The 71,546-nt window shown below is 45.5% G+C and overlaps 5 protein-coding genes and 1 long non-coding RNA gene across 7 annotated transcripts; 2 read left to right on the top strand and 4 right to left on the bottom strand.

The window, feature by feature from the left end:
* Positions 1 to 1,489: 1,489 nt before the first annotated feature.
* Positions 1,490 to 2,241, bottom strand: LOC145713083 (interferon alpha-like). Its single transcript, XM_081791058.1, has one exon. It carries the CDS (start codon positions 2,231 to 2,233, stop codon positions 1,490 to 1,492), a length of 744 nt encoding a protein of 247 aa, XP_081647184.1. The 5' UTR covers positions 2,234 to 2,241.
* Positions 2,242 to 23,052: 20,811 nt separating this feature from the next.
* Positions 23,053 to 27,692, bottom strand: KLHL9 (kelch like family member 9). The gene has a single exon (XM_060609674.3). It carries the CDS (start codon positions 26,842 to 26,844, stop codon positions 24,991 to 24,993), a length of 1,854 nt encoding a protein of 617 aa, XP_060465657.1. The 5' UTR covers positions 26,845 to 27,692; the 3' UTR covers positions 23,053 to 24,990.
* A 9,633-nt stretch (positions 27,693 to 37,325) lies between these two features.
* LOC132663449 (uncharacterized) lies at positions 37,326 to 43,527 on the bottom strand. Of its 2 annotated transcripts, none has more exons than XR_009603053.3 (3): positions 42,901 to 43,527; positions 42,279 to 42,358; positions 37,326 to 40,350 (listed from the first exon to the last, which is right to left on the bottom strand). It is a non-coding gene; the product is annotated as an uncharacterized LOC132663449 (long non-coding RNA). The 2 variants fall into 2 exon arrangements; XR_009603054.3 differs by having other exon boundaries at positions 37,330 to 39,558; positions 42,901 to 43,525.
* Positions 43,528 to 47,229: 3,702 nt separating this feature from the next.
* Positions 47,230 to 47,634, top strand: LOC132675612 (interferon tau-like). The gene has a single exon (XM_060627909.3). The coding sequence runs from the start codon at positions 47,230 to 47,232 to the stop codon at positions 47,632 to 47,634; it is 405 nt and encodes a 134-aa protein (XP_060483892.3).
* A 1,097-nt stretch (positions 47,635 to 48,731) lies between these two features.
* Positions 48,732 to 49,407, bottom strand: LOC144614056 (interferon omega-1-like). The gene has a single exon (XM_078436157.2). It carries the CDS (start codon positions 49,320 to 49,322, stop codon positions 48,732 to 48,734), a length of 591 nt encoding a protein of 196 aa, XP_078292283.2. The 5' UTR covers positions 49,323 to 49,407.
* Positions 49,408 to 68,046: 18,639 nt separating this feature from the next.
* LOC132663379 (interferon omega-1-like) lies at positions 68,047 to 68,639 on the top strand. Its single transcript, XM_060609612.2, has one exon. The coding sequence runs from the start codon at positions 68,049 to 68,051 to the stop codon at positions 68,637 to 68,639; it is 591 nt and encodes a 196-aa protein (XP_060465595.2). The 5' UTR covers positions 68,047 to 68,048.
* Positions 68,640 to 71,546: the final 2,907 nt, after the last annotated feature.

The following is a 71,546-nucleotide window of genomic DNA, read 5'->3' as shown; positions in this document are numbered from 1 at the left end:
CAGTTCCATCTGCTTCCCCACATACTGGAAGGTTTCCGTCCGCAGAACAGCTTCCTGACCTTCCGCATAGTACGCATCAAAATGATAATAGATTATCATGGTAAGGAATGAAAGGTGCCATGCTTTAAAATAAACACAACGTTAAGCATATGAACATGATTTGCCAATACATCCAATCCATGTATCTATCCAGAGACACACATAGCGCAAAACGGAGAACTCTGCAGGAAAAAAAAAAAAAATTCACGTAATTCCCAATTCCCATTCTATTCTCCTGTTGCATTGCAGCAGGCACATCTCTCACAACTATTTGCTCCTTATAGCTGAACTTCTCTTCTCTTATTCACTCATTCCCTCCCACCCTCCAATATGGTTTCTGTGAGTTCTTCCAAACCAGCTCTCACCAAAGCTTCAATGCCCCCTTCATCCCAGTGCGGTGGGCACTTGACATCCACATTTTACAATGATGCAATTCTTTGAAGCCATTTCAGTCCTTGAAATAGACTTTTACCGATATTCTCTCTTACCCTACTACCTCATGGCCATTCCGTCTCTGTTTCTGTTGTGGCTCTTTTCTCCCTTTACCATCTGAAGTGTCTCTGTTTCTGTTGTGGCTCTTTTCTCCCTTTACCATCTGAAGTTTCGAGGAATCAATCTGAAGTTCTTTGCTCATGCTCTCCTCCTCCCGTGTGACCGCTTCTGTTTTAAGGCTTTCAGTTAATGGAGTTGCTTGTAAATTGCAGACTCAAATATCCATTTTCCAAAGAATATTCGCACTTGGAAGTCTACCAGTCAATTATAGGAGATATCTACGGCTTTTGTTTCTGTTTCCTGGCATGCTTTCCTGCAGATTCTGCTGAGAGAACTCCATTTTTCCCCTTCTCCTCATCCTACCGTTTAATATAACAGATATAAATTCAGTGTGATTATTGTCTTTAGGTTGCTTTCTCCACAAAACTCACTGGTGCAAAAGCAGAACTGGATTTGTTATGTCCACCCCTATCCTGACAGCCGCATACAGACTGGCTTAGAGAAAGTCTATTTTTAATGTATAACGTGAATAATGTAATGAATAAGTGAATTGCACAATCCATTCTTTCATCAGAGTTGTTTCTTTTTTAAATGATAAACAAAGACAAGAATTTTTCTATAGAAAATATTTAATAAAGAAAATAATAAGTTGAATAAATATAAAGAATATATTTTTCTCTTAACCACAAAGTGAAAGTACATCATTATTATTCAAATATAATTTAAATCTTATAAATAGTTAAGTAAATAAATAAATTGTTAAATAGATCAGCAAGGTCATCGGAAAGTGACTAGTGCTTGTAGAGTTGACATGATGTACTTAAGACTCCTGAAAATATTGACAGATTGATGCCATTCATGTCACAATCACAGCAGAAATGACTCTTTGACATGGCAGAACACGTGGAAAGTGTGATATGATTCGTCACACTTTAGTCATTTCCATGTTGAACGGGTCTCATTTCTCGCTCCTTAATCTTTTCTGCAAGGCTATTGATGAATAATACAAGGACCTCATAATTTCTGCTCTGACGATCTCCCAGGCACAAGGGCTGTATTTCTTCTCTTGCAGGTAGAGGGAGAGTCTTTGGAAGTAGTTCCTCAGGATGGAGTCCTCGTTGGTGAGGGGAGCCTCTCCCTCCCCCACCTCCTGCATGACACAGGCTTCCAGGCGGGTCAGCTGCCGATCAAGTCCCGTGCAGAATTCCTCCAGGAGGGTGGTGTTCCAAGCAGCAGACGAGGACGCCTCTGTGCAGAAGAAGTGGAAGATCTTCTGGTTCGTCACGTGCACCACAGAGAGGGCTTGGGCCTTGTGGGACTGGTCTCCACCAAACACGTCCTGGGGGAAGGCGAAGTCATTTCTGTCCCTCTGGCAGGAGCTGGCAGGGAGTCTCCTCATTTGTCCCAGGAGCGTCAAGGCCCTCCTGTTCAGCAGGCCGTGGGTCTGAGGCAGGTCACAGCCCAGAGAGCAGACGGAGTTGCAGCCCAGCGCCACCAGGGCCACCAAGAAGGAAGAGGGCAGCGCCATCGGGGATCTTGCAGATGCTGTCGGCCTGGCTGGGGTGGGCGACTCTGTGACCCGTGGCTCTAGGTTCTCTGAACATCTTCCCTTGTGCGCACCTCCTAAATGGGAACACGTGAGTTTCCATTTTCCGAATCTCCTCTTACTTCCTATTTTTGTTTTCTGTTTTTCATTTTGCATTCTCCAAATGGGTTTAGAGCAGTGCTTCTCAACCATTTTTTTTTAATTATTGTCCCCTTCCCCTGACCCCTGAGCCCTTTTAGATTTTTTTTTGCTAATTGAACCCCTAATGAAATTTTAATGACACAGTTATACTCTATATCTATTTATGTACTCTCTCTGTATCTATCCTTTATACATAGAAAAAGAGAGTGCCAAACTTCCTTTTTTATCCAAGGCAGGGTTAAAGTTGATAAAAATTTTAAGCTAAAAGTAAATTTAAAGTTATTAACATTTTATGTATCTCTATAGCTAAGTTTGCAGAGCAAATTTTAACATATTTACGTATATAAATAGTAATGTATTAAGTTACATATTCAAATTGAAAATTATACAAAGACAATAATAATATACATGTAATGATATACTTAAAACGTTTTCAAGAACTTCTAAAAACAAATGAAAAATTACAGTATTGTCTTAACATGTATTTTTAGGTCTTAACTTTTAATTTTGCTTCGTATCAAAAAACAATTTTTCATTTCACTAGCAGCTAGATATTCATCAAGATATTCTCAACATCGATTTCTTTTCAGCAATTGACATAATTATAAATGAGTTGAATAACTTGAGTAGAACTAAATGATCAAATATAAACTACTCGCATTTAGTTTTAGAGCCCAGTTCACGCTAAGGCTCCAACGTAAGCACCGTGGCCTCTTCTAGGTAAGGGAAGCCCACCTCTCACAACACAGCTTTGAAATGTAGCAAATGATGGAGGGAGAGTCCTCTGGCGATCCAGCTACTGGGCCATTGACGATTTCGGTGGTTTTCCAGGCGGCCGGCAGGTGGCCCGCGGCCGTCCTTTTCGGAAGTGGCTTTGGGGCAAAGAAGCTGTGACTTTGAAACCGAAAGCGGAGCGTCGGGGCAGCTTCTGGGCAGCTTCGGGGGACTCCAGGCTGAGCCGTTCCAAGAGCGCCAGGGCAAAGCGAGGGCTGAGGCGCTCTCGGCGCCAACTGTGTGCTGCCTTTATATCCCCGCAGAGCCCTGCTTCTCCCCGCCCTTCACGCCTGGCGGGCACCTCCTCTGTGCTTCCTCCTCCAGGAACATCCTCCACGGGGAGGGAGGCGTGGACCTTGAGTTTTCTGGGCTCCCTGTGTCCAGAACGCTCCTTTTGCGCCGAAAGTGCAGCCGGGCCATTTTTTCCAACAATCGTTTCCTAAACGAACTGGAGGCTCCGAACCCGCGCGAGCGCGTTGAATCGCGCTGTCAGCCTAGGGTAGCGTGTGCGCCCGAGGCCGCGGCCGAGACCGGCTCGGACAGGATTGGGGGGTAAGAGGGTACGGAGGACAGGGCCCGAAGGCAGGAAGATGGGAGGGTGGGAGGAGGGGGCGATGGAGCGACGGGATGAGCGGACAGTGGGACGCTAGCGCGATGGGACGACGGGGTGATCAGGCGTCGGAATCAAGGGACGACGGGACTGTGGGACGATGAGACGATGGGACGATGGGGCGATGGAGCGATGGGGCGATGGGGCGATGGGGCTATTCGACGATGGGGCTATTCGACGATGGGGCTATTCGACGATGGGGCGATGCGACGATGGGACAATGGGCGATGGGGCGATGGGACGATGGGGGAATGGGACGATGGGACGATGGGATGATGGGACGATGGGGCGATGGGACGATGGGGCTATTCGACGATGGGGCTATTCGACGATGGGGCTATTCGACGATGGGGCGATGCGACGATGGGGCGATGGGACGATGGGGCGATGGGACGATGGGACGATGGGGCGATGGGACGATGGGGCGATGGGGCGATGGGGCGATGGGGCGATGGGGCGATGGGGCATTGGGACGGTGGGGCGATGGGACGATGGGGCTATTCGACGATGGGGCTATTCGACGATGGGGCTATTCGACGATGGGGCGATGCGACGATGGGACAATGGGCGATGGGGCGATGGGACGATGGGGGAATGGGACGATGGGACGATGGGATGACGGGACAATGGGGCGATGGGACGATGGGGCGATGGGGCATTGGGACGGTGGGGCGATGGGACGATGGGGCTATTCGACGATGGGGCTATTCGACGATGGGGCGATGCGACGATGGGACAATGGGCTATGGGGCGATGGGACGATGGGGGAATGGGACGATGGGACGATGGGACGATGGGGCGATGGGGCGATGGGGCGATGGGGCATTGGGACGATGGGGCGATGGGGCGATGGGACGGTGGGGCGATGGGACGATGGGGCTATTCGACGATGGGGCTATTCGACGATGGGGCTATTCGACGATGGGGCGATGCGACGATGGGACAATGGGCGATGGGGCGATGGGACGATGGGGGAATGGGACGATGGGACGATGGGATGATGGGACGATGGGGCGATGGGGCGATGGGGCGATGGGGCATTGGGACGGTGGGGCGATGGGACGATGGGGCTATTCGACGATGGGGCTATTCGACGATGGGGCTATTCGACGATGGGGCGATGCGACGATGGGGCAATGCGCGATGGGGCGATGGGACGGTGAGGCGATGGGACGATGGGACGATGGGGCGATGCAACGATGGGGCAATGGGCGATGGGGCGATGGGACGGTGAGGCGATGGGACGATGGGGCGATGGGAAGATGCGGCTATGCGACGATGGGGCGATGCGACGATGCGACAATGGGCGATGGGGCGGTGGGACGATGGGGCGATGGGACGATGGGGCGATGCAACGATGGGGCAATGGGCGATGGGGCGATGGGACGGTGGGGCGATGGGACGATGGGGCTATTCGACGATGGGGCTATTCGACGATGGGGCTATTCGACGATGGGGCGATGCGACGATGGGACAATGGGCGATGAGGCGGTGGGAAGATGGGGCGATGGGACGAGGGGACGATGGGGCGATGCAACGATGGGGCAATGGGCGATGGGGCGATGGGACGGTGGGGCGATGGGACGATGGGGCTATTCGACGATGGGGCGATGCGACGATGGGGCTATTCGGCGATGGGGTATTCGACGATGGGGCTATTCGACGATGGGGCGATATGACGATGGGGCAATGCGCGATGGGGCGATGGGACGGTGGGGCGATGGGACGATGGGGCTATTCGACGATGGGGCGATGCGACGATGGGGCTATTCGACGATGGGGTATTCGACGATGGGGCTATTCGACGATGGGGCTATTCGACGATGGGGTATTCGACGATGGGGCTATTCGACGATGGGGCTATTCGACGATGGGGCGATGCGACGATGGGACAATGGGCGATGGGGCGATGGGACGATGGGGGAATGGGACGATGGGACGATGGGATGATGGGACGATGGGACGATGGGGCGATGGGGCGATGGGGCGATGGGGCGATGGGGCATTGGGACGGTGGGGCGATGGGACGATGGGGCGATGGGACGATGGGGCTATTCAACGATGGGGTGATGCGACGATGGGACAATGGGCGATGGGGCGATGGGACGATGGGGGAATGGGACGATGGGACGATGGGATGATGGGACGATGGGGCGATGGGGCGATGGGGCGATGGGGCGATGGGGCGATGGGGCATTGGGACGGTGGGGCGATGGGACGATGGGGCTATTCGACGATGGGGCTATTCGACGATGGGGCTATTCGACGATGGGGCGATGCGACGATGGGGCAATGCGCGATGGGGCGATGGGACGGTGAGGCGATGGGACGATGGGACGATGGGGCGATGCAACGATGGGGCAATGGGCGATGGGGCTCTGGGACGGTGAGGCGATGGGACGATGGGGCGATGGGAAGATGCGGCTATGCGACGATGGGGCGATGCGACGATGCGACAATGGGCGATGGGGCGGTGGGACGATGGGACGATGGGGCGATGGGACGATGGGGCGATGCAACGATGGGGCAATGGGCGATGGGGCGATGGGACGGTGGGGCGATGGGACGATGGGGCTATTCGACGATGGGGCGATGGTACGGTGAGGCGGTGGGACGATGGGGCGATGGGACATTGGGACGATGGGACGATGGGACGGTGAGGCGATGGTACGATGGGGCGATGGGAAGATGCGGCTATGCGACGATGGGGCGATGCGACGATGCGACAATGGGCGATGGGGCGGTGCGACGATGGGACGATGGGGCGATGGGACGATGGGGCGATGCAACGATGGGGCAATGGGCGATGGGGCGATGGGACGGTGAGGCGATGGGACGATGGGGCGATGGGACGATGGGACGATGGGGCGATGCAACGATGGGGCAATGGGCGATGGGGCTCTGGGACGGTGAGGCGATGGGACGATGGGGCGATGGGAAGATGCGGCTATGCGACGATGGGGCGATGCGACGATGCGACAATGGGCGATGGGGCGGTGGGACGATGGGACGATGGGGCGATGGGACGATGGGGCGATGGGACGATGGGGCTATGCGACGATGGGGCGATGCGACGATGGGGCAATGCGCGATGGGGCGATGGGACAGTGAGGCGATGGGACGATGGGGCGATGGGGTGATGGGACGATGGGACGATGGGACGATGGGACGATGTGATTATGGGGCGATGGGGCGATGGGGCGATGGGACGGTGAGGCGATGGGACGATGGGACGATGGGGCTATGCGACGATGGGGGGATGCGACGATGGGACAATGGGCGATGGGGCGGTGGGACGATGGGACGATGGGACGATGGGGTTATGGGACGATGGGACGATGGGGCGATGCATCGATGGGGCAATGGGCGATGGGGTGATGGGACGGTGGGGCGATGGGACGATGGGGCTATTCGACGATGGGGCAATGCGACGATTGGACAATGGGCGATGGGGCGATGGGACGATGGGGCGATGGGACGATGGGACGATGGGGCGATGGGGCGATGGGGCATTGGGACGATGGGACGGTGGGGCGATGGGACGATGGGACGATGGGGCGATGGGACGATGGGGCGATGGGACGATGTGGCGATGCAACGATGGGGCAATGCGCGATGGGGCGATGGGACGGTGGGGCGATGGGACGATGGGGCTATTCGACGATGGGACAATGCGACGATGGGACAATGGGCGATGGGAGGATGGGGCGATGGGACGATGGGACGATGGGGCGATGGGACGATGGGCTGATGCAACGATGGGGCGATGGGACGATGGGGCGATGCAACGATGGGGCAATGCGCGATGGGGCGATGGGGCTATGGGACGATGGGGCGATGCGACGATGCGATAATGGGCGATGGGACGGTGGGACGATGGGACGATGGGGCGATGGGACGATGGGACGATGGGCTGATGCAACGATGGGGCAATGGGCGATGGGGCGATGGGACGGTGGGGCGATGGGACGATGGGGCTATTCGACGATGGGGCTATTCGACGATGGGGCGATGCGACGATGGGACAATGGGCGATGGGGCGATGGGACGATGGGGCGATGGGACGATGGGACGATGGGGCGATGGGGCGATGGGGCATTGGGACGATGGGACGGTGGGGCGATGGGACGATGGGACGATGGGGCGATGGGACGATGGGGCGATGGGACGATGTGGCGATGCAACGATGGGGCAATGCGCGATGGGGCGATGGGACGGTGGGGCGATGGGACGATGGGGCTATTCGACGATGGGACAATGCGACGATGGGACAATGGGCGATGGGAGGATGGGGCGATGGGACGATGGGACGATGGGGCGATGGGACGATGGGCTGATGCAACGATGGGGCGATGGGACGATGGGGCGATGCAACGATGGGGCAATGCGCGATGGGGCGATGGGGCTATGGGACGATGGGGCGATGCGACGATGCGATAATGGGCGATGGGACGGTGGGACGATGGGACGACGGGGCGATGGGACGATGGGACGATGGGCTGATGCAACGATGGGGCAATGGGCGATGGGGCGATGGGACGGTGGGGCGATGGGACGATGGAGCTATTCGACGATGGGGCAATGCGACGATGGGACAATGGGCGATGGGAGGATGGGGCGATGGGACGATGGGACGATGGGGCGATGGGACGATGGGCTGATGCAACGATGGGGCGATGGGACGATGGGGCGATGCAACGATGGGGCAATGCGCGATGGGGCGGTGGGACGGTGAGGCGATGGGACGATGGGGCGATGGGACGATGGGGCTATGCGACGATGGGGCGATGCGACGATGGGACAATGGGCGGTGGGACGATGGGACGATGGGGCGATGGGACGCTGGGACGATGGGGCGATGCAACGATGGGGCGATGGGGCGATGGGGCGATGGGACGATGGGACGGTGGGGCTATTCGACGATGGGGCGATGCGACGATGGGACAATGGGCGATGGGGCGGTGGGACGATGGGACGATGGGGCGATGGGACGATGGGACCCTGTGGCGATGCAACGATGGGGCAATGCGCGATGGGGCGATGGGACAGTGAGGCGATGGGACGATGGGGCGATGGGACGATGGGGCTATGCGACGATGGGGCGATGCGACGATGGGACAATGGGCGATGGGGCGGTGGGACGGTGGGACGGTGGGACGATGTGGCGATGGGGAGATGGTACGATGGGGCGATGGGGCATTGGGACGTTGGGATGTTGGGCGATGGGAAGATGGGACGATGGTGCGATGGGACGATGGGAAAATGGGCGATGGGGCGATGGGAAGATGGGTCGATGGGACGATGGGAGATGGGGCGATGGGACGATGGGGCGATGGGGCATTGGGACGATGGGCGATGGGAAGATGGGACGATGGGGCGATGGGGTGATGGGGCGATGGGATGATGGGACGATGGGAAAATAGGCGATGGGGCGGTGGGGCGATGGGGCGATGGGGCTATGCGACGATGGGGCGATGGGACGATGGGTCGATGGGACGGTGGGGCGATGGGACGGTGGGGCGATGGGGCATTGGGACTATGGGACGATGGGCGATGGGGCGATGGGACGATGGGACGATGTGGCGATGCACGATGGGGCAATGCGCGATGGGGCGATGGGACGGTGAGGCGATGGGACGATGGTGCGATGGGACGATGGGACGATAGGCGATGGGGCGGTGGGACGGTGGGACGGTGGGGCGATGGGGCGATGGGGCGATGCGGCGATGGGGCGATGGGGCGACGGAGCGATGGGGCGATGGGGCGATAGGACGCTCCTGGACCAAAGCGTGATACAGTCGTGGGAGCCAGCCGCGCGCCCCCAGCATCTGGATGCTCTTTGTGAGGAAGTGTGGCGCCCACTAGCGTTCTGCTGACTTCTAGCAACATTGGCCAGCGGGAAGCTGGTGCGCAGGTATCAACAGATGGCACTTTGCAAAGGAGGAATTGACAATCTCGCACAGCACTGTCGTCAACTGGGTCACCATGACGTATTTGATAGTGAATATTACATTAAAATATCAGACCTAAGATATTAAACATTCTCATATTAAGATATTCAACCGCTGTTTTCGTGAACTTTTTGCAGTGGGATTGAATGAAAACCACAATTGAATATAACTTTACTCCTCCACCATTGATGGAAACAAACTCAATAATATAGTGGAGATTACTTCTTCTTACAGTTGGTAGAACTGTACGTTTGACCATTTCTTGTGTCTCCCTGACAAACTTCATGTCATTTTCATTTAACTCCTGGTTAATGAAACTTCTCTCCCAGTATTCCAACTTGACTCTATGGTTAAAGAGGAAGGGTGGTGTTGTGCACAAGCATTCAGCACATTTGGCAGGTGAGATCTTTTTATTTTCTTTGGCAAGAAATTCATAGACTGAATGGAATTTGCCAGAATTTCATATGCACCGTGGCTCCTTTGAAGACTCAGGAAGTTGCACGTGCAAGGTCAGTTCTCCTCTGTATTTAACATGTTGATATTTTGTACCTCATGGATGTTTTGCGTTAGCTTACATTTTAAAGTATTGCATTAAGGTATTTATCTTGATTACTTAGATTTGGTGCCTCTTTAAATTTAGTACTTGAAGGAAGTACTCACTTACTTTCCCCAAATACTAACCCAGGAAATAGCTTTTGAATTAGGGCTGTGAAAGTCAATGGCTGAACATCTAGGAATGTCCCATTTCTCATCACCCTCTCCTTCATAATTTTTAAAACTGGTGTCCTCGTTTCTACAAATTGTGTCTTCTCCACTGTGCCTTCAGAACTATCACCGGAAGTGGTCTGAAGGTGAGTGAGCCTGAGGGAAGGAGCTCTGACCGCTTTATACGATTCACAGAGCAGCCATTTCTGTCAGACAACTTTCAAGAGGCTGGTTCCCCGCAAAGACCTTCTTTGCGCTGTGAGATCTCTCTCCTTTATGCTCCAGGTACTGACCCCAGAGGGGAAACTTGGGCTCTGGTCCTTCACAGTCCTGCAGACACTGCCCTCTCCAGGAGGGTCCTGGGTGGGGGGAGGGGCTCCCCATGCACACCCCTGAGGGTGTTAGGGGAGCTTCACTGAAAGCTTGAGCTGGTTTGGCTGAGTGTGGACTCTACCCAGCATTGGACGTCCTACTAGCCCTGCAGGCAGCTACCATTTACTGCGGTCAGGTGGACTCTCATCTATGATCAGCCTAAAGTTTGCAAACTTTATCTCATTTAATCTTTACACTTTCCTGTGTGACCACTACTAATGTTGTCTCCACTTCTTTTGGAGGAGGAGATGAAAATCCGGTGTCATTTATCCTCCGCAGCCACAGGTGTCTTCAAAAGTGGGGTTTTCTGCCGCTCTCCAGTCCCTCCTCTTCCTCAGCTCTTAGTACGTGCCCTTAGCTGCACTGACTGTACTGCTGCCTCATTAATCTGAACCATGTCTTTAATGTCTGCCTTCCTTGTTCCCTGGAGGGCAGTCACCATCCCTGTCTTGCCTTCTGTGAGTCCACATGGCCACACACTGCCTTCCGCGTGTTGTGCAGGCAGCACCTTCTGGGGGACAGGATGCAGAGAACTCTGTAAGTTAACCTTTGAAGTTCACCTTTATGCCTCTATTATCTTCAGACTGTGTCAGAATATATGAGCCATGTCTCCTGTAAAGAAATAGGGGAGAATTCAAACTTAATGGAGAGCCCCTTACGAGGGAAATGCAGAGGGTTGGGGCATGTTGTCTTCAAGTGCATTGGAAGAAGTGGAAGAATGGTACCTGGATCAAACCACTGAGCGTTCTTTTTAGAATTGAAAAAGAGACATGGACGGAGAGTCGGGTTTTTACCTCAACCTGGGGTGTCATTTAGGTGAACGTATCCTATTGGACTGAGACTTCTATTATTTCCATGAGTGTGTTTGATCTGCAGCGTCACAATACAAAGGAAGTGTTGAGGTCATGACGTTGTCTGAAGCCCTGACAAAAAGTGGAAAGAAGGTCGGGAGAAGAACCGAGGCGGCAGTCCCGGCCTAATGAAGAACCTCATGTGCAAGAAGGTGTTCAGAGCGGCTGGGTAAACTCTCCCCTGGGTGGACTTGTGCGTCATCACGCCCGCCTGGGGCCTGCCAGCCTCTTCATGATGACACTGGAGACGATGCTCTCCAGCTCTGTCAGCACCCCCTGCGGCGACCTGGCCCAGAACCGTGGCCTGCCCACGCTGGAGACCGTCACAGTTCTGCAGTATGCGGGGAGGATCGTCCTTGCTGTCGTGCCTGAAGGACCGAGAACATTTTCAGGTTTCCCCAGAAGCAGGTGCATGGCAGCCAGTTCCAAAGAGCGCAGGCCATCTCTGTCTTCAGGAGATGATGATCCAACTTCACGACGATCCAGCACGAACCGCTGAAAGTGCTCACTGGACTCGATGAGAAGGTGGACGACCCGGTGACCAGTTCGGCGCAGGAGATGGGGAAGGAAAAGACCCTCCCGAGCAACGAGGACGCCAGCCTGCCTGTGGGGAGCTAGTTGCAAAGAATCAGTCTTCTCTGGCAAGACAGTACATAGCTGCCCTGCCCGGGACGTTGTCAGACTGGAAATTCAGAAGCGGAAATCAAGAAGTGCTTTCTCTGTATTAATAAGCTCATCAGAAAACCCGGCAAGTTGGAGAGGAGACTCAGTTCAACCTTCTGCAATTGAGTCTCATCTATTTCTGTGTGGCTTCAATTTTATAAATATTCACTGAAATATTTTTTGTCTGGGTCAGTTTTAAAATGTGGAGAGTCGTTTGCAGCACATGATGTATTAATAATAATGAACTATACTTTTGGGAAAAGGAATTTCATTTTAACCTGAGTAATGAGAATTTAATATCCTATAATATTTTCTATTTTTGCACATGTCATCATTTATATTATAATATGGTAAGCTTTGCTTTCTGTTTATATTGCTTTGTGGGGATAGTTAAATCTGTATTTTAATGTTTGGGTCTTACCCATAGCTGTAAAGAGATACAAAATGTCTATACACCTTTAATCTGCCTTGAAATGCAAAAGGAGCATAAATAGTTTTATTAATTCCATTCACACCTTTGCCGACTTCGGTAAGAACTGGAAGGAATGGCCATTTGATCATGCCATTCCCTTGCCAGAAACTTGAACTTGCCGCCATGGGAAACCGTCACCTCAGCTAGAAAACGTGGAGTTTCCACACAGAGCCTGAATCTTTTCGCTTTTCACTTTAGGATTAACATGTCACACATTGCTTCTCATTGGCAGCTGTATTCAAGTGCCCATGTTCTATCTGCAAAGGAGACTGGAGATGTCAATTGCGTCTTCTATATTGTTAATTTAGTTTTCCATTGATGCATAATTAGTTATTAAACAACAATAGTTTTTTTACCAGTTTTTGTGAATCAGGAATTGGAAAGCAGATTCAGTGGTCTCAGGGTCTCCCATGTGGTCGAGATATCAACTGGCCTGAAGTCACCTGACGGCTTCATTGAGACGGAGAATCTGTTTCTACCGTGGGTCACTTGTATGGACATTGGCAGGAAGGACGTGGAAGTTCCTCATCACAGCCACATGGGCCTCCCCATGGTGGTCTAGGCTGTCTGCTCAACATGGCAGCTGGCTTCAACTAGAGCGAGTGATAAAAGAAGAGAGGAGTGGAGGAGGCAGTAAATTGTTTTGAGGCATAGCCTTAGAAGTTTCCAGAATCATTTCAGCCATATGTTGTGTATGCATTACAGGGGAGTCACAACATCCAGTATATAGTCAAGGGAAGGGACAAGGAAGAATATGAGGCAGTTTGTGGATGTATTTTAAAACAACCACAACTGAGGGGCACCTGTCTGGTTCAGTTGGTGGAGCATGCGACTCTTGGTCTCAGGGTCCTGAGTTCAAGCCCCACACTGGGCATAGAGATTGCTTAAAAAAAATAAAAAACAAAACCCCACAACCTGAAGACACAGGATTCGTAAGGTAGACTATCCCCTAATGTGGAAGGTTGTTATATAGAAGATGGGTAGCCGTCAATATGATAGGTGATATAAGTGCTCAAATGATAGTGTGAGGTTTCTTGGGTATGGGCTTTGAGGAAGTCGAGGAATCAAGGATGACGTCTGTGTCCCTATCTCTGGTAGCAGAAGGATGAATCCACTCACATAGAAGGGGAACACAGGAAGAAGACCAGATCTTAAGGGCAAGAAAGTTTGAAAACAGATGTTCCATGTTGGACCTGTTGAGTGGAGACGTTCTAGGGCAGCAGGTAGAAATATGGGTCTAACGTTTGGTGATAGGACTCTGGGTAAAGGCATACACATGGACGGGGCAGCTGGGTGGCTCAGTCCATTAAGCGCCTGACTCTTGGTTTCAGCTCAGGTCGTGACCTCATGGTTCATGAGTTCAAGGCCTGCAACAGGCTTCGCGCTGACAGTGTGGCGCCTGCTTGGGATTCTCTCTCTCCCTCTCTCTCTCTGCCCCCCACCCCTGCTCACTCTATCTCTATCAAAATAACTAAGTAAACTTAAAAAAAAAAAAAAAGACCTACATGCAGAAGTCATAATCCTAGAGGTGACACTCGGGGCTATTTGGGAGGTTGAGACTGCATGTGCAGAGGGGATGGAGCAAGGCGTTGAGCATAGAATTTTGAGGACTCCCAAGGACCCGGCACCCTCCCCTGGCAACCAGCGGACCTGGGGTCATTTCAGGACTGTGCTCTGATAGGTCATGGGCTGGGAGTTTTCGGATCTCCAGAGTAATTTTCTCCCCACCGGGTCACGTTTCTCTGGGCAAAGACTGAGCCTGCAGCCAGTGCTCCTGCAGTTCCCTAGTGTGCTAAAACCTCTTCTAGCCTAGGCTTGCAAGGCTCCCTCCCCTCCCCTAACCTTGGGAGGCACCCAGCCAAAAGGTTGGCCAATAGATCACCTAGGGAAAGAAAGGGATGAGACACTGAGCTAGTGGGGTTACGTGAGTTCCAAGGCAGATTCCCTGCCCCTAACTACTTACGTCAATATTTATTTTATTTCTTTACATTTTTTAAATGTTTATTTATTTTTGAGATGGACAGAGAGAGAGAGACAGTGTGAGCAGGGGAGGGGCAGAGAGAGGCACAGAATCCAAAGCAGGCACCAGGCTCTGAACTGTCAGCACAGAGTCTGACACGGGGCTCGAACTCGCAAGCTGTGAGATCATGACCCGAGCTGAAGTCGGACGCTCAACCGACAGAGCCACCCAAGCACCCCTGTAATATTTATTCTCTATCCATTCTCTTTTACTGTGCCTCCATCATGTGCAACTGACATAATCGTGAGCAAGACCGTTTCCGCAGCCCTGCTCAGTGAGTGTCCTTCTCAATGTGAAGACCTACAATCCAAACAGAGAGGTTATGTGCATCACCAACACTCCCCTTCAAAATGAGGGAGCGCAGAAAGCACACAGCAGTCCCTGGTCTGTTGTAAATCTGATATCCGTTAGGGCAGGCCAGCTCCCTGGGCATTGCTCTCCGTGGCTCACCTTTCTCCTCTGCGCTTCTTAGTTCTGCCTTTTAAATTATCCTTCCTTTCCCACAAGAAGCAGTTTGTGTAGCTGCCGCATAGTCTTCCCAACCTTCTTGCTTTCTGGAAAAGTTGGGGGCTCCAATGGCCTCTTTATTTCAGGTTATCTCTTACTTTCAGTCTAAACTGATCTATGACTTTGAACATTTAGTGGGCTGGCTGTGTTTCAATTGATAAAGAGTGTCATTGGACGATAGGTACACCCACAAATCTCTCCAAATCCACGCTTTTCCACTTTGGGCTTCCCACAGGGCTTCTGTGACACAATAATTTGGTCTCTTGGAATCCTCTTGCTGAATGGCAAGAATCTGTGAGGCACTCCCTTGTGATCCTTAGGGGCCTTATGTCTGTTTGAAAATCTGTAAGGTGCCTTAGATCTTCCTTAAGTGTTAAAAGATTTTACAGTCTCGGGGCGCCTGGGTGGCTCCGTTGGTTAAGTGTCCGACTTCAGCTCAGGTCATGATCTCACGGTCTGTGAGTTCGAGCCCCGCTTTGGGCCCTGTGCTGACAGCTCGGAGCCTGGAGCCTGCTTTGGATTCTGTGTCTCCCTCTCTCTCTGCCCCTCCCCTGCTCATGCTCTGTCTCTCTCTGTTGAAAAATAAATAAACATTGAAAAAAAAAAAGATTTTACAGTCTCTTAGTCTGATCTGATAAACAGGGTTTGTTATTTATTTATAATTTGTATCACTCCACGCCCGATACAAAATATCCCCATTACTATAGCTTTGAAACACATTACCTTAAAATGTATTATCCAAGGGGCGCCTGGGTGGCTCAGTCAGTTAAGCATCTGACTTCAGCTCAGGTCATGACCTCACAGTTCATGAGTTCAGCCCTGCGTTGGGCTCTGTGCTGACAACTCGGAGCCCAGAGTCTGCTTCAGGTTCTGTGTCTCCCTCTCTCTCTGCCCCTCTCCCACTCGCGCTGTGTCTGTCTCAAAAATAAACATTAAAAAAAAAAAAGAGAGAGAAAGAGAAAAGGAAGAATGCTCTCTCTTATTAAAAGAAAGTATTATCCTAAATAACAGTTGTCTTACATGTTCTGTGAGTCAGGGATTTGTATAGGGTACAGAAGGAATGTCCCTCACAATGTCTGGGGCCTCAGCTTGGAACACACCCCACTGGATGGCTTGCCACCTCGCCAGAACATCTCCTGGAGGCCTGTTTTGTTCTGACAGATCGGTGGACTCCCTATAGTTGCACCGTTTACATGGGGACCAAGGGCTCAAAAGTGAGTGACCCAGTGACAAAGCTGTATCACCTTTTATGACCTAGCCCAGTGATTCTCAGTGGGAATGATTCTGTCCCCCAGGGACTTTTGGCAATGTCTGGAGACATTTTTGGTTGTCACAACTGATGAGGACTGCTGCTGGCAGCTAGTGGGTATAGGCCAGGAATGGTGGTAAATATCCCCACAGGGCACAGGACCGTCCCCACAACAAAGACGTATCTGGCCACAAGCATTAGGAGTGTCAGGATTGACAAACTCTGATTTAATTCCAATCTTGAAGTCGCACAACACTATTTCTAACGAATCTTTTTGTAAACAATTTCCAAACCGTCCCGTATTTAAGGGGAGGTGAATTGGATTCAACTTTTCAAGAAATGGCAACGTTCTCAAGACACGTGTGGGCTGGGAGATGCTGTGGTGGGTCATCTCTGGAAAACACACAGTCTGTCTCAGTCTCCCCGTGATTTCTCTTGCTCTGTAGCGATTTTGTCATACTCACCTCGCGGGTCGTGTGTTTTCTGCTCTTAGAATCCGAGCCAATCAAGTCTGCTTGTAATCTTCCAGGAGGTCTTCAAAAGCAATGTTTCCAATCGTGCTCTTCTCATTTCAAGGGATTGTGGTGCACGATGTGATCACATCACTAATTTTTTTTAACATTCAAAAATATCTACACGATAGCTATGAGAATGTTATATGTATTATCTATAACATACATATAAAATACATAATGTTATAGCTTTCTCTGTTATGGGTTTCCCCCATCCTCATTTTTTTTCTTTTCACATTAGAAGAAAGGTTTTTTTTTTCTTCTAAAATCTTTCAGATATTTTAACAATAGTTAAAAATGTTACTTATGTGTATAAAGGGGACATCTACCAGCTTCCTCCCCCCACCCCCAAATGAGCCCTGAATTATCTTCTCTCTGACCACTAACAGCATAGATGGGGTTGAAGATTGTGCTGGTTCTCTCTTGGGTTACTCTCACACTCCTTCCTTTTCTGGAGTTGTAATGAGGCACAGCAGGTGTAGACCAACAGCAACAGATCTATAGTCAACCCAGGTCAGATTTCTTAACTTATGCTGTGAGAGCATTCACCATGAAGAATCACAAGGTTCAGTAGGAAGGGATAGAAAGGGGATTCTTACAGGGTTTGAGCTTGGGCTACATGATTCTAAGGGAATCAGGGAAAAGAATATCAGCGCTGGACCAAAGTGCTTGAGCTAGTATGTACTGGTTTTATCCTGGATGTTCTAGGAACACAGTGGAGCTGGGGTAGTCACTGGTAGGAAAGTAAAACTCACTCAAAAGCTGAGAGTGTTGTGTCTTATTGGCCACATTCCTTTCCCAACAGGTCTGAGAAGGATACCCAGGATTCCTCTTTCCTTGGAAACTATAATGCCAGGATAAATGTGGAACGTAGTGTATGAAAACCCACTATACGAAGCTTTGCAGGTGAGTTGGAAATTGGGTTGCCGGTCTGTTGGGTCAAAGTGGCCATGTGGCTCAGAAACTTGAAAAAGATGATAATCAGATATATGATATCAGACAAATAGATACTCGTCTATGATGTGAGAGGACAGTGCTTCTCAGTACCATGTCCTCAATATTAATAAAAGCAGTCTTTACAGCTTGAATGCCCAATTTGGGTAGAATAGAATTATTGGGACTATGGTATGGGTTAGGTCTGGGGTGTGAAGTCATTCCGAGGGGGTGGACAAGGCTGTTACGGAGTTACGTTATTGCTGAGATTTTTCTCTGTGACTCTGGTCTCCTGAAAGCCAGCGGTGGGGCAGTTATACAGAAATGTGGACTAGAGGGCAATCAATCACTCTTTCTATGCAGGCATGGAGCTGAGCAGTCGCAGGTTGTGCATGTTTCTTGTGCCTAATACCACCATCTGTGGTCATCTCCCTAACAGCATCCTCAACATTTCTATGATGAAGTTTTCAAAAACTGCCCATTTCTTCAAATAGAACAGTTTGGTCCTGCGACATCACAGAAGTGTAATAACTACTCCAGGGAAGTGCTATTGTGGCCCAGAATCATCAGTTGTCTTAGTGATTTTTTCTTTAAATAGAACATCCAGCCAGCGACTGGTTTGTCATTCAGGACCAGTCTTAGTAAGAAGTCACCTGTTTCAGTCATATCCCTCCCGAGGAAAAGAATGCTTAATGTATGAATGTAGGAGGATATTTTAATCTGAGACAATGTTTTGGAGAATTAGAAAATGGGGAGTTATGCCACTCTTACCATTCCCATAGCCAAGAAACACGCTTTCTCAAAGAAAGCCCATGGATGGTACTCTAAAGAATTTGGATGTCTGTATTACACGTGTGTGTGCCTGTGTACATATGTTGCTGTTTAGGCTGAATGAAAGCTGTGTGGCTAGAGCAGTGACGTGATCCGTGGAATCCACATGGGCAAGCCCATATAAAAAGCTCCTAGAATAATATGTTTGTCAGATTTACTTATGCCTGGATTATTGCATATTATATCCTTTCTGCTGTTGAAAAGATTTACTGTGTAAGTGTCTTCATGATAAGGCTCTCTGCTAAAAAAAGTTAAAAAGAATGGGGAGTGTACTCCCCCGCCCACCCGAAAAGGGGCATGCAGTACTGAATGTGGTTGCTTAGACAAAATGTTACAAACCTTTGATAATAGTCATAATTATATGAATTTATCAATAAAATAATGATCAAAGCAATTTACATGTATATTTTTATGTGATGTCAAAAAATACATTCTCTTTGATTACTGTCCCACTGTATCCACCAAAAGTTACCATAGGTTTTGTATATTTAATTATGTAACGAGTATGATGTGAAGCCTTGAAGTTTCCCATATGCTACCAAAATTTCTCATGGCTTTTGTCATTACTGGGGTCTTGCTGTTGTTGTTTGTCTTTCAGGAGATACATTTTCTGCAATCTAGCTAAAACGAGGACTTTTACTTTCAACCAGTAGATGGCAGAATAATATCAGTCCCTAGAAAGTGGTTGCTCAGAGACTGTTAGCAAGCAAATAGAGGAACTAACCTATTCTCGGTTAAGGAACTCAACTTCAACAGTTCTGCACTGTGTGCACTTACATTTAATGAGCAAAATCAAGAATGTCTCTCTTTAACAAATAAATTATCAAACTATAATTACCCCTTTTAAAATCACCTGCAAGACACAATGCCTTGTGTCACTACTATAATTGTGCTGGAAGCATAAACTAATGTTTTTAGTTACGATACAGATAATATGAAACAAGGTTTTTTATACTCTGCAGATAACATAATTATCTAAGGTGAAAACACTAGAGAATCAACCCAAAAATCTGTTACAAATCAATGAGAGTAACATTTCATCCAAAAACTTAAGAATCAATGACAGTAATGATGACAGAAAACCAGCATGCTTCAACCATGTATTTCCCACTATAACTGCAATAAAGTCTGGAATACAAGATGAAAACAAAATCTCATTCAAAACAGCAATCTATATACCAAAGACAATTTGAATAAAAGGTCATTGGAACTGAAGAAAGAGACCCTAAATGACCCATCCAAGATTTTATTATACGATTTTAAAAAGCCTAAAAATTCAGTGAGAAAGTGAAAATTATTCAAAAAGTGGTGATGGGACAATTGGATAACAATTTGAAAACATACATTAGATTTCATGCCAGAAGTCTAATAAAAAATCATACTCACAACAATATAAAATACTGGGATAATTGTACCATATCATGGAGGGAAAAATATGCAAGAAAACATTTAAAAATGACAAAGGAAAAAGTAATTTCACCACATTACAAAAAAAAAACAAAAAAACCTTACATGTTAAGACATATACTCAAAGAAAAAAGATGGGGAAATACTGTATTTAGAGACTAATATTAACATAAAGGGATTTTTATAAATTTGTTTTAAAAATTCATCTTCATTTCAATCAGAAAGAAGAAAAGCTATCTGAACAGAAGATAAGCAGTATATGCCACCTTAGCAAGTTAAGAATTAGCACTGATAAAGCAATAGGATAAAGGGCAAGAAATGTGACATCAGTACTATGTAAAACAGAACAAAACAAAAAAACAGCAAAATTATCACTGAGAGTTCAAAATGCAAAAAAGATGGACATACTTGGCTGTGTCAAATTGAATGGGTGAAGGTGGTCAGAGGGTTCAGATTTCTAGTTATAAGATAAATGAGCCCTGCAGATGTAATGCACAGCAAGTGACTAGAGTTAATACTGCTGTGTACATGAAAGTTGCTAAGAAAGTAAATCTTAAAAAGTTCTCATTTCAGGAAAAAAAAATCAGTAACTATGTGTGGTGATGAATGTTAATTACACCTATTGTGGCGACCATTTCACAGCATATACATATTATCAAATCATAATGTGAACCTGAACTAGCATATGTTGATTATATAGCTCACCTTAAAAAGTTGAGTAGACCTGCCCCCACCAATTAAGAAAAAAAAAAAAAAAAGTCTTTGTAGCAGATAGGACATTTAAAGCAAAAGACAGGAAAAAATGACTCACAAGAATGCACCTGCTCAATAAGCAAAAAATTCAGTGTTGTCAGTAATTGAAAACATATAAACCCAAACCAGGAAGGTAACTAGAACTGCAAAGATTTCCTTTGAAATAATCACTAAACACATTCTGCTGGAAAATGCACATTGGCGCATCCTTGGAAATATTTTTCAAGAACCTAAACTATTTGACCTAGATTTTACTTCTTTAGAATTTATCAAAGCCAGACATGGACAAAATTTTATGTAGGAATATAAAATCTTGCTCAATTTATAATGGTGAAAACATAAGGTAGATATTTAAATATACACTTATTGGGAAATGGAAAATATATGAAGGTACATTCGTGAGTGGAAAATTGTACAGGCATTTAATACTTTCTAAGAAAATAACCTATAAAAATCAGTAAGATAAGGGGCACCTGGGTGGCTCAGTCGGTTAAGCAGCTGACTTTGGCTCAGGTCATGGTCTCATGGTCTGTGAGTCCGAGCCCCACGTCGGGCCCTGTGCTGACAGCTCAGAGCCTGGAGCCTGTTTCAGATTCTGTGTCTCCCTCTCTCTCTGCCCCGCCCCCATTCATGCCCTGTCTCTCTCTGTCTCAAAAATAAATAAACATTAAAAAAAATTTTTTTTAATCATTAAGATAAAACTGAAGTAAAAAATTGTGATGCAAAATGATGCCAATTTTATTATACCCACTATCGTTTACTAAATGCTTCTCTGTGCACATCTTATGCTAATCACTTTGTAACATTTTCTACTTATAATTCTGATAGAGATACAATTATTAACACCCACCCTAATTTCACATACTAAAGGGGAAACTCAAGCTTTGAGAGCTTACTTATCCCAGGGTCTTTCAGTTCCTTAAACGGGTGAGCTGGGGATAGGACATTGGTTTCACTGCTTTTGACAGATTTCTGTAGTTTTGAATGAAATGTTCTGCAGGAGCATAGTTGGGTCTTTATAATCAAAACCAGGTAATTTTAATTACAAACCAGAAAAATTTGAACATGATTGAATGTGTTTGGTTTGCAGGTAAACTACAGGAATTCTGTTGACAAGAAGGGAAAAATAGAAGTATGGATTTGCCTGAGTAAAAATAGAATGTTTTTCTTAATGCACATGTATTTGATAATTAGGAAAAAAGCACATTATTTACTATTTTATACATTTTGTAAAACCTAGAGAAAAAGTCATGATAGCAGCGTGTCTTTGAAAGTTGAATTTATTTCCTCTTACCATCCAGATTTTAGGTTAGGGTCTGGCAGATTTGAAAAATATTTGATGTCTGTACATGTGTATATGCACAATATACCCAATATTAACAGAAATTACCATTGACATATGGAATCATTGATAATTTATACTTTTCACTTTTATTTTCCTATACTTTCTATAATGCTTCTATAATACTTCTATAATCAGAAAAATATAATTTTTAAACTTAGAAAAATGAAAATAAGAAATGTGAAGAAATGTTTAATGTACTTGGAGTTTATCCTTTTTTCATCTTTTCTGTAAAAAAAAAAAATCAGCTCCAATCATTTCAAAGCTACTGAAGTTTTCTTTATAAGCAAGGAATTCCGGATGTAATTAGTAGTATTTGAATAGCATCAGTCAGCTATTTTATGATTGCCAAGAGAGAGATCAACTGCAGAAAATTATAAAGTGAAAGGATGAGAGGTGGAGTGTGTGAGGCTGCAGGCAGGGGAAATAGGGGGAGCAGTTAGGCAACATTTAGCTAATTACAAAGCAACAGAGTCAAAGGTAACAGAAGGCAGAAACCTTTTTTCAACAAGGCAAAGAGAAAAGCTTGTGCTTCTAGAAGGCAAACAGGGCAATACCATCTCAGCCTGTCAGAATTAGCGCCAAAAGACTCATACATCAATACTAGGTAAAAAATAAAGGAGGGATGCCTGGCTGGCTCAGTTGGTAAGAGTACACAACTCTTAATCTCTGGGTTGTGAGTTCAAGCCCCAGGCTGGGTGTGAAGCCTACTTAAAAAATAAACATAAATTAAAAAAAATAATAATAAAGGAACTATAGCAGAATTATCCCTAAAAGGTCAAAATGCAAAAGGATGGACAAATTTTACCTCAAAAATTAACTAAATGGCCCTGCCTTTGTAAAACTGTAATAGATTGAGAAAATGAAATCGATGCAAGCAAATGCCAGTTAAATTACATTTATTATATAGAGAGCCTATAACTTGGTATGAAAAAACAAAGCAACGCCAATAGGTATCATCACAAGGGTAAAAGACATGAACATTCAAACACAGGAAACACAGCTACTCAAAAGAAACCGCACAAATATTTAACCTTATTAATAAAGAAATGATTGGGATGCCATTTCTTGCTTATTCAATGCACAAAGTTTACATCAATTTCTACTTTTTCTATTTTCTAAATGTACTCAATGTGCTACTTTTAGTAATAAAAAATTAGTCATTTAAAAAAACATAGAAAGTATGAAATTTTCTGCCAATGCAGAAATCATAAAAAGCATTAAAATGAATCAACACTTGTATGGGCAGTAAGGTTCAGATCCCTGGAAGCCAATTCCTCTTGTCTTGGTTCCTGAGTTTTATTATGGGATTGTCAATAAAAAGATTGTTCCTGGTTTATACTATGACAACTTCCCAAGTGTAGGGATATACATATTCATATGTATGTCAAAGTACATATGTAAATTTTTTCTTCAGGTAGGCAATTATTCTAGGAAAGTACCTCTCCAGAATCACTCACTACATAAAGAGGACTCCTTTTGCTGAAAAAGTCTCACTAGGATCTCCCCATGTGATTCGCAACCAGGTGGGATGCCCTTGGTATTTTAAAGGCTGAACATGGACTTTAGTACTGCCTGAAAGACAGCAGAGTCCTAAGCTTTCTGTAGCTGGCTTCTTAGGGAATCTGAAGTTGGTCCTGTTCTTTAGACATAGCCAAAAGGACATTATTCTGATTCGACGCAGAACTGACTGTATCTCTCCTGCTCAAATCACAGCCTTGAGGCAGATCACACAAAGCTGGAGCAACCACCCCAAATCAAATGATCATGTTAGAATGACTGAGTTGGGAAACCGAACTTAAAATCCTATAGTTTTGTTCAGCATATTCCTTTCTCAGCTGTCTTCATGTAAGTTCTACCGAATAAAAAGGTAGAAAATAGCACAGCTTACATTTACTCAGCTAAACCAATTCTCAGAAACCTGAACTTTGCTAAATAACCTGTATAAAAGCAACTCCACAGAATTCACAAGCAGAAGAAGTAAAAGAAGTTTCATCTGAAGTGACAATTTAGTCAAATGACAAATTTGGTGGTCAATTTAATATGTTGTAGCCCTTATCTGTCTCAATTTAGTATGACTCTACAGACACTTATTCTCTGGTACTGAATTCCCATTTGAATATAAATAGCTGCTAGGTAGAACAAAAAATTAATTTAAAAACAATTTCCCTACAGATGAAGTATCAACTTAAAAATCAGATGTGCCTATGTGTGGACATACGAATGTATATACACATGTATGTATGCGTGTGTGTGCGCACACGACCTTATATTTTCTCTCTCCCTTTCCCTCTCCAGAGAGAAATACAAAACCCTGGCTTAGGGCTTTACTGTTTATTTCTAAGAAACTTCACGTATTCTGAATGCACTCACACGATCTGGTGAATTGGCAACGATGTCAAAAACTATATGAAAAAAGGGACGTAGGTAATAATATTTGGCGACCTTTTATTTTAGGTTAGAGCAGGCAGCCTCCCTTTGATGTTTTGAAGTCAAAGATGAAAACTCTCCACTTTGAAGCATAATGAACACAGTTACACATTTACTACGATCACCTACAATTTAACTTACACAACACCACAAAGACATCTAAAACAGTTCGCTACCTATCTTCTTACATCTGTTAAAACAGCTGGCTATGTTGAATACATTTTCACAATACATTTGTTAACCATATGATAAACACACTAAGCCAAACAATACAAATAACATCAGTTACCACTTATCTAATTAACTGTACCAATCGCTGTAAGAAGATAACAACTGAAGGGGAAGTGTGAGATCATCCATGATGCGCTGTAAAGGTATTACATTTTAGTCCTAAGAATGATCTGAAGGTGCTGAAAGAGGTGATTCTCTAGAAGGTGACCCAGGGTTTTCCTCAGGTGGAAAAACTGTGAGAGTACAAGCTCGAATGCCACCAAGAGACTCTGGAAGGTCAAAAACTTTATGCCACTCATCCTTCTCTGGGTCATATTTCTGGACAATTTCTACCATACAACGATTATTCCAAGAATATCCACCTACAACATAGATTTTATTTTCAAAGACGGCAACTCCAACATCACTTTGACCTCTTAACATAGCAGCAATTGGAGTCCACTGGTCCAGGGTTGGTGAATAGTATTCACAGCTTAGAACATCATCATAATCGCTTGTTCCTCTGAAGTGATTGCCACCAATGACATAGAGCTTGTCTCCAACTGTACACATGCAGTGCAGACCTCTGACTGTAGTCATTGGAGCCTTCTGTGCCCATTTGTCTGTATCTGGGTCAAAACACATAAGCTCATTTTGGAAAGTGTCATGAGTAATTCCTCCTGAAATATACATTAAGCCTCCATACACTGTTCCGGCATGGCCATAGTGCGGTTCACTCATCTTTGCAACATAGCTCCACTCATTCATCCTTGGGTTGTAACATTCTACTGTAGCCAGCTCACCAGCTGCACTGCGCCCACCAACAGCATATAAATGTCCCTTGAGAGCACTCAAGTGGAAGAATGTGCGCTTTTCGTTTAAAGATGCAACCTGCATCCATTTGTTATACCGAGGATCAAATCTAAAAACTGTATCGACAGCAGTCTTTCCTTTCGTGTCATAATTACTTTGACCACCAACTACATAAAGAAAGTTTCCAATGACAGCAATACCATGCTGGTAACGAGGAGCATCCATGGGGGCTAAAGATCTCCATTCTTGTGCCCTTTCGTCATACATCCGCAGTTCTTTACTGACAACCAGCTGCTGCCTCAAAACTCCTCCTAATGTGACCAAGTGCGTCGAGTCAGATCGAATGGCAGTTCTATCTGACTGCATCACTGGCTGCATGTATGGCATCATTTGGTAATTGCTAGCTTCTAAAAGCAAATTCACACAGGTATTGTCTGTTCTCATGAAATCTACTGTCTGCACGTAATTGATGAGATCCTGTGGTGTCATCAATGGAAATCGAATATTCTTCATTAATTTTGCAGCATAATCCATCCGAGGATCTTCCAACCTTAGCCAGCGACAGGCAGCCTTGAAGAGCTCAAGTTCAGTACAGTGCTTAAGACTATTACTGGAAAGCACAAAGGCAAGCCGTTCAAAAGGGAGTTTTAGAAACTCTCCAGTACTCAATAATGCAGGAAAATTCTTCAGGATGAAATTATTGACATACTTATCCACTTCTATGAGATTGTAGGTGTTAGCAATTCGTCCAACTTCAACGCAGTTATCTAAAGAGACTCCCGAAATAAGAAATACTTTACAGAAGTCCAAAACAGGTAAGATTTGTAAAAAGCTGGCAGCTTCAAGAGTGTCCTGAAGGTTGTCCATATTAAGAGAAAGTTTTGCAGTATAAATAAAATCAATTATTTTCTTCAGACCAACCTTGTTCACCCCATGAAGCTTAATGCACATTAGATCTTGTTCTTTCATTCCACCCGTGAACATAGCCTTGAAATAATCGCTAGCAGACGCCATCATAGCTCTGTGAACGGGGAAGATTTCATCTCCATCACCCGGTACCAGTGTCACATCGCAAAGCAATCCTTCTATTCTAAGCTGATCAAAGCCTTGCAATACCACCGAACTGTGAGTATTGCTGGTAAAAAAACGTGTGGTTCCTGCCTTGCAAGGCTGCAAATGGGCGGAGACGCCCATTTCGCCGTTACCAAGAGACACTTTCATGTGTGAAAGCCTTCCTTTTGCACAGATCTGTGCCGGAGAAAGAAGTTATAATCTGAAAGCTTTCAAGGAAACGAGGCTGTCCAAAGAGCCGGGGAGCTCGCTTTCCTTATCAAGGGCAAGCAGTCCCTGCGGCACCCCTCAGATCACACCAGTCAGTCATCCACTGAAAACTGTCCGATAGCAGGACCACAAAGGGCTGTGGACCTCAAATCTGACTATCATGCAGATGATTCATCACCAGAAAGCTGTTAAGTGACCCGGTTCACCTGGTCCGTCCGGCCTGCGCTGCCGCTCCTCCAGCAGTTCCGCTCCGGGCCAAGGGGGAGGCGCCGCCACGTACTGCGGCTCGCTTGGCGGCGAGGCCGGCCACCTCAGCGAGCGGCCCGCGGCGCCCTCCGCTGTCACCAGAGCGTCGCGGCGGCTACGGAGAGCGGTGTTAGGACGAGGGCCTGGAACGAGGGCCTGGCTTGAGCCCGGGCCTGGAACAAGGGCCTAGCCCCGGACGCCGAGCCGCTCCTTCCGGAAAGGCCTCGTCCCAGGATCCCCAGGGCTAGGAGCGGCCGCGGCAGCTACTGCGGCTGCGCAGCCGTCCGACCTCGTCAGTGGGCGGACGTATGGGGGATGGGGAGGAAGGACGGGGGAGACGCAAAGGGCGGGGGTTGGGGAGGAGGAGGGGTGTGGTGTGGGCGCGAGCAGGGCCTCTCGGGGTCGCTGCGGGGGTGGGATTCAATGGGCCGGAACGGGTGCAGGTATGTTACGCTGCGCGTGTGGTATAAACGTGTGGCGGCCTCCGAGCTCTCCTCCTCAATTCGTACTTTTTCTTTAAGATTTGTACTTCCTGGCTTCTGCCTTTGGAATAACAATGAAATGCGGCTTTTGTATGAATTGAAAAGAAATGGGGCAGTAGAGAGGGCGGAGGAGGAAGATGCTTAACACTGTGCCTCAATAAAGCACGTTAGCTGTGATTCCTATCCGGCACAACATAATAACACCTCAATTATAACTTGGGTTCATATTTTCAAATTACTAATCACTTGAAACATACATCGTGTGTCTCTCAGTAACCAAACTGTGACCCCGCTATGTGAATAACGTAGCCTAAATTTTGTCCTCAAAATGCAATTCCATCATCAGTAATTGTTTCCCGCTCACACATCTTTACGTGGCTATACAACTTTCCAATGAATATACATACTATAGTTTCCTTTGCCCATTATTTGCTCCTGAATATATATAACTTATTGTACTTCATTCTTTTATAGTCTCTAATAAACTTATAAAATCTAGGCACAAAACTTTCCCCCGTTTTTGGATAAATCCTAAGGATGGGACTCAAGACATGTAAAAATGTTCCCAAAATGTGGTCACCAGCAATGTTTGTGCATTTCCCCTCTATTTATTTTTCCCTTTATGAATATTTTTATTAACTTGAATTTCTTTCGTAGTAAACTTAAATTTTGGCATATGAATAAATGTACATTGTGACACAATTTCTTCCAACACTTTCCACAGTCTGAAGGGATTCATGTCTTTTAAATCTGTCTAGTTTCTTTATGCATATGCGAACTAGTAAGAATATAACATTTTATTATACTCTATTTTCATGTAAAAGATAGCAACCTATAGTCACTGTTCTGCACCTCCTTTTTTTTTCACTTGGAGATCTTCCCATATTTGTAAATAGAGAACTTTATATTGTTTCCCTATAAATGGTTGTATCATAAATTATTTAACCAATCCCCTACTGATGGACAGTTAGCTGGTTCCAATCGTTTTCTTTTGTTTCAGTAGATGGCAGCAAGTTCCAGAGGGTTCAGACTGCCAGTGGCCTCCACCAGATGCTCCAGCATATCTTAAACATGTTCAGCATAAGAGGTTGGTTGGATTGAGACTGACCTGAAAATATTCTTTACTGGACTTCATCAGCATTGGGAAGTCTTGGAAACCTGCTTGGTGCAGGAGTTGGCGATAGAAAGACTCCCCTGAGCAATGAAGACTCCATACTGGCTGTGAAGAAGGACTTCTAAGGAATCAGTCTCTATCTGAAAAAGGAAGAATAGAGCTACTATTTTGACAGCTGTCAGAGCAAGAAATGATGAGATCTCTTTATTATCAAGTTTGCAAGAATGATTAAGAGCTAAGGAAACAGACCTATGCTCTTTTATTTGTTTGTTTATTTATTTAGAGAAAGAGGAGAGAGCTAGTAGGGTAGAGGGGCAGAGGGAGAGAGAAAGAATCTTTAAGCAGGCTCCACACACAGCGCAGAACCCAATGTGGGGCTCGATTCCATGACCCTGGGATCATGACCTGAGCTGAAATCAAGAGTGGGTCTCTTAACCAACTGTGCCACCCAGGTGCCCCAGACCTGTGCTCTTAATAAAACAATTAGTATGGAGGTGCTTGGGTGGCTCAATTGGATAAGCGTCAGGACTCTTGATTTCAGCTTAGGTCATGATCTCAAGGTTCATGAGATCAATCCCTGTGTCTGGTTGTCTGCTGACAGCACAGAGCCTGCTTGGGATTCTCTCTTTCTCTCTGCCCCTCCCCAGATCTCACATGCACTCCCCCCGCCTCAAAATACATAAATGAACATTTAGTAAAAACAATTACTATGGACAGATACACTTCATCATACTCCCACATGTTTAGTCATTTTGAAAGATTTCATCATGAAATAAATCAAATGTGTCACATTTATTGATAGTATTAAGCAACTATAAAGTCAATTCATGTACTTACCTTTTTTATTATATTTATTGTTTTCAATATTTTTGCTTGTATGCTGTTATGCTCACCTGTACATTATATTAGTTATACAGTGGTCACCTTTATATTTTTAAATTATTCTCTTTGTTCTGTTTAAAGTTTTACTTTCAAATCTTTTTGTATTGGTTTATTTTTAGTAAATAAATACCAAGACTGTTTTTGTAGCTTAATTAAAGGTACAGTTCATCCATTCATTTCATCCAAACTACATGTAATACTTAAGTCTCTAAATCATAGGCGCTATGCCTGCCTTCAAGATAAAAAGCTGAATAAAGAAAACCAAGTGCCATCCCTCTTGGAACTTTTCCTTTTTGTTGGAAGGAAACATGAAAGTCTTAAGCAATCAGTTAATTAATTTCAACTACATTATAGACTAACACAGAAAGCAAAAGAAAAGTAGCATCTATCACCAGAAACTGGAGGATGCAAAAATACTAAGCCCTGATATCTGTTGCACAGTTCTAGAATTTGCAGAGTGCTATGGCTAGAAATGTTAACTTGGGAGCTGAAGTATACCTGGTCCCTAAATGCTAAGGAATGAATGAGGTCTTTTAGACATAGAAAATAGAAAGCCTACCACAAATTGAACCATAGGGACCTTCACAATTTCATGGGGGAAGAGAATAAGGAGCCTGAGAACGACACTGGAATGGAGGCAGCACAATAGGAGGACAAGCAGGAGACAAGGGTGATGAGAGGTGTTTAAGGCAAGAGATATGTCAAAAGGTGATGTCTTATCTTCAGGGAAAGTGAGGTTTGGCAGAATTTGTGCCCCAGAATCCAGATCAGAGTGTATTGACTGAGGGTAAATAAGATAAGAGGTATTGGAGACAGAGTGGATAGAAACTATTGACTGAGGGTAAATAAGATAAGAGGTATTGGAGACAGAGTGGATAGAAACTTTTCTTGAGAAGGTTTATCTGTGAAGGAAAGAAGAGAAATAGGGAAGGACCTGAAAGGAAAAAAATTGGGATAATAAAAAGATAAATTAAAAATTTTTCAAAATCAGGTGCAACCTTTTTACAAACATTTTGGGGGATAGAGTTCCAGGAATGGGTGTAGTGGCACCAAGCGTATAAAATCAATATTTTATTTCTTTTAAATAATTGCTTATTTAATAGGCTAAAATGTCAGGCATCACTGTTCAATCATGTTTACGTACTCGTGGGCTAGAATGTTCTTTCATTTGCTTTGTTTGCTAGTTTTAGTTCTCTTTATTTGGGTTTCATTTTACGACATTAACTAGTTTTGTACTGTCCTGATGAATTTTGTTTTTATATATCCTTACTTCTGAAAAGTGGGTATAAACCTCATGCAGATTGTGGCTACAGTCCTATAATGTACCTCTTTGTCAGTTTCATATTTACAAATAACAGCCCATTTTCTTTATATTTTCTCTGAGTGCCGGTGTGTTGAATGTGTAGAACACCAGTACTCTCCGTCCTCATTCCTCCATAGATCTTATGAATTATCAGTTCCCATTTATGTTTTAAATACTTCACATTTCTTTCTTCTTCTTCTTTTTTTTTTTTTTTTTGAAGTCTATTTATTTTGGGAGAGACCACACGTGTGCACAAGTGGGGGAGGGTCAGAGAAGAGAGAGAGGCAGAGAGAGAGGGAAGAGAGAGAATCCCAAGCAGGCTCTGCACCATCCTTGTGGAGCCTGATGCGAGGCGAACTCAGGAACCTCGAGATCATGACCTGAGCTGAAATCAAGGGTCAGATGCTCAACCAACTGAGCCACCCAGGTGCCCCCCTTCACATTTTTTTCTATATTCCATTAGAATTTTGTTTATTTTTATCTATGATTTGAGAGGAGCATCTAAATCAATGTGTCTAGATTGCCAGGCATTTATCCCATTACCATTTACTGGAAAGCTCTTTTCTTCTGTATTAACATCTAATTCTAAACTTAATTACTACTGATAATATGACCATATCTGGGATTGTTTTCTTCATTGTTCTGGCCACCTGAGTTCCCTTACTGTCACCATGTTTACATGTGTTGTAACTGTATTATAATCCAATTCCTTGTCTGGTAAAGCTAGATATGTAAAAATGTTTCCTGTTCTATTCTTCGATATTTTTGCTTGGTTATCTTTCCTGATTAACTTCTGAATTGTTCTACAGAGGTCAGCATGGGTCTTATAAAAATCATGAAATTTTAGGGGCGCCTGGGTGGCTCAGTCGGTTGAGCGTCCGACTTCAGCTCAGGTCACGATCTCGCGGTCCGTGAGTTCGAGCCCCGCGTCGGGCTCTGGGCTGATGGCTCAGAGCCTGGAGCCTGCTTCCATTCTGTGTCTCCCCCTCTCTCTGCCCCTCCCCTGTTCATGCTCTGTCTCTCTCTGTCTCAAAAATAAATAAAACGTTAAAAAAATTTAAAAAAAAATCATGAAATTTTATAATGTTACCATAACCATCCTGCAGTGAATATAAAATTCTGAGAAACTTCCTTCACCAGATGGGCAAATGAAGCTTCATTAGCGAATTTCTCTTTCACAAAAATCTAAGGTAGGGAACAAAGAATAGATTAAAGCATCAGAAAGTACAAATGTAACCACTAAAAAGAGAAGCCCAAGGAAAAAGAGAAAGAGTAATTTTTCAAGTAAAAAAAAAATCGATTAAAAAACCAGAAATCCAACGTAAAGAATCACCCATAACTCACTAGGGGAGATTCAACTTGCAGATTCTATGCAGGGTTCTGCATGGAACACCCCTTCTGCTCAGAAACTACTCAGCTTCCCAAGTTGTGGTTTTCTCAAATGGAAAATGGAGTAAAAAATATTTGTAGAGCTGACATAAGTACATTTAAAGGCTCTTAGCCACCCCTTCCTTGGGGTTAGCACTTAATAAGTGGTAGCTATTTTCTTCATTTTCTCCATTACATGTCTTTTCCTATAAACTGGTTTGAAACTATGCCATCTCTCTCTTGATAGCTGACAAGTCAGCTGAGTTCTAGCAATAAACCTGAAGAAAATAAGCGGGCATCGCATCAAAGACGTGTTTGATTTCTGTGCAGTCAGCACAGTCAGCGTCTTACATCAGTATCTGAAATTGGGAGGAGGCTCCTAGCCCAGGATGGGGAAGATGTACCTGATTCTTTTGCTGATTCCAGCACCTGATACCTCTCCCTCCTTTCCTGGATCTATTATTCCCTTACCTCCATTTTCACACAAGTTTCCTTCTTCATTCAGCTCGTCACTTACCGGGGAGCCCTCCTCCCGTGCTCCCCTTCCTCACACTGCCCTTTCAGTACAGCAGCTCCCTGTTCTGTTGTGGTTTCTGGCTGAAAGGTTTCCCAGATGAACACAAAGAAATAGTTGAATGATATTTCCAGATTTTGTAAAAAAAACATATGTAAGAGAAGTCTTCCTTTTTTATGTCGAATACGTTTGAAGAATGAGGGCAGCCAGCCCATGTAGTTCAAAGGAAACAGAAAGCAGGATGCAGTCACTGTGTGAGCTAATAAAGCTCTGGCAGGAAGAGCCCGCGATGGCCAAGTACGACAGGGCCAGACACCAAGTCTGTGGAGGGCAGGCTTTTCTGGTCTGTGTAGATGTGCCTCTTTGGGGGGAATTTTCCTCTGGAACTGATAAGAGGCTCTTTCCTAGCAGAAATTGATCCTCATATTAGGAATAAGCCTCATGCCATAGCTTTCATTACAGAAGATGAGTCTTCACCTTTAAGCAGGGCCTGGCACTTTTGGGCCTGAGGGAGCTATAGTGAGAGCAAGAGGGTGCAAAATGTTTCCTTTCTCCAACCTGGTGTGCAAACTCAGGGCCCCTGATTAATGACCCGCTCCTCGTACTGTCTGACGCTAGGAGGTGGGTACGGCCTGAAAATCTGAGGGTAAAAACTGCAAAGGTATTTTGAGGACAATCTCATATTTGATGGTGCATTAAATTTCTCAGTTAATAGTAAATTTCCAGTTTCACAAATTCATTTTTTATACCCGATTTCTTGACTTTATAATTAGGAAAATCTATTCATCAAAACTTTGCATCAGGATTGCAACATCCCTTTCTAACTCTGACACAGTAGTAAAAGAGAGCAGTCCTGCTCCAGGTTTGTCTGGAAACTTCCTAGTCACCCCTGGTGAAAAGCCCAGCTAATTATCACATCTTCACTGAACCCTGAAGACTAATCCCTTGGCAGAGTTCTTAACTCACAACGCTGAATGCCTACGGTTGCTGCATGGCTGTTTTTACGGCACTAATTACCCTATATTCCTCTTTTGTTGTGTCCTGTTCCTGGAAGATGAGAGCCCCTTGAAGGAGAGGACTTTACTTGATTCATCTCAGAGTGGGTATTGACGAATGACTCTCATGACTGTTACCTGCTGTTCACTATGACAGCACCTAATTAAAACGCACTGAAACCTTCTGTTTGTCCTTGCGTTAAATCTGTTTCTTGGTAGATTCCCCAAGCGAAAAGTACGTTGTTATGAGTGAAACACAGAACCTTGTGATTAAGATAAAACACCTAGTAGGGTGCCTGGGTGGCTCAGTTGGTTGAGTGTCCAACTCTTGGTTTCGGCTCAGGTCGTGAACTCCTGCTTCATGAGTTCAAGCCCCGCCTCGGGCTCTGGGCTGTCAGCGCAGAGCCTGCTTGGGATTCTTTCTCTCCCTCTCTCTGCCCCTCCTCTGCTCACACTCTCCCTCTCAAAAAACAAAAAACAAAGATAAAACACCTAGAATGCATGCATTCAGTGACTGAAAAATATACCAAGACCAAATAACAGTTAAGGAAAATAGGTTTCAAATCACACTGGCTGCATCAGATGACTGGGTTATCTTTGCTGATGTGAATAAATAATATCTAAACACTCCCTGGAGGGAGTATGGATGACTGGTCAGAGAGCTCATTTATCACACTATTCTCACATCGAACATGTTAATCTGCGAAAGTAGAGAAACCAAGGAGAGTCTAGACAAGGATGGCCTTCTCAGTAAAGGGCTGTGTAGCACCTTGACCTGTCCCCATTCTGCTCCCGGATGTACTCTGAACCTCCCATCTCCTGCAGGGACCTGTACAAGTTCCTTTTTGAGGCTACTTTTCTGGAGCAGTTACAGCCACCAAGGAAGCAGGCATTCTTTCCCATGTGGGACCTGGGGAAGACTGTTCTCTTTGGGATCCACTGGGGCGTTAACTCTGATCTCTTTATCTCTGACCCCTCCCTGCCCACTGGACCATTTTACCTCTCACTTTCCATTTTATCACCACCACCAAGGGGTGCCTTTCTTCCTCCAAATCCATTTATCACCGGATCCCATAATATTCAAGGATCATTCTGACCCCACCACTTGCCTTTTACTTTCGACACAGAGCATGCAAAGCTACCAGAACCTACTCCCCACCATGTCTTTCAACACTACCCCCTCACTTGACCTACACTTCCCACGTCCATTTTCCCCTCTTCAGTTACCTGTGTTTCAAGGACAAACTCCACGCCAAGGTTGCAGAGTCCCTGGGAAGAACCCCCCAAGCAGGTCAGAGAGAAGAGATTATCACAAGAAATTCAGTCCCTAAACTGGATAGCTCTTTCCCTACACCTTCACCTATGGCAAAGGAAGGCCAGATGGCCATGTGAGGGGGCCCCTCTAAGACTTCTCATAGGTTTGTAGAATCAGGCCCCCAGCCACCATCAGCCTTACCGGGACCTATGGAAAACATGGTATACAGTATTCAGAAATGGTTGTCTGCATAGACCAGAACAGTCCACGAGAAGAGAAACTCCACATAGTCTTCTGCCCTATATATTACGTTACTGTACACACACACACGCACACACACACACACGCACACACATGAAATCTCGCCATTTGCAACAACATAGATGGAATGAGAGTATATTATGCTAAGAAAAATAAGTCAGAGAAAGACAAGTATATGATTTCACTCATATGTGGAATTTAAAAAACTTAACAGATGATCATAGGGGAGAAGAAGGAAAAATAAGATAGAAACAGAGAGGGAGGCAAACCGTAAGAGACTCTTAAATACAGGGAACAAACAGAATTGATGCGGGTGGGGTAAATGGGTGATGGGCATTAAGGAGGGCACTTGTTGGGATGCGCACAAGGGGGCAGCCTCCTGGGTTCTCTTCCTGAGGCCAAGACTACACCGTATGTTAACTGGAGGGGGAAAAAAAGCTGAAACTTGACATGTATGCATATGTATAGAATATGGATCTACAAAGATATATGTCAAATTATTTATAGTGTTTTATACAGGGAGTTTGGTAGCAGTCTTCCACTATTTACATACTGTTAAACATTTTTTAATAATGAAAACATGTTTCATAATTAAAGAAAAGCTGAGCTGTTTAAATGCACTGGATGTGAGAGTGGGTCACCTAACACCATTAAAAGGAATCTTGTGATGAAAAAATATATATACGACCACAGAAACAAGGCCGACCGAGGAGCTAAATAAGTAAAAAGAATGTGACGGGAAGAAAAGAATATTCTACCATCCAATCACTGCCTCCTCACCACTTGCAGCAATTAGCTCTTCAGTCTCTAGAAGATATTTGTTCTTCTTGATTGTACAAAAATGGAAAAACTACCCTTTTACTTTATTATTCCTTCTTATAAAAGTTTTTTTTCTCTTCCTTTTGCTTCTTTTGGATGGTCGTACTCAAAGTTTCATCCTGGTCCACAAGTTGCAAAAAGGCACAACAGGACTGTGCTGGGCAAAGTACACTTGGGGAACAGTGGCCCTATGATGTTTATTAGAAGCAATTTATGGATGTGATAGTTGTCTCTGATTGAGGGCATTACAGTTACAGAGGGGATCGCTGAATGGGGCATCGTTGAAATAGAGGGAATGGGAAAGATGTGGATATTGGGAAGCCAAGGGTGGGATGGAGTAACCACATTATCTGTTTTCACAGCTCTTCTAGAACTGCCCTTCAGCTATGACGTCAGGATCTAGAAGCTGTATTGCTGTTGCCAATTAGATAGCTATTCTTAAAAAATTTGACTCAATGGGTGTCTGGGTGGCTCATTTGGTTGAGTGTCCAACTCTTGATTTTGGCTTAGGTCATGATCCCACCATCATGGGATTTGGCTCCACGCTGAGTGTGGACCCTACTTAAGATTCTCACAATCTCTCTCTCTCTCTCTCTCTCTCCCCCCCCCCACCTCTCTCCCCTGCTCACCTAATTAAAAAAAAAAAAAAGCACTCTCTAATTAAAAAAAAATTGACTCAAGAAAGCCACAACCTTAAACTTAGGAGCTAAGTCACATTAACGACAATGTTCTGAGGTTGTTAGAGTTTATGTCGTTCTTACCTCTTCTCAAGTTTTACTGTTTAACCTTTACTTGGATTCTATGAAATATCATTATATTCCTGTAATTACCCTGCATATTGATGCAGATTGTCACATTGTCCTAGGGGCATATTATGTGTATTTTTTGAGGACAAATCATGATGTCCCTTTAATAATAAAAATATAATTTAAAAATGTTTTATCATAGGGACTCCTCAGTGGCTAAGTTGTTTAAGTACCTGACTTTGACTCAGGTCATGATCTCACAGTTTATGGGTTCAAGTCCTGCATTGGGCTCTGTGTGGATGATTCAGAGCCTGGAGACTGCTTCCGATTCTGTGTCTCCCTCTCTCTCTGCCCCTCCCCCGCTTGTGCTGTCAAAAATAAACATTAAAAAAATATTTTATCATAGATTCTTATCCATCTTAAAATCTCTATTACAAACATACACTTTATAATATGCACAGTATTTTATAACTATAATATATATATTATAAATAAAAATAAACATTGGAGGTGTGTGCTCAACATTTTTTCTGAGGGGTAGAATGTGAAACATCGAATACCTGTATCTCCATAACCCTGTGTACCCCACCTTGAAGTCATGGTGGACATTCTCTGGGATTCCACATATGTATTCAAAGTTGACAGCTTTGTTTTGGTCACAGGAATCGCACAAGATTTTTATACACACTTTTCTGGACATGTTAAGCGTACCCAGAAGAGCTAGATTGTGTGAGATTGTACGCCCACAGCACCGAGTAAATGTCACAATCCCTTCTCCCAAGGTGGTTGTGGGCTCTCAGGACAGATCAAGGGCCTATAAGTCACCCCTTCTAGAGCCTGGGTTCATAGAAAGTCCCTGCCCTGCACCCCTGGGCCTTGCTCTCCACCATCCACCAATTCTCATCTTCCTACATTATCTGCCTGGGTACCTGGCAAATCTCCTATCACTAACTAGCACAAGGGCAGTCAAGATCTAGCACTCCCTCCAGGAAGCTGGGGTCAAGTATCATCCAAATATTCAGGACAGAGATGAGGCCAGTTTAGGACTGCACACAAGTTTAGCACGAACCCCTTGCAAAGGTGTTGAGCTGGCCCCAGTGGAGAGCAGGGACTGTAACTCCTACACCCCACGTGTGGAACTCAAAGTTGCTGTAGTGAAGCCTTGAGTTCAGAGGGTGAGGGGGAAACATCTAGGACCATGAATCTATGGTGGGGCACAGTTTCCACCTGCGCCCAAGATCCCATTCCCTTCCGGATGACAGCTGCAGAAGTGGGCACTGCGACTCATTTCTCAGCCTCGGTGAAAGCATACCGCTGGCCCCCCACCCCCACGGGACGTGCCCTGGGGCCAGTAGGGGACGCAGAACTTGGGGCTCTGTTCTGGTAAAGTGCTGCTGGTGGTGGTGGTCTGTCGGGAAGCGTGGACCACGGGCGTGTTGGGGTTGCTAAAGCAGGACGTGTTCTCCACTTTTCCCTCCCGATGGGGAGGTAGCTGCAGGCAGGGCAGCTGATAAAATTGCCTCAGCAAAGCCGGGAAGGAAAGGAGAAAACACTGTTTACAGGTTCGGGAGAGAAACGGACACGTCTTCCAGTAACACGCATGTCACTCTCTAAGCCACTGGAAAGGAACTGGATGCAAAATTAGGGACATGAACAGTGAGCCATGATACAGGTCACCCCCTCTCCTGCCCACCAGGCAGCCCAGCAACGAAGGGGGTCAGTACTGCAAACTAGGTGCTGAGATGGATGTGCTCAGGCCTGAGACGACAACAGGTGTTACTCAGAGGTGGGCATTATCCGCAAGACCCATCTGTTTTGAAACAAACTTTGAACTCAAAAGTCAATTCTCCCTGCCATTTGGTCCCCCTGAGGCATTGCCCGGCTCAGCAACACCAAAGCAGGGCAAATGGGTCGCCCGGTCATCAGTGACAGGAACGTTCACACTGCAGACACACAGCACCTATAGCGAAGTGAGGAGAGCATGAGGAAGGGTCAAGGGTTGAGTGGGTGAAAAGGAGGGACACAGACGGGTGGGAAGGAAGGAGAAGGTCTCTATCACCACGAATCAGGCCACTCCCATTCCTTGCTCTTCTCCCCCAGTTCCTGACTCAGGCTCCACCTGCTGGTGGCTGCCTAGAACACTGACGAGGTGGCCTGAACTTGGTGCCATCTCGGCAAGTGTGTGTACATGTTTTCTTGTGCGTGGAGCAGGTGGTGTAGAGGGGGAGGGTGTCTTTGAGCACAAAAGCAATGCCTGCCAGACCCCTTTATGGGTAAGTCCTTTTTTACAGCCATTCTTGATGACACTGTGCAGGATCGTGTGCTCAAAGCGAATAGTTGGTGATCGTTGCATGCTTGGTAGAGTCACGGGGTATCTTCTTCAGGACATACACCGCACCTGAACCACAGGCAGGTTCTGCAATTTGTGACAAGGATGCGGGTGTTCTGGGCTCACCCGGGACCACAGTTCAGCCCGCTGAAGCCAATGTGGCCAAACATTCCAAAGGTCTCTCCACAGCCATCCACATGGTCGGGGTCAATGCCGCTAAAGGCCGAGTGGAGTCACTGCTGAAAAAAGAAGAGCCACCAAAAAGTGGAGTCACCAAGGAGGAGGAGTCCCCATGAAATAATAGAAGAGCGACTGGAGCCACCCTTTGTGCCATTTCCACCTGGAGGAGAGAAGAGGGTGGGGTCAATGTAGCTCATCCCGGCTCTCCTCCAGTCTCTTCCCCTGCCTTGGCTCCCTCATCCAGGCCTAGAGAAGCAGCCCTTATCTCCTCCAGGCAGGTGCACACTTACACAGCAACTGAAGCCTGGGAAGATTCACGTCTGCTTTTCGTTACATAATTAAAATGGTGAACATTAATTTTTAAAATTGCTTCTCCTAACGTGAATTTCAGACACGATGAGTAACCACATCGGTAGAAAACCCAGGGCTAGAGAACTCAGGGAGGGGGTGACCCTCAGGAGTGACCCTCCTTATGCTCCCAAGGGCAAACACTACTCCCCCAAGGAGAGGCAGTGGCTTCACGTGCTGAAGGACTGGCCGTGGGTTCCATAACAAGCCGCTTCTGACTCACAGTTCTTTGCTTTTCACTGGGGCTGCTCTACGTTGTGAAGTACTAGAATCATCCAGTCTAGAATCCCACTCTCTGACCTCTGCCCTCGCTTTTTCCAAATTGCCCTTCATAGGCCAATTAGTCAGGAAACGACAGTCTTCTGGCTCTTACAGGTGTCCATCAGCAACCTCTGGTCTTTGTTCTCTCTTCATCCATGGTAGATGTTATAGGCTGAGTTGTGTCCACCACCGGCCCCACAAAATTCACATATTTAGGTACCAACCCCCCAGTATCTCAGAATGGAACTGCGCTTGGAGAGAAGGTCTTTAAAGAGGTGATTAAGCTAAAATGAAGCCCTCAGGGTGGGCATTCATCCAATATGACTGGTGTCCTTATAAGAAGCTGTAGAGACACAGAAAAGGTCATGTGAGGACACGGCAAGAAGGGAGCTGTCTACAAGCCAAGGAGAGAGGCCTCAGAGGAAACCTAATCTGCCCACACCTTGATCTTGGACTTCTAGTCTCCAGAACCGCAAGATAACAAATTTCTGTTGTTTAAGTCCCCCAGTCCATGGTAGTACTTGCTATGGAGGCCCTGGCCAACGAATAGATTTCATGGACCATGACTGAAGCAACATTCTAAACACCCTCACCTCCTTCTTGATTCATCATTCCTATCGGGCAAAAGACCAAACCCTCTGCGTCTCCCCGCACCTGATCTGGCTGAGACTCGCTAGATAAGATCACCCAGGCAAGTATATTGTGCCACCACAGTCCTACAGTCTCCAGCTAAGGGACATCTCCACTACTACCTGGAGTTCGGACTTCCATTCATCCCACCTGTTTGGCTAAGTTCCTTCTCAGTGCATTTAAGAGACATGAGTGAACAAGACTGACATTGCTCCCTGCTCCTGGGACCTGGTATCACTGTTCCACGGTCAAGTCTCCCGTCCTTAATTATTTCCAACGTTCTCCACTTTGACAAACTTCTATTCCCCCAACCTCAACACATGCATCACACGCCACGTCACAGAGGAAGCAGAAGCCACCAGAAGAGAATTTCTCTTCGCCAAACTAAAAAAAAAAAAAAAAAAAAAATGTGTACCCCACCCCTCCTCTCCTCCTTTCCTGTTATAGTGAAAAAGGTTTCTCAAGGTGAATCCATTGAACTTTCCAGCTGGGAAAGTTGCCTTTCTTTCCCCAGGCATACTCCTTTAGTCTATGTTGTGACTTTTGGCTCAGTTGTTTATTATCGCCTTGCACAACAAGGACTCACTGCTCGATCACCAGCATTAAGTGCTTAGCATTTAGCTGGTACTCAAGAACCAATGTATTTTTTGGATCCGCTTGTATAAGAGTATACCAAAGGCATCACTGTATAGCTTCTATATAACATGGAATTCTGCAGAACGATCCCGGCAATCTTTCTATGGCAGTTCACACAGATGGACCTAATTTTGTATTTTGGGTGCGACATAGTTCGACGATTGGACAATTCCACGGTTGTTGTTAAGCTTAATGCACAGGGGAGTCCCACTTCCCAAATGGGAACCTCTCGTGCCCAGGGCTGCCTGCAGGAGCCCTGGGCACGAGAGGTTCCCTAGTGAAGCAGCAAAGCCCAGCCTACGTTGTTACAGCAGAGCACATTTGAAGCTCTTTCTGGAGAACCCGAACCTCAGCAAGATGTCTGGCAAATTACAGCTACTCTGTGAAATGCGTAAATAGCTGACATAAATAATCTCTTCCGGCATCTTCACTTAGTATCAGGCCACCTGTGATGATAATCTTTAAGGTACAGGTAAAACAATGGTATAAAGACAAAGACAACTTGTAAGAAAAAATAATATATATATATTATATTTATATGTAAATATAAAATGAGGGAGATGGGAAAGGGGATGTTCTCTGATTTTCAGACATAATTTTCAGCCAAGGAAACTCACAACGCTTCACATCAAAAACTCTTTCCAGTGTGGCCATTTGGTTTGGGTGAGTTAGGAACTTGCCTCACACACAACCTGAAAGGGGGTGTCAAATGACTTAGTAATGAAGAAATATTTCAAGGCAACATTCTTAAAAACAAAAGTTAATGATAAAAAATCCTTGATGAACAAAATATCAAAATTTTAGATAAAGACAAGATCTGGCCTTGAATTACAAAAGCCTGAGAGTTGTACAAGTAGGGTGAAGGGGCAGCAAAATTCGATTTTGACAAATTCCATTTGGTCTACCCATTTTTTTGTCAAAGAAACTGAAGTTCATTTACTTGCTAAATATCCCGAACACTATTCACACGACACTGCCAGAAAGGAGTATGATTTGCTTACTTACCTCTGATAGTGAAGTGTATGTCTCAATACAGAGAGAAGCACTTGATGAAAATTTTGATTTAGTCAAAATGGAGACCGAGCCTAAAAATGTGCCAACAAGATAGTTATCACTGTTTTCAGCCGAAGAAAAGATTATCAAAATAATGGCTTGCCATAAAATCATATTTTCAAACTGTGGGAAAAGAATATCATCTGGAATGTGGAAATGAATTAGGGAAAGATGGAGAAAAGAATTAATGTAAATTAAACATGTGTATGCTATTTCTCCAATACCATTTCAGTACTAACGTTAAATTCTCTCAGACGGCAACTCTCTCAAATGAAGATAAATTGAGCAAAATAGTTAGTTCTGAAAATGATTCATGAGTTTGCTTTCATCGAAGCCCAGGAAATGATAAATTCTGGGTTTGGTATACATAAAATATTTAACGTTAAAATAATCCGAGTTTTAATACACCTACTTTTCAATATTTTTCCAACAGTTTAACGTTGCAGGAAAAAGTAACCTTTACATTTCAATAAAATCATACATATTGATTCGTGTCCAGACTGTAGATGCGTACCGCCTTTCCCTGACCTCGCGTCCTTCTCCCCCAGAAACAATCCTGGATCTGCAAACATACCCCACGAAGTGCACTTTCATCCCGCATCCCGAGGAAATGAGCCCTTTGTAAACCGCTCTGGCTGAAACACTGCTCGACAAAGGAGAGGATCCACGCAGGGACCGACCATGAACATGAAAGGCTCGGTGCGAAGTGCGGCTCAGCTCCCCCTCGGCGGTCAGGCCCGACAAGGGAGGGGTCTGCTCGCTGTCCTCGCGGCCCCACCTTGTCACGGATTCCGGCGGCGCCCCTCCCGGGAGGGGCTCCCGCTGCCTGCGAAGCTGCGGTTTCCGCGGGACCCGGCGTTAGACTGCCTGGCAGGTTCCGCTGGTGGGCGATGCCGGTTGGGTCGTTACGTTGAGTTCGAGCGCCCCCTTCTGGCCGTTGGGGCGTAGCGAGGGGCCTGGCGCGCGCTGTTTAAGAGCTGGCAACCTGCGGTTTCACTGTGGTCCAGGTGAAGCTGAGAAATTCTCCACTCCTGGTCTCTGAGGACGGCAATGGTGATGGTCAGCGGTAGCTGAGTCTGTTCCTTTGGTTCGCTATGATTTTGGAGCCAAAGCCTGGAAAATAAGGACACCTGAATTCTTTTCAGGCATCTGAAAAGCAATGCCTATAAATTAGGCTGGAATGCCAGAATCCAATGCAAGTTTCCTGAGGAAAGTAGACATATCATCAAAATCCAGAAGACATAAGATCTCTGTTTCTGCTATCAGATTCTCCAGCATATCTTCAGTCGGCTCAGTATGGAGACACAGCTAGTTTACAGGAAGATCCTCCTGGAAAAATTTACCCTTTAGCCTTAACCACCAAACCAGGAACTACTGGAGGAAAGGCTGAATATAGAAATTCTTCAGCCCTGTCCTATGGGGATATTGCTGCCCAGAGATTCTTCCAGGGCATCATTCCCCATATGAAGGACTAGGCAGTTGTCAGAAAGAAAACTGAAGTGCACTCTTCCCTTAGTTAATAATCCCTGTAGGAAACAATCAGGACATGATGTTATACTCAACCGATTTTAATCAATTATGTCACTGTTTGCCAGGCTGGAAAAAGCAGTTGACAGTTCTTTCCAGGTGCTTACTGAAACGGCAAAGAGAAAAATGGAGACTGAGTATTCCAATAATAACCAGAAATTTGTTTCTCAATCTGATATTCTACATCTTACAGAGAAAATATTTTTGTAATCCATTAAATGGTGGTTGTTGTTCTTTTTTAAAAAATACTCTTCAAAAATCTTTTATAACTTCCCTTGAACCATAATTCACATTGTGTCTTTTGATCATTTTTATATTATTCTCTCAAATCAACGATATATATTATGTGTTGGTTTTATTCTTTCTGTTTTTACGATCAGCACGATTATTCTCTTAACGTATATTGTTTTGAGATCCTCCAATGGTAGCCACTGGGCTAGATGCCAAGGACTCATGACTTGATAAGGTATTTTCTTGCCCCACCGCTACCTTGCACACTCCTGAGGAGCTATTCTAGAGGAAAGGGATAGATCTTCAAAGGTGCTTCTATGAGCGGTGGCTAGGAGCCGGGATGTAGCCATGCTTACTTAGTCTGTGGACAGGGCCATTAGCAGACAAAAAAGAGTGGACCGGGTGCAATGCTGAAGTTATTAAACACCATAATTATGAAACACCATAATTTTGGAAGTCCATAATGGAATAGAGCTCACTATCCTGGGCTTGGAGGTGAATGAATGGAGATGAGAGGTACAAGGTCCATAGGCGAAAGTTAGTTAATTACATGCGTCTCCCAGTGGTGCAGACTTTCCGTCCACAGGGGCTTCTGGCCAACCTGAGAGGGGACTGGGGATGGCAGGGCTCGGCACCCAGGTGCTCACGGATGGGCTGTGAGAGATCACCATGCAGCAGCAGCTGGAAGTGGCCAAGGTTTTCCAGTGTCAGGAGCCAGAATGTGAACATGGCCACGCCTCCACCCTCCCTGCCAGCCGATTCCTACCCTGCATTGCTCAAGGCCCTCAGGCATCCGGACGCACAGAGAAACACACTAAATACAGGGAACCCTGCCCTCACATCTACACCCAAAGAATCCAAGAGTGGAGTTATCAACTAAGTAGAATGCTCAAGCAAGGCCAATAACCACTGTTCCTGCAGAGGGGGCTCCTTAGCACAACACGGGTTCTGGATGCTAGATTTCTTAGGAGCAGGTTGGCGACTCCTCCTTAGAGGAGGAGTCTCTTCTCCTCTCCTTAGAGCTCCTCACATGCCCATTAAGTGAAAGCAAAATCAGGTGGCTGGTCTTGCAAAGCTGAGTGCGGTCCTTTCACCCAGAAGAACAGCATACGAGTGGTTCTTGTTTGAGCCTTTGGCAGAAGCAGCCACCTTCAGGCCCTTGTATCCTTGAGTGCTGTTCTTCAGGCTTCCCTCTGCCATGGCCCCCAGCCCCCAGTTCTCTTGCATCGAATTTTGCCAACTTACACTTTGCTTTTCTGTCAGCGCAAAGGTCACTGCCCCTTTTCATTTTCATGACATTCAGACCTATGTTTGTTGTCTTTACGCCCGCACAACTGTCAAGTTTTGCTTTCTAGGAAGGTTGAAATGAGAAACAAAAACCTCTCGAGTCTTGAACATTAGAGAGAAAAACCGTGCAGCCCATTTCCTTGCTTTCACTTCCCTTTGTGTTAACCTCAGGATGACGTAGAACATACATACTGGAGAAGCAGGAAGACAAACCTCGCCCATAGGCCAGTGCCTGAAAAGAAAGGTATAACATTTTTACGTGAAAAATCACAAATGGGTAAGGAGAAGAAGGCTATTTCTCCCTGACTTACTAGTCTATCCCTCACCCGCCCCCCTGCATTCTCAGCATGAGAGAGATGAACAAAAAGGAAACGCCATAGAATCCTGCAGACTGAATGAACAACGGAAGTTCGCTATTTCCTGTAATATTAGCTTCTACCAGGAGATGTCACCATTGAGCGCAACACGTTTCTGATGATTTCAGTAAGAGACTGAACCATAAAAGCTGCAGTGGCAACGTCCAAAGCATGTGCTTACTAAAAGGTGAAATTGTTGGCAGAAAGAGTAAGGGAGCCCCAGATAAAGAAAGACAAGATACAGCTTTCAGGACACAAGAGAAATCGTATCTCCTTACTTGATGCAAATACAGTTCCTGTGTGTGACATCCCCACCTGGTGTAGTCTAGCTGGAACTCACCAAGGAGCAGACTCACCTTAGTTGGGTTACAAAATGATTACAACTGGGTCACTCCCCTACTTACTTAGACAAAACAAACTTTTGCCTTCAGCCTCTGAGAGGGCTGTTGACCCTTTTGATACGTGGTCAGGAAAGGAAGGGGTCGCCCCTGACAATTGGGTCCCTCACACAAACGCTCCAGGGGCAAGGGCAAGGATCTAGGGGCATTAACTGTTTTGCTAACAGAGAAACCAGCGCCCCCACAGCAGGGGAATTCTAATGTCCTCGGGACAAGGTGAGCCTGCCCTCAGGGAGTGAGTCCAGGACAGCTTGGGTTGACGCCACTCAGTCCCTCCAGAGGAAAACCGTTGCTAGAAGTGATAACTACCTTGTCCGTAAAGTGTTGCTGGGAAAATAAGATCATCTTGGAATTACAATCATCATAGCACAAGCACCTTAAAACAACCAGGCTTCCTGCTGGGGGTACTGGGACAGCCTGAGGAGAACTATAGGCCCCTGGTAAAACAAACAAACAAACAAACAAACAAACAAACAAACAAACAAACTGTGGAGGAAAATATATATGTTAGTCCTGATTTTGTGGTCCCAGTGAAGCATAGCCTCAAACCTGACTGAGGTTCCAGAAGGAAGAGGAACATCAGAGAAGCTCATTCATTAATAACCATCAACCTCTGCTGTGATCCAAACGGGAGATAAAACGTAGTCCTTGGTTCTAAGGAGCTTAATTACCAAAGATGGTCTGGTGAATCCCTAAACAAATATAGAAGCCCTAAGGACTGAAGTATCTAGCCTTCTTGTGTAGAGAGTAAGGAAGATAAAAAGGAGCTAAAATTTTGTTCCTAGACAGTTAAAACAATAAAAGTGAGTGATTCTCATTTGACTGATAAGTATCCATTGGGATGGACACATGGGAAGTCTCCTGGGAAAATAAACTTCCTTCCTACAAGTAATCATTTAGAATGATGACATATTCTTAGACAACATGGAGAATGCATAAATGAAAACAAAATCGGAAGTAAAAGTGGAGGGAAATGTTCAGACAATGAAAATGTCTGCGTTCCCTATTTAAGAGCCATGCTTCGAGGCCGTGCTCAGAGAACCTCGGCCCCGAGGTCCCCCAGCCGCCCAGCTCAGCCCGCCCAGCAGCCCCCTCAGCTTCCCCATGGCTCTCCTGCGCCCTCTGCTGACCGCCCTGGCGCTGCTCACCTGCTGCCCTGGAGGCTCTCTGGGCTGTGCCCTGCCTGGGAGCCACGCGCAGGTTAGCAGGGACAACTTGGTGCTCCTGGGCCAGATGCGGAGACTGTCCCCTTTCTTGTGCCTGCGGGCCAGAAAAGACTTCTGCTTCCCCCGGGAGATGCTGGAGGGCGGCCAGCTCCGGGAGGCCCAGGCCGCCGCCGCCGTCCTGCGGGAGCTGCTCCAGCAGACCTTCAACCTGTTGCACACGGAGCGCTCCTCGGCGGCCTGGAGCCCCGCGCCGCTGCACGGACTCCGCTCTGGCCTCCACCGGCAGCTGGAAGCCCTGGACGCCTGCTTGGTGAATCCTCAGGAAAGGGTAGGAGTGGGGTAAGGAAGAAGAGCCACGTTCCCAAGTTTGATCTTCGCCCTGGATCATGGCCAGCAGGGGGCGAACTTCCCTGTGAGGGTTTTGTTCTCCCACTCAGTAAACTGGGTTCCCCTGTTTCCCTTCACGTTCAACACTTAGCTCATCATCGCCATGGGGGCATTCACTCAGGTCCCCCAGCTATTCATCACGACACAGAAACAAGCTAGCCTACATGGTTTTGAAAAACATAGAATTCCTGTTTAACTTTTGCTCTCTGCCCGTGGCTTTCTACTCTTAACAGAAATCTTGAAGCTAGAAACCACAACAGAACCAGAGCACCCTTGTGGATGGGCAGGAGGTGGAGGGAGCGAAAAATTGTGTAGGAGTGAATGGATTCAATAAAGCAGGGTGGGGGAAAGGGTGAGGGGTAGGGGGGAAGAGTGCCAGGTGTCAGGATCGGCCAATAAATTCCATGTTTTCCCCACTTCACTCTGGGAGATAATTCCCCTCAGACATTCCACCTGCCACTGTGTGCCGACTGGCTATAAATCGGTAACACCCCTGACGCAGGTACCAAAAATTTTGATATTTTCTAGGACACCTCTCAACTTCATGGAAATGCCAGCTTTTAACAGGCATTTTCTGGTAAGTTGTATGATTGTGACAAAACACTCAAGACGAGTATATTCTGATTAGATTTACGTTAAAGAGTAAGGATTACAAAGTTTTTCAGAATAAAAACCTCAAGGAGTTTCCTTTGATAAGAATTTAATATATCAAGCAATATTAATAAAATGGAAAGGAGAACATGTTTTCTAAATGCTAATACAATGTGAAGGCAAATATTGTTATATAAAAATATAAATAGAGATAGGACAAATGCAAGAATAAATAAATAAATAAATAAACGAATAAATAAACAACAAATAAATAACACCTGTGCCGTCATTGCTTAGAGACTGAGGCCTTGGGAGATGAATATTTTTAACCTATTCTTGCTTAATACTACTGACGAAGTAGTCACTGGATTAAATATGCTCTACTAAAGCAGGAATTAGAGTCTCTTGAAGTGAGCAGACATAGTGCAGGGTGATGTGGCACGTGAGTCATTGAGAATCACTTCAAGGTGACCCCAGGTCTCCATCCTTGATGGCCAAGCTGTCTTGCAAGGTCGCCGAGGAGGACAAGGCTCTCATGATTTCCAGTCTGACAATTTCCCAGGCGCACTCACTGTATCCCTGGTCCTCCAGGTAGACGCGGATGTCCTGGAAGTACCTCTTGATGGCCAGGGCAGGGCCGTGCATCCCCGGGGCGCGCTCTCCCTCGCCCGTGGCCTGCACCAGGCAGGCGTCCAGGGCTTCCAGCTGCCGGTGGAGGCCAGAGCGGAGTCCGTGCAGCGGCGCGGGGCTCCAGGCCGCCGAGGAGCGCTCCGTGTGCAACAGGTTGAAGGTCTGCTGGAGCAGCTCCCGCAGGACGGCGGCGGCGGCCTGGGCCTCCCGGAGCTGGCCGCCCTCCAGCATCTCCCGGGGGAAGCGGAAGTCTTTTCTGGCCCGCAGGCACAAGAAAGGGGACAGTCTCCGCATCTGGCCCAGGAGCACCAAGTTGTCCCTGCTAACCTGCGCGTGGCTCCCAGGCAGGGCACAGCCCAGAGAGCCTCCAGGGCGGCAGGTGAGCAGCGCCAGGGCGGTCAGCAGAGGGCGCAGGAGAGCCATGGGGAAGCCGAGGGGGCTGCTGGGCGGGCTGAGCTGGGCGGCTGGGGGACCTCGGGGCCGAGGTTCTCTGAGCACGGCCTCGAAGCATGGCTCTTAAATAGGGAACGCGGACAATTTCATTTTCTGAACATCCTCTCCATTTTTACTTCCTTTTTTTGTTTTCATTTATGCATTCGCCATGTTGTCTAAGAAGATGTCATCATTCTAAGTGAATAATTGTACGATGGAAGTTTATTTTCCCAGGAGACTTCCCATGTGTCCATCCCAATGGATTCTTATCAAATGAGAATCATCTTTGTCCTAAAGACTGAAGTGAGTAGGTATGTAAACACACAGAGACACACTCACTCACTTTTATTGTTTTAACTGTCTAGGAACAAAATTTTAGCTCCTTTATATCTTCCTTACTCTCTACACAAGAAGGCTAGATACTTCAGTCCTTAGGGCTTCTATATTTGTTTAGGGATTCACCAGACCATCTTTGGTAATTAAGCTCCTTAGAACCAAGGACTACGTTTTATCTCCCGTTTGGATCACAGCAGAGGTTGATGGTTATTAATGAATGAGCTTCTCTGATGTTCCTCTTCCTTCTGGAACCTCAGTCAGGTTTGAGGCTATGCTTCACTGGGACCACAAAATCAGGACTAACATATATATTTTCCTCCACAGTTTGTTTGTTTGTTTGTTTGTTTGTTTGTTTGTTTGTTTTACCAGGGGCCTATAGTTCTCCTCAGGCTGTCCCAGTACCCCCAGCAGGAAGCCTGGTTGTTTTAAGGTGCTTGTGCTATGATGATTGTAATTCCAAGATGATCTTATTTTCCCAGCAACACTTTACGGACAAGGTAGTTATCACTTCTAGCAACGGTTTTCCTCTGGAGGGACTGAGTGGCGTCAACCCAAGCTGTCCTGGACTCACTCCCTGAGGGCAGGCTCACCTTGTCCCGAGGACATTAGAATTCCCCTGCTGTGGGGGCGCTGGTTTCTCTGTTAGCAAAACAGTTAATGCCCCTAGATCCTTGCCCTTGCCCCTGGAGCGTTTGTGTGAGGGACCCAATTGTCAGGGGCGACCCCTTCCTTTCCTGACCACGTATCAAAAGGGTCAACAGCCCTCTCAGAGGCTGAAGGCAAAAGTTTGTTTTGTCTAAGTAAGTAGGGGAGTGACCCAGTTGTAATCATTTTGTAACCCAACTAAGGTGAGTCTGCTCCTTGGTGAGTTCCAGCTAGACTACACCAGGTGGGGATGTCACACACAGGAACTGTATTTGCATCAAGTAAGGAGAAACACTTCCAAAGCCGTGACTCCCCAGCAGGGGTGAGCGGGTGCTTTTTATTTAAGGTTTATGATGAATGTTTAGGGGAGCTTTGTCATCACGTGTAAAGGGGGGGGTTGACTTAGAAAACCTACCTATGCAGGCATCCGGTGTTACGTTAATGAAGCTGGTGATCCTCCTGGGACGGGGACTTTAACATTATAATGAAGCAGAGGTGAAGGTCAGATAGGGGAAGGGACTACAGGCAAGCTCAGAGAACCAGTATAAACTGGATGGGGTCTTGGACTCCTTATGTCGGGTGAGGAAAACAGGGTCTTGCTTACTTTTGAGACAGCGCTAGGAGTTGTACGCCGGATTTAGGTCTTCTGATACGGTTATTTCCACACCGCCGGGTAGAGACTATTTTCGCACTCCCTTTGTTCCCTTAAAGTGCGTTAACTACTGAGGTTTTCCCATTCCTTTGCCATTCTGACACCTCCCTGGAAGGGTGCTTGGGGAAGTAGAACCAGTGGGGCCGAGTTCACGGAAAATCGGAAAAATCGCTGGGGCCTGATACGATTTCTCTTGTGTCCTGAAAGCTGTATCTTGTCTTTCTTTATCTGGGGCTCCCTTACTCTTTCTGCCAACAATTTCACCTTTTAGTAAGCACATGCTTTGGACGTTGCCACTGCAGCTTTTATGGTTCAGTCTCTTACTGAAATCATCAGAAACGTGTTGCGCTCAATGGTGACATCTCCTGGTAGAAGCTAATATGACAGGAAATAGCGAACTTCCGTTGTTCATTCAGTCTGCAGGATTCTATGGCGTTTCCTTTTTGTTCATCTCTCTCATGCTGAGAATGCAGGGGGGCGGGTGAGGGATAGACTAGTAAGTCAGGGAGAAATAGCCTTCTTCTCCTTACCCATTTGTGATTTTTCACGTAAAAATGTTATACCTTTCTTTTCAGGCACTGGCCTATGGGCGAGGTTTGTCTTCCTGCTTCTCCAGTATGTATGTTCTACGTCATCCTGAGGTTAACACAAAGGGAAGTGAAAGCAAGGAAATGGGCTGCACGGTTTTTCTCTCTAATGTTCAAGACTCGAGAGGTTTTTGTTTCTCATTTCAACCTTCCTAGAAAGCAAAACTTGACAGTTGTGCGGGCGTAAAGACAACAAACATAGGTCTGAATGTCATGAAAATGAAAAGGGGCAGTGACCTTTGCGCTGACAGAAAAGCAAAGTGTAAGTTGGCAAAATTCGATGCAAGAGAACTGGGGGCTGGGGGCCATGGCAGAGGGAAGCCTGAAGACCAGCACTCAAGGATACAAGGGCCTGAAGGTGGCTGCTTCTGCCAAAGGCTCAAACAAGAACCACTCGTATGCTGTTCTTCTGGATGAAAGGACCGCACTCAGCTTTGCAAGACCAGCCGCCTGATTTTGCTTTCACTTAATGGGCATGTGAGGAGCTCTAAGGAGAGAAGGGAGGAGTCGCCAACCTGCTCCTAAGAAAACTAGCATCCAGAACCCGCGTTGTGCTAAGGAGCCCCCTCTGCAGGAACAGTGGTTATTGGCCTTGCTTGAGCATTCTACTTAGTTGATAACTCCACTCTTGGATTCTTTGGGTGTAGATGTGAGGGCAGGGTTCCCTGTATTTAGTGTGTTGCTCTGTGCGACCCGATGCCTGAGGGCCTTGAGCAATGCAGGGTAGGAATCGGCTGGCAGGGAGGGTGGAGGCGTGGCCATGTTCACATTCTGGCTCCTGACACTGGAAAACCTTGGCTGCTTCCAGCTGCTGCTACATGGTGATCTCTCACAGCCCATCCGTGAGCACCTGGGTGCCGAGCCCTGCCATCCCCAGTCCCCTCTCAGGTTGACCAGAAGCTCCTGTGGACGGAAAGTCTGCACCACTGGGAGACGCATGTAATTAACTAACTTTCGCCTATGGACCTTGTACCTCTCATCTCCATTCATTCACCTCCAAGCCCAGGATAGTGAGCTCTATTCCATTATGGACTTCCAAAATTATGGTGTTTCATGATTATGGCGTTTAATAACTTCAGCATTGCACCCGGTCCACTCTTTTTTGTCTGCTAATGTGCCCTGTCTACAGGCTAAGTAAGCATGGCTACATCCCAGCTCCTAGCCACCACTTATAGAAGCACCTTTGAAGATCTATCCCTTTCCTCTAGAATAGCTCCTCAGGAGTGTGCAAGGTAGCGGTGGGGCAAGAAAATACCTTATCAAGTCATGAGTCCTTGGCATCTAGCCCAGTGGCTACCATTGGAGGATCTCAAAACAATATACGTTAAGAGAATAATCGTGCTGATCGTAAAAACAGAAAGAATAATACCAACACATAATATATATCGTTGATTCGAGAGAATAATATAAAAACGACCAAAAGACACAATGTGAATTATGGTTCAAGGGAGGTTATAAAAGAGTTTTGAAGAGTGTTTTTTAAAAAAACAACAACAACCACCATTTGATTACAAAAATATTTTCTCTGTATTTGCAAGATGTAGAATATCAGATTGAGAAACAAACTCCTGGTTATTATTGAAATACTCACTCTCTTACAGTCTTCAACACATCTAATTTTATGAGTTGGCCTATGTTTTCAGCTTGCCTTGATTATTTTTCACAGCATTGTGAGAGTGAGCACTCTCGGAGCCAGGAGAGCTGGTAGTAACTGGAAGAAACTGGAAGGCAATACCAAGGAGGCGCTAGGTCCCGGGCCAAATCTTTTATAACCTTGGGTGCCAGTCTGAGAGTGTATTCAGCTAGGGAAATCCTTTGTGCTGAAGATGATTATAATTTCTGTGTATTATGCTAATAAAAGTGTTTCTGGGAATTCGTAAAAACTGTTTGGAGATTTCCAGACCTGCAAAAGTTAAGGATGTGGTGAGGTCCAAGCCTATCTCTCTAAAGAGGAAAAGGAAACTCATCTAAGATCTGGGGTAAAACCGGAGTAAAGAGAGACTGAACGAGGTGATATGTCCCTCCCACTTTGATGGTCTTTCCTACTTTCCACCTACAACCATTTGTGACCATTCCATAACTAAATATATGCCTGGAATTTGATGTTGGAGTATGCTTTCTCTGGCTCAGTTGCCTTGGGCAGCAGAGTGCTTTAGATGGATAACTTTTGCCTAGTTTACTCTGCATTTTATTAAATCCTGGGGCTTTGGTCCCACTTCCTCCCCTTTTTATTTGTATACAGTTGGGATCCTCTTTGTTGTGTTATTACATTCAGTGCTGTCCAGGTAGACTAATGTTTAAACACACACACACACACACACACACACACACACACACACACACACACATTATGTAAGGAAACCTGACGTCCAGCCCACAAAAGAGATTGATTCTTGTTTTTCTGTATTCCCACCATTCTAAACCAATTATTAGAATGAAGAGACTTCAGGGGGCACCTGAGTGGCTTAGTTGGTTAAGCGTCCGACTTCGGCTCAGGTCATGATCTCTCAGTTCACGAGTTTGAGCTCCACATCGGGCCTGTGCTGAGAGCCTGGAGGCTGCTTCAGATTCTATGTTTCCCTCTCTCTCTCTCTCTCTGGCCCTGCTTGCATTCTGTCTCTCAAAAATAAATAAACGTTTTTAAAAAATTAGAATGGAGAGACATCAGGGACGGGAACTCTCAGGAAATATTAGCTCAACAATCTATGAGAACTGGCAGGTCAGAGAGTGAAGTAGAGTGGAGATTTGGGATTTTATCCAAAAGTCACAGACCATACACTTAGGTGTTGTAGAAGATCCAGGGTAAAATCCCAAAGACTTTGATTCAGGGCCATGGAAGAGCTCACTAAGAGAGTTCAGGCCACCCAAAGGGCATAGTCTCTCAACACTGTTCCTCAGCCACCTTCCCATCCCAAGGGTCTCTGGACAAGCTCTCCCTTGGGTTAGATGCATAGAGAATAATGCTGAGCCTCAGATACACTAATCAGATACTGGATTTGTCCTCAGGAAGTGACACACTATAAGACAGAGCAGATGTATCTGAACATCTGAGAATCTGTGCCCCTTTTCAGGAGAGGTCACTGTCTGAAATATCAGTAAAGGACCACATGCACGAACACTTCTTTATTTGAATATGACAAATATCAGTAGAAAGTATTTGTATCTACCTTAAAAATGAATAATATGGAAGCAGCAGAGATCTCAATCAAACCAATGTAGAAAGTCACACATTTCATTAATAATGTTTGTTGCCTCTTTAGAATGAAAAGGGCAATAGGGCGCCTGGGTGGCTCAGCTGGTTAAGCGTCGGACTCTTGATTTCGGCCCAAGTCATGATTTCATGGCTGTGAGACTGAGCCCTGCATCAGGCCCCACGTCAGCCCTGTGTGGAGCCTACTTGGGATTCTCTCTCTTTCCGTCTCTCTCTGCCCCTCCCCTGCTTGTGCTCTCTCTCTCTCTCTCTCCCTTAAAATAAAAACATTTAAAAAAACAAGAAGGGAAACCAATAGGTTCTGACCTCATGTTTTTTGGTCCTCTAGCAGCAAAGCAGAGGCAGGAAGCAAAGAGCAGAGGCTTTAAAGCACACAGCTCTGCCCCTGGAACCTAGGCTCTCCCCAGTTTAATCTTACTTCTCTTTTGCATAAAGTCCCTGGTCCATAAGTGCTAACAATGTCGCCACCCACAGCTGGTCCTTTTTGAAAAGCAGGAATGCTCAGAGGAGAGACTTACAGCAAGACATCAGAACTTGGGGCACTTGGAATCCAGAGGTGCCTCCGCGGGCAAGCTGGGCCCTGCGTCTTACCCACTGGTAGAGTGTGTGAGATGGAGAAGGAGAGCTATTGTTTTGACAGCAAAATTTTGGGGTGACAACTTTGGACAAATGAACTTCCCTAAGCTTCAGACTCCGTTATGTAAGAGAGTCCCCGGTCCATAAACCTCACAGGGGTTTTTATGACCTCCTGGGACAATGTGTGTGAAAGCACTTTAAAATGACAAAGCCCTATACGCGTGTGGACCTTGTTATTATTGTCATTGAATCTTTGACCCTGAATCCTCATTCCTGGGTATTAATCTCGAGTCTGTTCTCAATGGAACATCCTGCTTAGCCACCTACATACTCTTTGCTCCTACTTTCACTTGAGGCACCCAGGTTCCTACCTTCTCAGTTCAGAGAACTCACCCAAAAGGCACGAATGTGGCGCTAGACCTACTTTTTCTTCAGAAAAGATGATTCATCTCTTCCATTGTTATGCGCATCCCTCTTGCTAGCTTCTCTGTAGAATTCCAGAGTCCCAGGGCAGCATGGAGTTGGCATGAGATAGAACCATAGGGAACAGAATCTGAGAGGCAGCCTTGGGGTAAGGGATAAAAAGAGTATCATAAAGTCAGGGATGTGAAGGAATGTGACCTCCCAAGGCCTGCCTGGCAGGCTGTCCCCATTCTCCTCCCGGTGTACCTTTCTACCTCTTAGGTTTTATGACACCACCATAAGCTCCCTTACGAGGACTGCCTTCTATGCCATGGCTCTGAGAAACAGACAAAGTGCGACTTGGCGAATCACTCACAGAATGAAATATCAAGAGGCCCAGGGGAGAAGCTAGACTAGAAGGATCCCGGATGTCTTCCCAGGACACAATGTGGGCCAAAAGATGAGGCAAGTCAACAAGACTGTGAGGACCCACAGTATTGTGAGAGCCCCATCCTGGGAAGCCCCATATCCATACACAAGGAGACAAGTGGCTCCCTTACTGTCACTAGCGTTACCAGAATGCCTCACGGAGGCTTTCTTTCCTTCATCCAGGCCATTGACAGAGCCAAGAAGCCCCTGTTGGGCAGTTATGTGGGCATCAGAGGTGGGGCCCACTCCTCAAAGTTCTTGAGTAAAAGCCAACCACTTTAATGTGGCGAAGACCCAACCCTGACTTTTTCTTCCCCATCCACCCATGTTTCAAGAGCTTGCTCTACAGCCATGCCTGCAATGCCCTCTGGAGAACACCCTCAAGCAGGTCAGGGAGAAGAGGCAACCACAAAAGATTCAGCCCCTGGCCTGCAGAGCTCTGTTGCCCCTCCCTCACCTGTGGACAAGGGAAGGCCAGATGGCCATGAGGGGCCCCTTCTATTATGCTCACAGGCTTGCAGGGCTCCCTCAGACCAAGGAGCATAGCAAACAGGACAAAAACATCATTAACAGCCAAAGAGAGGACTCTAGGAGACCCTCACCGGGAGAAGATGAAACAGAGGATGCAGGAATGGAGACCACCCACCTCCAGAAGAGGAGACGGGAGATTAGTGGAGGCTCTTAGGCACAAGAAGCCCAAGTTCATGCACAGGCTCCACTAAAGAATAACAGCAAAAAGAGAAGGAGGGATTTCTTTGCACTTTCAGATACTTCCAAGAGGGAAGGAACAAAAACATCTCACTTTCATGCTCCCTAGGGAGCCTATGTCCCCATTCTGATGAGAGCAACAGCATTCTGGGCCAAGGATGGCAGGTCCATCCTGCAGGCGACCTTGACACCTGCCTTAGGCTCTATCTCCGTGTGGGCATGTGGGTGTGTGCAGGGGGTATTTCCTCTCATCAGCTAGGAAGTCCTCCCCCTTCTACTCCCAAGAAAATGTCTCTCAAAGAAATGTTTCCAGGGGCACCTGGGTGGCTCAGCTGGTTAAACATCTGACTTCGGCTCAGGTCATGATCTCTCGATTTGGGAGTTCGAGCCGTGGGTTGGGCTCTGTGCTGACAGTTCAGAGCCTGGAGCCTGCTTTGGATTCTGTGTCTTCCCTCCCCCCACCCCCCTCTGCCCCTCCCGTGCTCATGCTCTGTCTCTCTCTGTCTCTCGATAATAAATAAAATTAACAAATTTTTAGAAAGGTTTCCATAAAATTAGAAAAATTTCATTGTTTCTCACACTACCCAGGTGCCTCTGAAACAAAATTTTAATTCAACAATGAGTTCTCCCCACTGAGTGGGGACCGTAAGAAGGAGAAGTCATCCCTGTGGAGAATCTACATGGTGCCTGGGTTGATGACATTGGCATAGGGCCAAGGGATCATACAGCCTTCAATGATGAGATAGTTCATGGTACAGTCACATAGCATCGGCAAAAACATGAGGCAGATGGTGAGGAAAAATTTGGAGGGTGAGTAGTGTGTGAAAGATGAAAAGTGAGTGAAGATGGGAAAAAATCTAGCTAGTGGGAAGGAATGAGAATATTTCCATCATTACTTATTGAGACAACTCTCACTCCTCAGCCAAACGCACCCACACACAACTTGACCCAGGTTCCTCCCACGGACACTGCAGAACACATTAGTGCCCTCTCATCACTGGTTTACAGGCGGGGCATGTCTCTGAACACAAAGACCACATCTGACAAATCCCTTTTTGGGTAAGTGTCATCCTTACCGTCATTGTGTATGACATTGTGCGGGATCTTGTCCTTGGTGCAGAGTTGGCCTCTCAGTGTTGGGCCATCATCCTCTGTGATCTTTGTGTGCTTGGTGGAGTCATGGGATAGCTCCCTCAGGTATCTCTCAGGCAACATAAGTAAGTCCTGCGGTTCGTGGCAAGAGCAGTTTTTCTGGCCTCACCTTGGATCACTGCTCAGCCCATTGATGTCAACATGGTCAAGTGATCGAAATCATTCTCTGTATTCCTCTACATCCATGTGGTTAGGGTCAACACCGTTAAAGGTCTGAGTGGAGTCACTGCTGAAAAAGAAGAACCGTAAAATAGTCACCAAGGAGGAGAGTCATCATAAAATTAAGTAGAAAAAAGAGCCACTGGAGCCACCTGTTGTGCCGTTGCCACCTGGAGGAGACAAGAGGATGGGGTCAATGTAGCTCATCCTGACTACTCCAGTCTCTTGGCTCCCATATCCAGGCCTCGAGAAGCAGCCCTTATCTCCTCCAGGCAGGTGCGCACTTACACAGCAATGAAAGCCTGGGAAGATTAACGTCTGTTTTTTTGTTACATAATTAATAATACTGAATTTAATTTTAAAAATTTGATTCTCCTAACGTGGATTTCAGACAGGATGAGTAACCACATAGGTAGAAAACCCAGGGCTAGAGAACTCCGGGAGGATGTGACCCTCAGGAATGACCCTTCTTATGCTCCCAAGGGCAAACACTAATCCAAGGAGAGGTAGTGGCTTCACGTGCTGAAGGACTGGCTGTGGGTCCCATAACAAGTCATATCTGGCTCCCAGATCTGTACTTTTCTCCAGAAACACACATGGGGTTGGGTAATCAGACAAGCTGTGCGCTCAAAAAGGGCTACTAATAGATCTTCCAAAATTGGGTGGGGGTGGAGTGGGGGAGGGGACGGATCCCTTGAACTAGCTCTGCTTCTGTGTTCCCCCTTCTCTTTCCCAAACTCTTGCCCACATTGTCTGTGTGGCAATTTCTCAGTTGCTTTTAAGTTTAAACAGTGTGTCGATGTGAGTGTCATGTAAATGTCTTATACCTGAGAGTCTTTCTCTAACAAAGAGGCCATGAAGTAAAACTTATTGGTTGCAATACATACACTTTGCAAATAAATACTGATAACTGTCCACCAAAAAAGGACTATATTAGTTTATATTCAAGACCGCATCGGGCTGCCTAGGTGGCTCAGTCAGTTGAGTGTCTGACTCAGGTTACGGTCCCCGGGTTGTGGAATCAAGCCCCACTTCAGAGTCTGCTTCAGATTCTTTCTCTCTCTCCCTCTGCCCCTCTCCCTCACTTGTACTCTCTCTCACTCAAAAATAATAAATAAATAAGTAAATAAGTAAATAAATAAATAAAATAAGCAGTTTTTTTAAGAGTGTATAAATTATTAGGTTCCCACACGTTGACAAACACAGGATCTTATATTTTTCTTTCTTTTTTGTTTTTCAGTTTTTGCCAATCTGACAGGTGACAAATAGCGTCTGCTAGCAACCATGAGTTGTCCTTTTCCGCACGGTTAGTAGTTACTAGCAGTCACAGTGCAGTCAGGAAAACAAAGTTTACTCCAACTTTCCAGTCCATGTTCTGTGATTGGTATGGAGTAACTTCAAAAGAAAAATCTGCTGGCAAAGCAGAAATATAGCCGAAGGAACTGGAGCCCCAGCATCACAAAGCAGAGCTGAGAAGAACAGATTTGGAGCTGACTTCGGCTTTAAGAGCCCCGTATTTCCATATTCATTGGCAACCCAAGCAGGGTTTCCTACGCACAGACAATGCATCCATTGCTTTTGTGTTGTCTTTTTCTTCATTATTTAAAGAAATTCATTATTCATTTTTCATAAAAACTCTTTAGACACACACACTGTGTAGCAGACATATACACAGACACACACACACACACACACACACACACACACACACAGTCTGTAAGATCTTCAGTTAGATCCCGGATATGTGGCTCCACCTTTCTGGCTGCGCATTCCTAGGTTCATTGGTGACATCTAAAGGTGTGGTTTTCCTGTGTTCAGTACCTTGAATTCTTTTCAGTTTAAACTTATGAACTACAGGGGCACCTGGGTGGCTCAGTCGGTTGAGCGTCCGACTTCAGCTCAGATCACGATCTTGCGGTCTGTGAGTTCGAGCCCCGCGTCGGGCTCTGGGCTGATGGCTCGAAGCCTGGAGCCTGCTTCTGATTCTGTGTCTCCCTCTCTCTCTGCCCCTCCCCCGTTCATGCTCTGTCTCTCTCTCTGTCTCAAAAATAAATAAACGTTAAAAAAAAAATTAAAAAAAAAAAAAAACTTATGAACTAGGTCCTGACCCAATCTAGCTTTCAGGACTTTATACCTTTTTGAGGATGTATTCTAAAGTTCTGGAATCACATATCCAATAGACTATTTGATAGGTGGTATCTAATGAGAGCTTCAAATTTATGTTATTCCAAATTGAAATCTCCTTTTAAAAACCTGGAAAACAGGGCACCTGGGTGGCTCAGTCGGTTAAGCGTCAGACTTTGCTCAGGTCATGATCTCACAGTTTGTGAGTTTGAGCTCCGCATCGGGCTCTGTGATGACAGCTCAGAGCCTGGAGCCTGCTTGGGATTCTGTGTCCCCCTCTCTCTCTCTGCTCCCGCCCTGCTCATGCACTGTCTCTCTCTCTCTCTCCCCTTTATAATTAAATAAACAATAAAAAAAAAAACAATAGCTGGAAACCAAACGAAAGCAAACACATGTAACCTTCTTTTCGTATTTCTTCCCCTTCAATTAATGGCAATTCCGTATTTCCAGGTCCTCAGGTTAAAATACAAGAAATCATTCTCAACTCCTCTTTCTTGCACATCATGTATTGAATTTGATTGTAATTGAGGTTTTATGCAATTGAAGTTTTTCATCCACGAACTTGTTAAAGCTCTGCATTTTGAGCACAAGACTTCTAAAATCTACTGAAATAGCTATGGTGTGAACCTCCTTGAATTATTAGATAAACTCTACTGGATTATGATTTATTATTAACATGCCTTCTGATTTATTTTACTAATATTTTACTTGGTTTGCATCCATAGTTTTTATTTATTTATTTATTTTTTTATTATCAAGAGTTGGATGCTCAACTGACTGAGCCACCCAGGCACCCCTTAAATCTGAGTTTCTTATTTAATCCTTTAAAAAGTACTTGAATCACAGGGCATCTGGGTGACTCAGTTGGTTAAGCATCCAACTTCAGCTCAGATCATGGTCTCATGGTTTGTGGGTTCGAGCCCTGCATAGGGTTCTGTGCTGATAGCCCAGAGCCTGGACCCTGCTTCAGATTCTGTGTCTTCCTCTCTCTGCCCCTCCTCTGCTCCATGCTCTGTCTCTGTTCAAAAATAAATAAACATTTAAAAAAAAAATACTTGAATTAGGATTTGATTTTTCTCAAAAAAGAAAGTGGATGAGTCTTTGCTTTTTCCCATGATCTGTTAAAAATAATTTTAATATATTCACTGGAGTTTTCTGATAAATTTCCTACTTTACCACTTCTTTATGATAATTCTCTGAACACTTTGTTCATCCTGAGTTAGATGCTGAAAGTGACCATCCATAGGAAAGAGCAGGAAGGCCCAAAATTCTTGTGAAAAGTTTTCTCTAAACACGTTTTCAGGTTACTTATGTAAATTTTACCTTTAAATCCACCTATATTCCTCTGTCTCCCTCACTTATCAAGACACTTATAGGGATGCCACTCAAATATTTTGCAAATAAAACAGAATAAATGACATGTCAATACGTAATTCTAAGCCAAACCTTGATACTTGACTACTTGAAATATGTCAAAAGATCTCATCTATAGCAAGCACGTTTATTCACCACCATGGATTGAGGTTTGGTTGAGATTTGAGCATGTAGTTTCCAGTTAAACACACTGGAAATAAGGTGTGTTCCCTGTCCTAAAAAAGTATGATACTCTAAAAAAATTTTTTTTTAATCAGTATGTCGAAGCACTGTGCAAAAACTATTGTTATTGAGCTATATCCTGCAGTCATGAGCCAGGGTGTATTTATGAAAACTGACCCCCCAAATCCTACCAAGTGTTTATACATTTCATTTAATTTATTTCAACTTTTATCATTCTAATGATTTCCGGTGGTCGTGTACTTTTCAAGATCAAAGTCTTGCCTTTACTCTTATCTCCCCCTTAGCCCACACTGGTCGTTATAATTGAGGGTCACTGACATGCTTGTGGTTAATTGACGCCTTGGGGCAAAAACGCTTCTACAGTTCCTACTCCCACCCAGTATTCTGCACAGTGTTAGAGATTTTGTAGGTCCTCAGGGTTGTTAGTAAAAGTGACAACTGTAAAAAACTTAAAATAGTTGTGCCAGTAAGAAAGTTCAAAAACTTCTGTCCTACTCCATTTTTTCCTCATGGGTTACTCTGGTCTTCTCAGGTGACTTATAAATTTGATAACAAGGCATTTTCTTAATCTTTCCCTCAATTTGCAGCATGATTGGGGCAATTATTTTCATTGTCCTGTTGTATAGTTTTTGCGGCTTCAAAACAGGAATAATGAGAATACCATATTCCATTCAAAGTACCATTCCGTGAAAAGACAACAACTCACAAAGTTACCAAAATTGAATAAATGGCAGAAAGCATCAGGGACGTGTTTCTGTTGTTGTTGTCATTTTAAATTTACATTCAAGTTAGTTAGCATATGGTGCAAGAATGATTTCAGGAGTAGACTCCAATGATTCATCTCCTATGTATAACACCCATTGCTCATCCCAAAAACTGTCCATCCCCCCCACCAACACCACTCCAGCAGCCCTGTTTGTTCTCTGTATTTAAGAGTCTCTTATGTTTTGTCGCCCTCCCTGTTTTTATATCATTTTTGCTTCCCTTCCCTTATGTTCATCTGTTTTGTCCCTTAAAGTCCTCATATGAGTAAAGTCATGTGATATTTGTCTTTCGCTTAGCGTAATACCCTCCAGTTCCTCCACTAAGTTGCAAATGGCCAGATTTCATTCTTTTTGATTGCTGAGTAATATTGCATTGTATATATATATATATATATATATATATATATATATATACACACACACACACACATACACATATATATATATGTGTGTATATATATATATACCACATCTTCTTTATCCATTCATCAGTCAATAGACATTTGGGCTCTTTCCATACTTTGGCTACTGTCAATAGCACTGCTATAAACATTGGGGTGCATGTGCAACTTTGAAAAAGCACCCCTGCGGCACCTGGGTGGCTCAGTCGGTTAAGCGTCTGACTTCAGCTCAGGTCATGATCTCACGGTTCAGTTCGTGAGCTCGAGCCCTGCATCGGGCTCTGTACTGATAGCTCAGAGCCTGGTGCCTGCTTCCGATTCTGTGTCTCCCTCTCTCTCTGCCCCTCCCTGCTCATGCTCTGTCTCTCTCTCAAAAATAAACATTAAAAAAAAATTTTATTAAAAAAATAAAAAAAAATAAAAAAAAAAGAAAAACCACCCCTTTGGATAAATACCTAGTAGTGCAATTGCTGGGTTGTAAGGTAGTTCTATTTTCAATTTTTTGAGGAACCTCCATACTGTTTTCCAGAGTGACTGCACCAGCTTGCATTCCCACCAGCAGGGCAAAAGGGTTCCTCTTTCTTCGCATCTTTACCAATATCTGTTGTTGCCTGAGTTGTTAATGTTGGCCATTCTGACAGGTGTGAGGTGGTATCTCATTGTGGTTTTGACTTGTGTTTCCCTGATGATGAGTGATGTGGAGCAGTTTTTCATGTGTCTGTTGGCTCTCTTGATGTCTTCTTTGGAGAAGTGTCTATTCATGTCTTTTGCCCCTTTCTTCACCGGATTATTTCTGTTTGGGGTATTAAGTTTGATAAGTTCTTTATAGATTTTGGATACTAACCCTTTATCTGTCATTTGCAAATATCTTCTCCCATTCTGTTGCTTGCCTTTTAGTTTTACTGATTATTTCCTTCACTGTGCAAAAGCTTTTTATTTTGATGAGGTCCCAAGAGTTCATTTTTGCTTTTGTTTCCCTTGCCTCCAGAGACATGTCGAATAAGAAGTTGCTGCGGCCAAGGTGAAAGAGGTTTTTGGCTCCTTTCTCCGCTAGGATTTTGATGGCTTCCTGTCTTACATTTATGTCTTTCATTCATTTTGAGTTTATTCTTATGTAAGGTGTAAGAAAGTGGTCCAGGTTCATTCTTCTGCAAGTTGCTGTCCAATTCTCCCAACACCATTTGCTGAAAAGACTGTCTTTATGCCATTGGATATTCTTTCCTGCTTTGTCAAAAACTGTGCGGCCAACTATGGCCACACATTTGTGAGTCCATTTCTGGGTTCTCTACTCTGTTCCATTGATCTATGTGTCTGTTTTTGTGCCAGTACCATACTGTCTTGATGATTACAGCTTTGTAATACCTCTTGAAGTCCGGCATTGTGTTGCCTCCAGCTTTGGTTTTCTTTTTCAGGACAAACATCAGGAACATATTAAACATAGCTATGATAGTTGTTTCTGTCACAGGTATATAGGAAGGTATAAAAGCCATTATTTCATGTCCCCCCAAAGGTGATTATGTTACATTTGTCCCTCACTCAGATCATAAATTTATTATGCAATAACTCTTTTTCCTTCACATCTGAATGATAGTTTTGCTGGCTAGAGTTCTTCGTTGGAAGTTTTTGTCTTTCAACAGTTTGAATATACTGTGCGACCCCCTTCTAGCCTGGAAACTTTCTGCTGAAAAATACTTAAAATTTAACAATCTTTTTTTCACCACTATAACATGGTAGCAAAAATTAACCTTTCAAATGGAATGAAATCATCTGTACATAGGCACACATCTTCCCTTTCCCCGACCTCGCGTCCTTCTCCCCAGAAACAATCCTGGATCTGCACACATACTCCACGAAGCACGATCTCGGTTCTGCCCCGCATCCCGAGGAGACGCGCCCTTTTGTAAACCGCTCTGGCTGAAACAACTGCTCGACAAAGGAGAGGATCCACGCGGGGGGCCGATCGGGAACATGAAAGGCTCGATGCGAAGTGCAGCACAGCTTCCCCTGGACGGTTAGGCCGGACAAGGGAGGGTCTGTTCACTGGACTGGAATCCCCACGTGTTCCCGAGCCTCGAGCCGTCTCGGTGGGTGGGGGTGGGGGTGGGGGGCTGATACTGCCGACGGTGGGCGGTGCCAATTGGAAGGTTGTGGTGAGTTCACGCGCCCCCTTCTGGCCGTTGGGGCGCACCTAGGGGGCCTTGAGTGAGGGGTGTCTCCGTGGCCCAGGGGAAGCATGAATTTCTGACTCCCTGGTTTCTCTGCCGATGGCAGTCCTTTTGCTCTGCTCCATTTCTCACACTTTACCTGTTAGGATGTATCATCTTATATTTTTCCTATCATTTCCCCTATTCGCCTAAATTGGTAGCATATGTATTTGTTCTTTTGATCCGTAAGAGTCAGTAGTTCAGTCATTTCTACGCAGGAGTCACTGAAATGTTTGTAATCAGTCACTCTCTGGTGCAGGGGCTGTGACTCATATGGGCTTGTGTCTCACGCACCTACCAAATTTATGGTGAGAATTAACTAAGCAATCTCTATGAGCCACATCTGGGGTGCATTAAATATGGTCATTTTATAATTATTAATAGAATTATTACTTTTGTTGGGCGTATGTTAGGCTCTGAGAAATGATTGCCAATTTATCATTTAATTCTGATTATGCAAAACAAGACACCTTTTTATTTGGTCAGTGCATGAACGTATTTGCAGGCGGAAGACAATTTAAGGAACAGAGAGAACATGTGATCAGGGAGGTATGAGACAATAAAGGAACATCTATGTGTAGGCCTTCCAGAAAGTAAGTGATGGTTCAACGCATGCAGTTTGCACAGGTGTCTAATGTCGTGGATAAGGGGGTGGCGTTCAGAATGTCAGGTTTTTAAAACGGGATTTACCATTGACTTATTACATTGTTTTATTTATCTAACTCTTAGCAGGCACTTCTTGGAAATAATATCAACAACTATGTTGAAAGGATTAAATGAATCGCTTACAAGAGGTAACGTAATTTGCAGATTCGGTTGTCATCAGCAGCACCATCCTTCTGGATAAGACTGAAAGAAAGAAATCTGTGGAATTTGGCAGGTCCTTGGCAATCGTGATCAGAGAGCAGCACTGTAACATTTAATGAGTCAACAATTAGGATTAATGTGCCAAAAGAAAACGAAGTCAGCATCAAAGAATGTGTGCTTTGTTCCAAATAAATGTGGAAATTAAAAACTATTCTAGTAAAACTTTGCCATCACCACAATATTTGAGGATCTTGTTATGCCCTGAATGTTTGTACCCAAATTCATGTTGAAACCCTACCCCTCGGTGTGATGGTGTTAGGAAGTGGAGTCTTTGGAAGATGATTGGGACGGGATGAAGCTGCAGGGAGGAGCCCTCATGAAAGGGATTAATGCCTTTATAGAGTCACAAGAGAGATTGCTTCCCCTGACTGCTCTCCACCAGGTGAGGATACAAAGAGAAATGGCCGTCTATAGCCCAGAAAAGGGCTCCCACTGCAAGTCAACCACACTGGCCCCCTGACATTAGACTTCCAGCCTCCAGAATCATGTCAAACAAATTGCTGTTGTTTACAAGACGCAGTCCATGGTGCTTTCTTATTAGCACCAGAATGAAGGCACATGGCATCATTCATTTAGCCCTTCTGATACACTAGTTGAGATCGTGCCTAAATATTTCAAGTTCAAATCATATAGGACAGAGAGGAAATGTCATGTGTACTTATTTTCAACCTCTTTCTTTTTCTTTAATTTTTAAAAAAATGTTTATTTTTGAGAGAGAGAGAGAGATACAGAAAGCAAGCTGGGGAGTGCAGACAGAGAGGGAGACACAGCATCTGAAGCAGGCTCTAGGCTCTGAGCTGTCTGCACAGAGCCCGATGCAGGGCTCGAACTCATGAACCACAAGTTCATGACCTGAGCTGAAGTTGGATATTTAACTGACTGAGCCACCCAGGGCCCCTCAACCTCTTTCTTTCTTTCTTTCTTTCTTTCTTTCTTTCTTTCTTTTTCTTCTTCTTCTTCTTCTTCTTCTTCTTCTTCTTCTTCTTCTTTAAAGACCTGATATCTGTGCTCACAGGAAGAAAAACAGTGCTGAATCCGAGAAAGAAGAGAATGATGGCCCATCTAAAAGGTGTGAGTAATAATGAGGAAGGAAACACCAAGGAGTAGGATGAGGCTACAAGAAAGAAGATGCTGGTGTTTGGTTTCTCCCAGGGAATCATCACAAATACATTTTAAAAATAATTTTCATTCTTCAGGTTTTGAAAAAAATGTTGGAGGCCATGCCAATTGTTCCCTAACCATGACCTGGAGTAAACATTTCCATCAACCATTCTTTTCATCACTATCCAGTAAGAAAGAGGGCGGTGAAATTAGCCACTTGCTTGATTTCATGTACCAGTGAATTTCAGTATCTCCAGTGTTGAAATATTTTCCTTAATTCCCGAGTTTTCCTGTCATTTTTTAAAATGAAGAATACTTACTTGATTCTAGAGACAAAATTATTTTTATTTATTTTCCTCTTATCCTTGAATAGACCAGAAAGAGGATATTATTTATTTTAAATTTAGATTTTTAACACCCTCAGCACTGATGAACATGCTTGCCTGAAACTGATCTGCTTGAGAAATGGAAGTTTGGTCCATCTGCATTCGCATGTCCCTACTCACATTTCCAGCTTCCCTCACTTGATGAGAGAGCATCCCTCTCTCCATTGGGATCCATTGGGATGGACATATCAGAAGTTTATTGGGAAATAAAGCTTCCATTGCCAACGTAGTATTTTAGATTGATGACATCTTCTTACACAATAAGGAGAATGCATAAATGAAAACAAAAAAAAGGAAGTAGAAGTGGAGAGGATGTTCAGAAAATGAAATTGTCCGCGTTCCCTATTTAAGAGCCATGCTGCGAGGCCGTCCTCAGAGAACCTCCGCCCCGAGGTCCCCCAGCCAGGTCCCCCAGCCGCCCAGCTCAGCCCGCCCAGCAGCCCCCTCGGCTTCCCCATGGCTCTCCTGCGCCCTCTGCTGACCGCCCTGGCGCTGCTCACCTGCCGCCCTGGAGGCTCTCTGGGCTGTGCCCTGCCTGGGAGCCACGCGCAGGTTAGCAGGGACAACTTGGTGCTCCTGGGCCAGATGCGGAGACTGTCCCCTTTCTTGTGCCTGCGGGCCAGAAAAGACTTCCGCTTCCCCCGGGAGATGCTGGAGGGCGGCCAGCTCCGGGAGGCCCAGGCCGCCGCCGCCGTCCTGCGGGAGCTGCTCCAGCAGACCTTCAACCTGTTGCACACGGAGCGCTCCTCGGCGGCCTGGAGCCCCGCGCCGCTGCACGGACTCCGCTCTGGCCTCCACCGGCAGCTGGAAGCCCTGGACGCCTGCTTGGTGCAGGCCACGGGCGAGGGAGAGCGCGCCCCGGGGATGCACGGCCCTGCCCTGGCCATCAAGAGGTACTTCCAGGACATCCGCGTCTACCTGGAGGACCAGGGATACAGTGAGTGCGCCTGGGAAGTTGTCAGACTGGAAATCATGAGAGCCTTGTCCTCCTCGGCGACCTTGCAAGACAGCTTGGCCATCAAGGATGGAGACCTGGGGTCACCTTGAAGTGATTCTCAATGACTCACGTGCCACATCACCCTGCACTATGCCTGCTCACTTCAAGAGACTCTCACTGCAGCCTTCATTACAGAATTTATTGACTTTAATTCCACAAATATTTTGTGAGTAGTATTAAGCAAGAATATGTAAAAAAAAAAAAAAAATCCGGCTTCAGGATTATCAGTCCTTAAGAGATGATTGCCCTGATGTTATTTATTTATTGTTTATTATTTATTTATTTATTCATTCATTCATTCTTTTGACTAATTTATATTTATATTTCCATATAAAGGTTTTTGTCTTTACATTGTGTTAAAATGTATAAAACGTATTCACCTTTTCATTTTATTAAATATGCATTTTGTCTTAATAAATTCTTATCAAAGACAACTTGTTGAGTCTCTTTATTCTTAAAACCTAAGTCCAGGGTGCCGGGTGATTCAGTCAGTTGGGTGCCCAACTTTCACTTGGGTCGTGATCTCACAGTTCATGAGTTTGAGCCCAGAGTCGGGTTACTGATAAAGGCCCTACTCACTTTTCCACCTTCCCCCGCTTGATGAGAGAGCATCGCTCTCCCTCATCCCAAGCCTCACCATGGTGCCCTTCCCCTGGGTGCAAAACCTCTGTGACCCCAAACAGAGGGACAGTTCCAGAAGGCTTAGCTTTGGACAGATTTCCTTGGCGCACAGCAGAGAAGGCTCTAGTAAGATGCTTATACTTTATCAGTGACCTCTCCTCTCTCCTGACAGTATTTTCCTTTCCACATAAAAAAAGTGAGCATCAGATGTGCCTCATTTTCATCTTCTTCATCCCAGCCCTACAACCACCTGTAGGTATTATCTTGCTTCTGTCATTCTGTTCATACCCAGACTATTTGAAGTTCTCTGCGGTGTCTGTTCCCAGTTCGCGGTCAGGTCGTCCTGCCCTCACTGTAACGTGGCTTCAGCCTCCCTGTTCTCCTGAAACTGCTCGGCCCAGGTTTACACTAAACCACATCTTACTGAGGTCAGAGATTGCTGTCAGCCAGCCCTGGCTGCCATTTCCAAACATCTGAGCCCTTTGGCCACGCCTCCACTTTCAAGTCTGACCTCCATGTGGCTTCTGTGTCTCTACTGTCTTCTGCTTTTCTGCTCCTGCCCCGCTCTTTCCTTTGTTGACTATTTTCTCTCATCTTGGGGCAATCTGGGTGTTCCTCAAAATTCCATGCTGGGTGCCACACTCCTTCCTCTCTGCACATACAGACTCAACCTCCCAAATAATTCCGAGTGTCATCTCTAAGATATGACTTCCAGGTGTGTGTCTTTGCCCAGAATCGTATCATGAGCATTAGTCATCATCTCCAAACTCTTATTTCTGTCTGCGCTCCTACAATATCTCCACTGATCATGTTCAGAATCGACCATCTTGCATTTATTTGGCGAACTCCTACAGATCCTTGGATGCCAGCTTGGCAGATGCTTCTTGTAGAGTTTGTGCCCCTTTCATGCTCCTTTGTGCTCCCAGCGTCCTGTCCTTTCCCTGTCCTGGCCACAGAATGACGTTACTTGAAAGCTCAATGACCCAGAACCACCAGACTGGAAGCTCTGTGACAGCAGGCGGTGTGTCCACTATTTCGTCGTATCGGGCACCCACCGCAGCGCCCACGGATAGAAGATGTATTCACTACTTCGTTGTTGAAAGTGAAATTCCAAGATTCTGTAATATCTTTCACTTTGGTGTCTAGTTCATGCAATCGCTGAAATGGAATCAACAATCATCAGACATGATTTCTCCAAGAAACTTTTAAGTCCAGTGGACCAGCTCCAGCTGCTATAATCTGTCAGAGTGTCCACTCCACCTCCTTCATCATTGTAGAAAGGATTCCTACGTAATTACTTACTCCTTATGGTTAGCCTTCTCTGCCACAGTGTTCCACTAAAGAAAATAATATTTTTGTTTTATTTCCCAACACACTCACCAACACAAGTGAATTACTGAGATACTTCAAAATATTTCTTTATGAGTCCTTGAAAGGAGTCAAACTGTTTATGTTCCCCTTGGATTTAAAGACACCTTAAGCATTTAAGCACACTTGGATCTCATTATGAGTAAGACATAACGTTGAAGCTAGATTTCATATCCCTGAAGCAAATGAACACAGATGACAAAACCGGTCATACAATAATATGACAAGTACATTTTGTAAATACAACACTTGCTGTGGATAAATGCATAAATTATAATTCTTAAACATGTAAAAATGTAGTGTCTATCCATTCCAAAGTAGAGTCCCCGTATTATTGAAAAAATGAAACTGTCAAAAATGACTGAGCACAGTTCACAGGTGAAGGCAAAAAAAACGTCTTTGAATTGGGTGACTATTCACAAGTGGAAGCCACTTAGGCGTTGATGAGACTCAACTGTGGATGGTTGGCAAGACCCCATTTCCTGCGAAGCAAGGGATCCTGAGACCATGCTGTCACTCCTGGGATTCTGCCCCTATTCACCGCTTGAGTACCTGTAAGCCATGTTCTTCCCCCAAGGGAGTGGACTGCTAAAAGGTCGGATTTTGCTTATACTACTTTGTGACAGCATCCTTAAGCCAGCTCCCTCCCCACCGGCCAGGCCCAGGGCAACAGCTCTCCCAGTAAAGCCTCCTCCTCTCCTCCCTTCCAAAGGTGGTCCCTTTTCTATATGGAGTCTTGCAGTTTTTGTCATTCAGACCTCCGGTTGATATCTTTGGTGTTCAGAATGATGTAATAACTATCTAGCTGTGTTTGAGGGACTAGACAAGCTAAGGGTCACCCTCTGCCATCTTAACTCCCAAGCTCAGTTGTGGAAGGTTGAGTCCGAGTCTCCTCTCCAACTTGCCGGGTTTTCTGATGAGCTTATTAATACAGAGAAAGCACTTCTTGATTTCCGCTTCTGAATTTC

The sequence above is a fragment of the Panthera onca genome, chromosome D4, assembly GCF_046562875.1.
Source record: "Panthera onca isolate mPanOnc1 chromosome D4, mPanOnc1 haplotype 2, whole genome shotgun sequence".
NCBI lineage: Eukaryota > Metazoa > Chordata > Mammalia > Carnivora > Felidae > Panthera > Panthera onca.
The sequence above is the reverse complement of the archived record's forward strand: the minus strand, read 5'-3'. Positions and strand labels throughout refer to the sequence as shown.

What these genes read in the sequence shown, in the direction of transcription:
- LOC145713083 (XM_081791058.1), bottom strand. Translation starts at nt 2,233, where the DNA reads ATGCAAAATGAAAAACAGAAAACAAAAATAGGAAGTAAGAGGAGATTC.
- KLHL9 (XM_060609674.3), bottom strand. Translation starts at nt 26,844, where the DNA reads ATGAAAGTGTCTCTTGGTAACGGCGAAATGGGCGTCTCCGCCCATTTG.
- LOC132675612 (XM_060627909.3), top strand. Translation starts at nt 47,230, where the DNA reads ATGGCTCTCCTGCGCCCTCTGCTGACCGCCCTGGCGCTGCTCACCTGC.
- LOC144614056 (XM_078436157.2), bottom strand. Translation starts at nt 49,322, where the DNA reads ATGGCTCTCCTGCGCCCTCTGCTGACCGCCCTGGCGCTGCTCACCTGC.
- LOC132663379 (XM_060609612.2), top strand. Translation starts at nt 68,049, where the DNA reads ATGGCTCTCCTGCGCCCTCTGCTGACCGCCCTGGCGCTGCTCACCTGC.